The following is a 72,089-nucleotide window of genomic DNA, read 5'->3' as shown; positions in this document are numbered from 1 at the left end:
TCTGGAGAGGAATATCTCCCAAACAGGTTGGGAGAAAAAAAGAGAATAGTGTGTTTCGTGTGCTACCATTTGCAAAAGGAAGAAATGCACTTATATGGATGCATTGCCAATCAGCTGAGGGTTCTTTTTATTCCACTAAGAAAATGATTCAGTCAAGTACAGCTCTGCTAGCAGCCCTTATGCCCACCAGTGAAAACTGGTTAATGCTGGATGCCATTGACAGACACTGTTGGCTGCTGGTCTCGGCCAGTGCAAGTCACCACTATTCAAGACCAGCCAGTGCCTACCCTACCAGGAAATAAATCCTGAGCAGATCTACAAGACCACAGAGCGAGGTTTTCTTTTTAATAGGACCTGTATAGCAGCATAGGGTGTCACCTAGATCTCACCTAGACTAATGCAAGAAGTGTGAGGGGAGCTCTGCTTATATGCACACTCTTGATGGTCCAAATGTAAGTCTGTGGTTATAAGTTTGGACCTGCTGATTGGCCCAAGTACCAAGGCCTGTGATTGGTTCAAGTGAGTGCGGGACTTCCAGGACAGCTGTAGCTGTCCTGGCTGCAGTTTAGGGAAAAAGTGTAGGGAGGCAGGCACTATTGACTGACAGCTGTCACACCGTTGCAAAATGGTGAGGTCCAAACAGGGCAAACTTCCAGAGAGCTAGCTGTGTTCAGCACAACTTATTGGACCTGAGGAGGTTGGGGATGTTAATACCTGACCCAGATCCCTCCATTCCTGGTCTTAGCCACTTTAGCATGCTTCCCTCTAATTCCCAAGAACAAGAGCAGCCTCAACTGGGGAGGTGGGAATGGAGGAGGGGCACCATGGCTGATAGCTCCTCCTCTCAGAGCATCCTGGAGAAGAGTGACCACTAAACAATGGGGCGGGCATCATGGCGAGTTCTCCCAGTTCATCCAGAGGGTGGGGACCAAGCAGAAGTGAAGGGATGCTGGGTGGAGTGGCTTCATAGCCAAACCAGGTTCCCCAGCCATCAGAGGAAAAAGAGAAGAAAGTCAGATGTTTCTGATTCGTCTCATATGTGCATAAAATATGATGCAAGATACGTGATAAACTGGAAAAGAGAAACAGGAGGGTGTTCCATTTACCTATTACCATGTGAGAAACCACAGAAACTTTGTGTCTTAGATCAGAGCTCTGTTGTGGGCTACATTTCCTGGCCGTCATCTGGAGCTCTGGACCTCTGCAGGCTCAGTGGACTTGGGCCAAGAAGGTTCACTGGACAGCTCAGCTGGGTTATCAACCCAGGTACCTATGCCAGCTTTCCTGCATGGCTTCTCCAGGTTGGGACTGGGTTTCAAGAATGTGGCAGCTGTGAGACACCCAGTCCTGTGAGTTCATTTCATTTAACTCCTCCAGGAACCATGCCAACCCAGACACAGAAGAGGGGAATTAGATTCCTGCTCTTCAGAGGAGGAATGTCAAGGTCATGTTGCAGACAAACACATGGGACAGGGAGATATGGTTGTCTCTTTGTGAAATACAGTTTTTCACAGAAGGGTATTTACTTTTCATTGTTTAGTCTGTGGTGGCACTTGAGCTCTTTGTTTATGTTGTCATCCAAATGTTTTCCCAGGAGTTCAGATCAACCATATGTAGATACTCATTCACTTGCTGCTGGTTAGTTACCTCGCCCTCATCAATAATATCCAACTCTGAATTTCCCTGGATTTCTTGCATTTTTTCATGGCTTTTCAGACTTAACACATCACACTTCCTGTTTTTAACCATCAACCCACATCCCTAATTAAAAATTATAACATTGAAATGATGATGGTTCCAAGAGATGGATGAAGAATGACAGTAAAACCACAGAAGCAGAATTTGTCAAGATTATCAGAGAACTGTGGAGGAAGGGAAACTAAGGACAGGCATGTCTTTTTGAATAAACATTTGCTTGGACACACTGTGGTGAGTGGAAGGATTTTGGCCCAGTTGGGACACTGTAGCCAGTGAAGCTGGGAGGCGGAACCAGGAGGCTCTATCTTGAAATCTTCCCTGCCCCTAGGAATTTATCTTTGGCATGAAATGAATACCAATGGGCTGCCTGTGCATCACTAATGCCCCTCAGGTGCCACCCCAAAGCTAAGCTACATGTGTGCCTTCACTCCACGTGTCCGATGGAGAGATTGCCAGCCCCTGGAGAGAATGCCAACCCCCAGAAACAATGCCAGACCCCGGAGGGTCAGGTGGTCTCTCCCCGCATTCTTAAAATAAAGGTCATTTATATTTCATACTTCTTATCTTTTCAGCTGTGCCAGAATTTTATAATATGGTTCCCTTACCAGGAATCCAATTCTATCAGTGTGTATGTAGCTGGGTGGCTGCGAGGCTCTATGTATGTGTGTTCAGAACTAGCTCCTCAAGCCATCAACCTTCAGTGTCAATGTGGGCCATATTCAGTTTGACCTGATTACAAGTAGAAAGAAAGCACCAAATATTTCAACCACACCAAAAAAAAAAAAAAAAAAAAAAAAAACCAAAATGAAACAAAGCAAAGCCATGAGCTTTGATGATGGAAAAATAGAAAATCTGCTCCTTTTTAAAAAGTGCCTCCCCAAACACTTGGATAAAGACAGCACTGTGTGTGTGGCTTCCCCTATCTGAAGCACACGGGGTGGGGGTCAAGGGTAGAGAGGGTTAGGGAGCACCAAGGCCCTGAAGCTCTCTGTCCTGTGAGGACAAGAACCCCTAGGCTCAGCTCTCCCCATGCCTCCCCACTCCCCCAACCCCAGTGTCAATGTAAGAGGAACCCAGGCAGCAATCTGCGCAGAAACTCAAAGCCAGACCCATCCCAGTTTCCCCTATAAGGTAGGTACTTCCTCAAAGACACGCCTGGTCATTAGAAGGACTGGAGAAAGCAGGCAGAGATAACGAGGTGACTCAATTCAGACAGCCATGCCCTGCTCCATTCTGTGCCTTCATGGGGCCAGAGCTGGAGAAGAGGATGATCTGTGTTACTAGGCTCTGCCCTCTTGGAGAAGCAAGAGAGTTAATACATAGTAATTCACAGGATGGAGAAGGTATGGAACCTCAGTTCTAAGAACTTAATCTCCATTTAAACAAATGTCAAATGTCTACAATCATTTAAGAGAAACTACCCAGGGAAAGTCTCAATAGTAGGAATTATATCTTAACCTCTTTTATTTATTTGAATTGTAGCTTACTATGGTAGCAGATGGTCACATTCATCTTTTACAATAAAACAAGAGATTGCATTGCCACACTATTGTATTTGTACTGTTGTAATGAAAATCAAAGCTATGTCTCTCTGTTTTGCATTTTATTGTTTCAAGGATGACATGAATATTTGGGGCGAGAATCACTGCTGCATGGATTCATACATTTATACCTTCCTCTAGCTTGAGCTTCCCTGCATCCTGGTGAGTGGCAGGACCTCTGTGTTATTGCTGATTAATCTCAAAAGCAAGAAAATAGGGTATTTGACTTTCCAGTAGCCCAGAAGGACACTCTGCTTTGCTAACATGCTTGTAAACTGCTCTTCCATGAAGGGCACATGCTTGTTGACAAAGGATCTGCCTGTGATTGTGAGGGAGGCTGGTTTCTGCTGATGGGACTGGCAGGCCATTTTCAGAGTTCTCTCGCAAACTTTAGATTTGTTTTTCCCTACTGACCTGAACATTACCTCAATAGGAATGGAATTTAGGTCACAGCCCCTGCTATTTCCAGAAAATGATGAGGTGAGCATCCCTGAGATACAGCTCTTAGTTTAAGGACTCTGAGGAGACAGTCCATGTTGGAAAGTAGCCTACTTCTGGACTCAGGAGTTTATATTCCTGTTTATTAGTTTTCTACTGCAATATGGCCATAGACAGAGACTTAAAACTACATTCATTGATTTGCTCACTGTTAAGTAGATCAGGCAGTCACCTGCAGTTTCTGGAGGTTTAGAGAGGAATCTGTTTGTACCTCACTCAGGCTGTTGGCAGAGTTTATCCCTGTGCACATGCAGGACTGAGTCCCTCTTCCTTGCTTGAGGTTGCTTTTTGCTCTTAGAAGCTGTCGACATTCTTTTTGCTGTGGCTTTCTCCAGCCTGAGGCCAGCCGCAACCATTTCATGCAGCCGAAGGTTTTCAAGCTTCAAATCTCTGGAATTTTCCCTTTGTAGCTTCCTCTTCTGCCTCAGTAGCCATAGAAAGAACTCTGGTTTTAAAGACCCATGTGGTTAAATTGTACCTACCTGAAAAATCCCTTTTTAGGTCAATTGTGCTATATAACTTTTGAATCCATGTAGAAATGATCCTTACTCCCAAATAGTCATGCTATCCTCAAAATAAAGTAACATGTAAAATATAACGAGATAGTTTGGATTCCCATCATGACCACAGTACAGCTTACCATTCAGCTACTCTTTTTATGGCAAAGGATGAATATAACCATCTGCTGCCATAGTCAGATACAATTCTAATTAGTCCTTTCCTTAGGTCACATTTATCAGCCCAGTCGCATTTATGAATATAGTGAGAGGACACAGGAAAGACCAGAAGACACTTGGCACCCATTGCCCAGTTGCAAGGAGTAGCAGGCTGAGGAATCTTTCACGGAGGAGGTCATTTTTAGAACTCTATCCTCTGCATCTTGGCTGTGTTGTTGGGAGCCAAAGAGACTTATTGCAAGTGATTCCACTGGATGTGTCTGTCCAGGTGTCATCAATATTACTTTGAGTAATGACATGGCAGTGGGTCTGATGAGTCTTACTATGTCCAGTGTACACTAGGCAGCTGGTCTCTGCTTTGGTTTGGCTACAGTTTGAGAGTGTCTATATACTGGATACAGGCCCTGTGTAGTGATGTGGGCCCCTTAAGAAGTGGGTTGGGGGTAATGATGTCACTGGAGCCATTACTCTTGAAAGTTCATCTGTGTGCTTATGTCTATAATTCCAGTATTTAGAATCACGTACAAAGGTAAACCCACTGAATCACAATAGACTTCTCAACACAAACCTTCATAGCCAGAAGAGCATGGAGTAAATTGTTTCAAGCCCTAAAAGAAAAAACTTTCAACTTGGACTTAAAATTTGCAAAACTCTTTCAAAATTGATAGAGAAATAAGGTGTTTCCATAACAAAGAGCATCTTAAGAAATTCATGATCACCAAACCAGCACTTAAAAATATTCCCAAGGATATCCTAGAAAGAGACAGTGAAGCCAATAGTGGCAAAAAGTCTAATAGAATGAATATACCAGAAGGGTGGCAAATTAAGAAGGAATAAACAGAGAATCAGCAACAGGAAAATAATGCAATGACAGGAATATGCCAAATACCCTTCAATAAGAACTCTTAATACAAATGGCCTCAATTCCTCAACCAAAATACATAGATTAGCAGAATGGATCAAGAAACAAACCCAACAGCATGCTATAAACAAGAAACACATTTAATCCAAAAAGAAATTCATAAGTAAAAATCAAAGAATGGAAAGCAATATTCTCATGTAATGGAAACCTGAAAACATATAGGAATAGCTACCCTGTTTTCAGACAAAGTAGACTGCAAACCAAAACTGATCAGAAGAGGCAAAGGAAAGGTTACTGCATATTTGTTAAGGAAGCAATTAAGCAGGAAGAGACAAAAACTCTAAACATATAAGCAGCAAACATCAGTTCATTCAACTACATAAAAAAACACTACTGAAAATAAAACATCACATAAGCATCAAAACAATTATACTGAGGAAATATCAATACACCACTTCGCAAGCAAATAAACTAGACAAAAAAGTGAAAAAAAGAGAAATATCAGAGATGAATCATACCTGCAAACAAATGGACTTCTTAGATATCTACAGCACCAAGAGAACACACATTCTTCTCAGCAACACATGGAACTGTCTTCAAAACAGACCACACAGCATGGTTAAGTGAATGCAAAAGAATCAAAATTATCTCATGAATGTCATTTGATCATAGTATAATAAAACTAGATATCAACAGCAAAAGAAACCACAAAAATTATGGAAATTATACAATATGTTTGAATAATAAATGGGTCAAGAAAAAAAGAAGAAATTAAACAGTTCCTAAAATCAAACAATAATGCCAGTACAACATACCAGAACTTCAGGGACACAATGAAAACAATCCTAAGAGAAAGAGACAGACAGACAGAGACAGAGACAGACACAGTAGGGAGGAGGCTGGGGGAGGAGGGAGAAGGAGAGGGAAAGAGAGGATGTATAGCTGTGAATGTCCACACCAGAAAAAGAGTGAGCACAAATAAATAAACTAATGATGCACCTCAAGGTCCTAGAAAAACAAGAACAATCCAAATCCAAATTTAGTACAAAGAAGGAAATTACTATAAAGATCAGAGCAGAAATTAATGACGATGATTCCAAAAAACAACACAAAGAATCACTGAACCAAAGAGCAGTTTCTTCAAAAGAATGCAAAATAGATGTAAACAGTTAGCCAGTCTATCCCCAAAAAGAAAAGACCCAAACTGATGTAATTAGATGTGAAAAAGTTGAAGTCACAATAGACACTCCTGAAATCCAGAAGATTATGAGAAACTACTTTGAACATTTGTACTCCTAATAAGTTGGAGAATTTAGAAGAAATAGTTTCTTAGATACATATAAATTATCAAAACTTATTAAGAGCATATTAAAACCCTGGATAATTCAATTATAGGCAATAAAACTGAAGGAAAAATAAAAAATCTGCCAATTAAGACAAAGTCAGAATTCAATGGATTCACCACTGAATTCTACAATAAATTCAGGAAAGATCTAATTCCAATATTCCTCACACTCTACTAAAATTTAAAGGAAAATAGTGTCCTGAAAGTCATTCCTAGAATCTAGCATTACCTTGATTCCAAAACTATAGAAGGATCATATTTAAAAAAGAGAGAATTATATGCCCATCCCTTTAAGAAACATAGATGCAAAAATCCTCAGTAAGACATGGGCAACCAGAATACAACTAATCATCAGAAAGGATCATGCATTGTGAACAAGATAGGCTTCATCCCAGGATACAGAGATGCGCAACATATACAAATTAATAAATATAATCTATCACATACACAGAGCAAGGGCAACAATCACATGAATATCTCACCAGATGAAAAAGCCTTAGACAAAATCCAACATCTATTTATGATAGAAAAAACAACTTGAAGAAGACTAAAAGGATCTTATCTCAATCTGATAAGCCATTTATGACAAACCTCCTGTCAATATCATGTTAAATAAAGAGAAGCTGAAAGTTTTTCCTCCGAAATCAGGAATAAGACAAAGATCATGACTCCTGTTGAATACAGAACTTGATATATTAGCCAGAGCAATTAAAGATATTTATAAGAAAGGAAGAAGCCTTTATTTGTAGATGACATTGTTTGTAGATGACATAATCACTATTTGTAGACGACATTATTTATAGATTATATCATCCTCTACATAGAAGACCCAAAATATTTCACCAAAAGACTCTTAGAATTAACAACCAAATGGAATAATGTAGCAGGATCAACACACAAAAATCAATAGCATTCCTAAACACCAATAATAAATTCACCAAAATAATAGCAAAACAACATCATTCATAATAGTGTCAAAAAAAATACTTAGAAATTCACCTAACCAAGGAAGAGAAAGACCTCTACAACAAAAACTATAGTACTCTGAAAATGGAAGACAAAGAAGACATCAGAAAATGGAACAATTCCTGAGTAGATAGAAACAATAATGTCAAAATGGCCATATTTTCAAAGCTGATATAGCAACTCAACAAAACCACAATCAACATACTAATAGAATTCCTCACAGAACTAGAGAAACAATCCTAAAATTCAGTAGAATCAGAAGAGACCCAGAATAGCAAAAGCAATCCTGGGTAACAAGAGCAAAACAGGAAGCAAAACCTGGACTTCAAGATATACTACAAAGCTACAGTGATAAAAACAGTTTGGTATCAAAAAATACAGACGTGTGGCTCATCAGAACAGAAGAGAGGACCTTAAGCATATTCAACTATCTGATCTTTGATGAAGAGGGCAAAAACATACACTGAAGGAAAGATGGCCTCTTTTAATCATTGAAGCTGGAAAACTGGTTATCCACATCTAAAAGATTTACTAACATAAAAGCAAAATGGTTCAAAGATCTAAATGCTAAAACAGAAACACTTAATCTACTGGGAGATAAAATAGATAAAACTCTTGAAGGCATAGGCAAGGATTTTCTGAACAGAACTGCAATTGCACAAACAATATTACAAAGAATCAACTAATGAGATCATATCAAATTAAAAAGTTTCTTCATAACAAAGGATACAGTCAATAAAGAGACAACAAACACCACAGGAAATATTTGCTAGCTATTCCTCATACAGAGGACTAGTGTCTGGAATATATAAAAAACTTGAGAAAGTAGCCCCCCTCCCAGAATAAAAAACCCAATCAAAACTGGGCAACTGAAGTGACAAGACACCTCTCAGAAGAATTACAAACTGCCAATAAATACATGAAAAAATATTCAACATCTTTGGTCATTAAAGAAATATAGATTAAAACACCACAAAGATTTCATCTTCATAGAAAGAATGCTGCCATCAAGAAATCAAATAATAACAAATGCTGGTGAAGCTCTGGGGGGAAGGAACCCTTCTCCATTGTTGGTGGAAGTGTAAATGACTACTACTGTGGAAATCAATATGGAGACCCCTCAGAAAACTAAACTAGAAATTCAATTTGACCCAATTATTTCCCTTCTAGATATCTTCCCCAAAGAGTTAAAGACATCATGTTACACTAATAGACACGTATCTATGTTTGTAGCAGCACAAATCATAATATCTCAGTATTGGAAGAAGCCATGTCCATCAACAGATGGATAAAGAAAATGCAGTGCTACTTTGCCATGAAGAAGGATAAGCTTGAGTAATTGGTGGGGAAGTAAATGCACCTTGACCATATTATTAGGAGAAATAAGTCAGGTACACAAGCTTATTTTCACATGGTTTCTCTTATATGATAAACCCAAAATTTAAAAAGCAAAACAACAGATAAATAATAGGAGATAGGAGATAGATCTTTTGCATAAGGCATAAGGAATTAAGAGATGGCAGGCAGATAGAGGGAAGAGAGAAGAATGAATGAATGAATATATATATATATATAATGAACACTTATCAACTTCTCATGAGGAATGTTATCATGATATACTGTGAACATATAAAAATAAAGATTGGATTTTAAAAGGACAAAAAAGTCACAGGTTTTGGGGTCTTTTCTGCAGTGAGATCCTGGCCCACCAATTACTAGCAATAGAATAAGTCAGCTGTGAGAGCTCTTTCCGGCTTGATTTCATTTATGAATACAGAACCAAAAATACAAAATTTATGAAGATCAAGTGAGAGGACACAGAGAACACACTTAGCAGAGTAAACTCAGTGGCCATCAGCTGGAATTATTTTATCTTGCTAAATTTTTTGAAACTTTTTCCTCAGGTATTTGAGAAGCCAGGTTTGTGAGGGACTTGGTTTCATCAGGAGGCCCTGAAATCCACAGCCTGGGGAGGTATCATATGGGAACTAGGGATTCACTGCTTCTAGGGCCTGAGGCAAAGGTAAACTTTTGGGTCCTTAGTGCTGCCTAAATTCCTGAGTGTGAAGGAAGACACAAGTGTGTAATCCTAGAGGTCTGCTCTTCTCCTCCCCTGTGAAGCTCAAAGTTCAGAGGCACCATGTCACACTGAATGGGAAAAACTAAAAGCATCTCCTTGAAAATTAGGAGCAAAGCAAGGATGACCACTCCCACCATTCCTGTTCACTACCGTACTTGAATTTTTGCACAGAGCAATCAGGCAAGTGAAAGAAACAGGATATAAATATGAAAGGAATAAGTCAAATTATCCTTGAAGATGATATGATCCAATACTTAGAAGACCTGCAAGACTCTGACAAACAAATTCAGCAAAGTAGCAGGATACAAAATCAACATTAAAAATCCATAGTTTTTCTATACACCAATTTTCTCAGCTAAGAACAATTCCATTCATAATGGCTTCAAAAAAACAAATTAAATACCTAGGAATCACTTTAACCAAAGGGCTGAAAGACTTCTGTAATGAAAATCAAAGAACACTGACAAACTTGAAGAAGACACCAGAAGATGGAAGTACCTCCAATGTTCGTGAATCAGCAGAATTAATATTGCCAAAATGATTATATTACCAAAAGCAATCTCCAGATTTAATGCAACTCTTATCAAGATGCCAATGATATTAGTCACACAACTAAAAACAGAAAGCAATCCTAAAATTCATATGGAAATGCAAAGGAATCAGAATAGCCAAACTAATCCTGAGCAAAAGGAGCAATACTGGGGCCACATAATACCTACTTTTGAATTCTACGACAAAGCCATAGTAATAAAACCAATATGGACTGGGCGTGGTGGAGCACATCTGTAATCCCAGCATGGGAAGGAGGCTAAGGCAGAAGGATCGCCTCCAAAGCCAGCCTGGCTGCATAGTGAACTCAAGGCCAGCCTGAATGTACAGGGAGACCCTGTTTAAAAAGAAATGAAAGAAAGAAAAAAGAAAGGAGAAAGAAAGAAAGAAAGAAAGAAAGAAAGAAAGAAAGAAAGAAAGAAAGAAAGAAAGAAAGGACAGACAGAAAGAAAGAAAGGAGAAGGGAAGATGGTAGGAGGGAGGGTTAAATGGTGAAGGATATGAACAAAATATCTTACATATAAAAATGCCACAGTGAAGTCCAATGTTTCATATTTAATATGCACTCATAAAATAATACATTTTTAAGAATTAAGAATGTGTTTTCTTTTTAAGAAAAGAACACAAGGGAGAGACTGCATATCTGAACACCGTCAGCCAAGGTATGGATGAAAGGATTTTGCCCCAGTTGGGACACTGTAGCAGGTAAAGCTTGGAGGCGGAACCAAGAGGCTCTATCTTGAGGTCATCTTCCCCACTCCTAGGAATTTACCTGTGGCGCAAAATGAATACCAGTGGGCTACCTGTGCATCACTAATGCCCCTTATGCACCACCCCTAACCTAAGGTACATGTATGCCCCCACACCACGTGTCTGCCAGAGAGAATGCCAGCCCCTGGAACAATGCCAGACCCCGGAGGATCAGGGGTCTCTCCCCACATTCTTAAAATAAAGGTCATTTGTATTTCATACTTCTTATCTTTTCAGCAGCACCAAAATTTTATTAATGGAGAGAGAACTAGAAGCATCCAGAAGGCCTTTGCTTGGTTGTTATTCAGGGGTTCTACATTTTATTGGTACTTGTGTGTGTTTTGTGTCTTCAAATGAACAGCTAGTGGGAGCCTGGAGTAGGACCAGGATGTGTCCCTATAGCTCAGTGAGGAAGTGTGTCAATCGGGGGACATCAGCTCCTTGACCTTCAGCCCCGATATCACTGGCCTCCCCGGTCAGGCCACAAGACATTGCCCAAGCTGGCAGAGAGGTCTGAGCCAGGGACTGGAGAGAAGAAGACAGCTGCTTCCTCCAAACACAGCCCTCTTCTCCTCAGCCTTCTGTTCTGTGGCTCTGACGTGGGAAGCCAAGCAGCAGCCACCCCGCATGGGTCTCTGCTACCTGGAATGGAATCCTTCCTCCCAGTCATTGGCAGGCAGGGACAGAGGGCTCAGATTCACTGCTACTCCCCACCCACGGCCCTGTTCCCAGGCTCCACATGGCTCTTCAGCCTCAGTCCTACTAAGAGAACTGCTGGGCCTCGGGACATCACTCAGAGGACAATCACAGAAGCTCTCCAGGCAGACTCTGGCCACCTGCTTCTCCTGCTGGCCATCCCGCTGCGGGGGCACACACGAGACTTGAGGTTGGTGTCTGGCTGAGGTCTCAAGCAGCTGCCAGGCACGTCAGTGCCTGATGAAATATGAGTGCGAGCCAGGACCATCCTCTACCTGCTCTCTTGGAGAATGTCTCCCAGCTTCATACAGGGTGGAGTTCCCCCAGCAAGGGCCAGGCACATAGGACAAAAAGCATGACAGGCTTTTGGAAGACTTCCTAGTTCAGAGTCAGAGGCCCACCAGGCACTCCCAACTGCTCTTGCCATCCAACACTTTATTATTCCTTGAGTGTCTTTTATCTAAGTATTCATTCCAGCCAACATCCATAAAACGTCACCATGCAAGGAGCCTCCAAGAGCAACCGCCAGCACCACAGGGATATTCTTTTAAATGGTGTGGAGTAAAAACTGTTAGGAGCCAAAAGAGGGCCGTATGATGTGCATACATTTAAAATGCACATGTTAGGGCTTAGATCTAGAGGTCCTCCCACAGTCTCACAGGTGAGGCTTTTAGGAGTGACTGGGTCACGAGTGTGATACACGATTAGTCCACTGATGGGTTTAGCACAGTTCTGGGTGTGGATGATGGATGTACTGATAAGGGAAGACCCACCCTGGGTGTGGACAGCACAACCGATAGCCTGGAAGGCTTATAGAACAAAGGAAAAAGGAAGGCTGGCTGCTTCCTGCTTACCATGCCATGCGCTTCGCCTTGGAGCCAGTGGACTGCGGACAGAAACCTCCACAAACTGAGCTAAATAAACCTTTCTCCTCTAACTTGTGGTTGTCGGGCATTTTGTCCCAGCAATGAAACAGAAATTAAGACAGCACAAAAAAATAATACTTATACTTTATAAAACTACATACCTATACAAAAATAGATACATTGACATGATTGTCTATCAGGAAAAAAGGAATTAGTGGTAGGAATGAAGATGGAAAGAAGGCAGGGAGGAAAGGGGAGGAGACGGTGAGGCAGACAGTGTCCTGCAGCGGGTGGGTAGCCCTGCACGCGGGACTAGAAGTTCCAGGACAAAAGTAAGAAAGCGGGCTGGGGACGTAGCTCCGTGGTAAAGTGGTGGTCTGGCAAATGCAAGGCCCTGGCTTCAGTCCCGAGCACTGCTCTCTCAATGTCCAGGAAAATGTAAAAGAGGAAGCAAGTCCTAGTCCTAACCCTTCCATTCCAAGATGCAGAAACCAAGGCTCAGAAAAATGAGTTTTCTGGCTCTGGGAACTTCCTGCTGCTGAGCAGTAGAAATAGGAATCATGTCCACTGCTCTTTGTACTGTCTCAAACTGCTTCACAGGTGTTTATAATACCTCAATTCCTTCCCTTCTAATGAGTAATTTACCAAGTCTAATTTTAACAAGAGAAGTTGATCACTGCTCCCAAGTCATACCCTCTCCTCAGTGACACTGCTCACGCCTGCTTAGGGACAGTGGCCTTGCAGCATGCCAGATGATCCATCTCGTCCCCTCTTGAATTACTGGCCTGAGACAAGCACATTATAAGAGGGTCGCCCTGCCATAAACCGAGTGTGCCTCAGACAGAGGAGCTTCACAGGCTGCCAGACTTCCAGTGCTAATGCCAGAAAAGTCCTGGGTCTATTGGAAATTTGGAAGGGACTTAGGGCCTGCGAGGCAGGTTCAAAATGTAGCACGGACAAAAGAGTCTAAGTTAGAGCAGGAAAGCAAACAGATGCAAGCTGCTGGCTGAAATAGAAGCACCAAGGTGTGCAAAGAGGCCAGGCGTGTGAAGGGGAAGCTGTGCTGGTCCTACAGTAGCAAAACTTACGAAGAGAAACCTGGAGTAAGAAGTGGACACTGGTGACCAGGAGAAGAACAAAGGCCCTGTCCTTGTTCAGAGAAAACCAAAGAGCTCTCCTCAGAGGAGAAAACCAAGCAGCTGTTAAGATAAAGCCCTCCTGCAGCGCTCCCTGCACTGTGGCCTTAGCCTTCTCCCATGGCCTGCGTGTCCCCCTCACCAGCTCCTTTTGGTGGAGCTACCCTCACCGGTTTCTTCCCTTGTACCCACATGATGCTGACCAGCATGATTACATTTTAGGAAAACTGGCTCTCAGCAGCTCGTTCCTAAACACTACGGCGGCCAGTTCCAGACCCTCACAGACACGCCTTCCAAATGCCCCCCCCCACTCCCCACCCCCACCCCCGCTTTCGCTGCCAAGGAGGAGGTCAGAGCTTTGGCTCTTCTCTCCTGGAATAAATCTAGTTCTTCAAAATTAATGATGCTTGTTTTCCCAATTAGAAAGAAATGGGTAAAATCCAGTGCTCTTAAGAATTTTAAGTTGGAAAACCCAAAAATGACCCTCAATGATTTATTTCCACTTCCGGTGTTTGAAGCCCATGAAGCTCTCAAGGCTGGTATGGCAGACTGTTCTTCTCAAAGATAGGCGTGACACTGCCATTTCACATTCTCTTCTTACCATCTTACTTTGACTTTGCTGATATTAAGAGATGGGGGGTATATCCTCTGCCTTTGAAACCGGCTGGCTGTTTGTGACTGTCTCACAAAGCACAGCACTGTGCAATCTCCAAGTCTAAGTCATAAAAGAAATTTCTGCACTTTTTCCTTGAACATGTGTTTTGGCAGCCTTTGGCTATCATGTGAGCAGTCTGCCTGTTCTGGGCAGATATAGTCTGAGGAAGCCTCAGATGTCACATCTGGAGAAACACACTGAAGGGCACATGTGCTCTTTAGTGTTCCTAAAAACATCTGCTCTGTCTCCTCACAGTACATTTGCTCACCTCTGTTCCACCCACTACCTGTTGATTTTGTATGATTGGCTTGGTTTTTTGTCCATGGTGGTGATGCTGTTTGTTTGTTTGCTTGCTTGCTGGTTTTTTTTTTTCCATTTTTAGCATCTTTTTTAATTTTAAAGCAGCATAAATCAAGGAAAATAAAACCAATCAAAACAAAACAGTGCCAATGATGTAGGACTTCAAAACAATACAAAATCAACAATTATTACCATAATGCTTCTTGTTATCTTTAAAATAGCTCCAGATATCTTCAGACATAGTAAAAATCAAACAGAATAGAACCAATATAAAACAAAACAATGAATGCAATAAAGGACTGTAAAACAAGACAATAGTATATCCGAAATGGCTACTATAGTATGTCTTGCTATCTTTGAAATAGCTGCCCATGTCATCAGATTTAACATAATCAGACAAAACAAAACAGAACAAAACCCAACTCAACAAAACAATGAAAATGATACAGGACTTAAAAACAAGATAATAGAAAATTAACAATGGCTGCAACCCTCAGAAGGAGATCCCCCCTAGATGCCACACTGTGTACCACTATTCTCTGAACCTATGAACCGAACCCTGGCCCTAGACCTGCAATGAATAACACCAAAGCACCACAGGCATCAAATAGCATTTCACCTCAAGAGCTATCATCACAGCCTGTGTTCTTCTGAATCAGCCAGTTGCTTATGGGGTGGGTGGGAGTAGGGGCAGCAGCTCTTCTTGTTTGCCAGCCTGCACACTGGAAGGGGTTAGGCTCTGTCTGTCCTCCTGCCGCCAGTGGCCCATGCATGGCACTGGTTCACAGGGAAGGCTTGCTTCCTTGTTCTCTCCCACCACAGTCTGTGCCTTTTTTTTTTTAAATAGAGCTCTTACTAAATTGCCTCCTAGGCTGGACCTGAACTTTCATTTGGTCCTTCTGCCTCAGCCTCCCAAAGTTCTGGGATTACAGGTATGTACCACCATATCTAGCTATGTGTTGAGACTTTTTAGGTTTAACTCTCATTTTCTTGTCCTTGTATTTCTCAAAGGAAGCCATATTACACCACAAGTATTGGTAACAAAACTGTTGCGTTACCATGGTAACCACCAATAGAATATGCTATGAGTACATATCTGTAGAAAGGACTGACCTCTTATTAGCACCATCTCCAGACAGGAAATGCTACAGTCTGAAATTTACATAAAGTACCTCTTCAGGTGATCATTTCCACTAGGCAGCTTGTTGTGTTAGTCAGTTCTCCATAGCTATGACAAAATACCTGAGATAATCAACTTAAAGGGAATAAAGACTTATTCTTTTTCTTATTCTTATTTTGATCACTCCAGGATTCAGTACCTCTTCCTCTCGGCCAACCCCATCCATTTCTTCATCCCCTTCTGTCTGACTTTCTCCCTGAATGCATGGACTCTAACTAGAAGTCTAGATTACATCCACACATAACAAGAGGCTAATGTCCCTTCCCTTCCTCCTTCCTAGCCCTTGGGATGAGTCTGGCTCTGTTCCTTAAGGCCCACTAGGTAGCTAAGACCCGTGACCTTTTCCAGTCCTTAACCTCAGGATGTTTCTGTAACATTTCTTGCTGGCTGCCACATGTTCAATTTTTTTTTTTTTTTTAAAGATGTTACAGGTCTCATTGTCACCACTGTAAACATTTACTGTGATGGAAACACGACCTGTGACAATTTCAACCACATTGACCAGTTTTGGACACCAATCAACAGTGCCCATTCTAATCTAAAATGAGGCTGTCACATGTTCAATTTGAACTCAGCTCCTCACCTTCTTATCCTCAACCTCCCTGCCTTTCTCCTTGCCCCAGTAGATGCACACCCTCCCTTTTGCTGGGTGCCCTTCCCTACCTGCTAAATATGTACCTGCTTCACAAAGCTCTTCTTAACCTCTGACCCTGCCCTCTTTAGCTCCAAGACATCAGCTGGCCAAGGTTCTGGGCAGAGCTCCATTAGCCATGAAACTGAGTTCTCTGGGGAGACACATTTGCATGCATGCATAGTATTTGTGAAGCCCCTTTGTGAACAGTTTTCACTGTTTAATGGGTCACCTGGGCCCTGTGTGCCCCTTGCCTTTGCTATGAGACTTTTAGCTTGGCTGGTAAAATTCAGCCAGGAAAATCCTATGCAGCAGGCACAGAGGGTTTAGAAATGCCAAGGATGCATGATGGGTTAACCATTCACTTTCCTCCAAGAAGGACAACAAGAAATGACCTCAAACACTGCCCACAGCCCTGCTGTTCCTGACCCAACACAGCAAGGCACTCCCTGTCCCGGTGACCAGCCAAGGAGGACAGGAGGCCAACTGTGCGCCAGCCAGGATGTTCCATACAGTAAACATTACTGCTGTCATTCCCAGCACTGGTCATCCCTGGAAGTCCCTTCACAAATGTGTCTGAGGGAACCTAGAGGAAATTCTGTCTCCTGCTGTGTCTTCAGAAGAGCCATCTTCTAAGAAAGGGTAAGCCTTAAAACCTCCACAGTATCCTCCTCTGGGTTTCATTATTAGCATGCCAGGTCGTTAGAAAATGTATTTTGAAAAATCAGAAGAGTTGAAAGTACAATGAAAATCTATTTGCAAGATTTGTTTCATTTCTATATACATATTTGTGTACATATTCAATGGTATTGTACCATTTTTGTTGTTGCTAAGCCATTTAAAAGTAAGTTCCAGGCATCTTGGTATTTTATTCCTAAGAACAAGTTAGATGGCTTTATTTCCCACACTTCTATTATACCTAATAAGATTAACAATAATTCATATTATTTAATAGCCAAGCCATATTTAAAATTGCCCAGTCATCCTAAAAGTATCTTTTGTAGCTTTGTTGTTGCCAACATTGCATTTGGCTATTATTTCTTTTCTTGTTTTAATTAAGTAAATTTAATCTTCAGTGCAATGAATTAATTTTAAATCTCCCATTTAATGAGTTTTTAAAAATGCATCTACCCTTGTGTTCAATGAGGGATTCTCCTTCTGAAGATGGCAGCCAATGTTAATTCCCTAATATCTTGTTTTGAAGTCCTTTAACCCTAACCCTTATTCAACTTTGTGGCTGACCATTGCACAGGGCGGCAATGTTACAAACTAGGGACCTGGCCCCTTGCTGAATCACTTAAAATTTGGACCTTCTCAAATTGACACGGTAAACAATATCCTAGGGGAACTGCTTGTTCTCTACACCCCAGAAGGTAGAGCTGCTGAATCACTGAGTTAAAGTTTGGAGGTTCTCAGATTGACCCAGTGAACAATATCCTAGATCAGTAACTGTCTGTTCTCTATACCCAGGAGACGACACAATATATAAGCTATAGCACTCTGCATCACTTACACTGTTTTGTCTTGATTGGTGTTATCCTGTTTTATTTTGCTTGGTTTTATTCTCTTTAAAATAAAAATTACAAAAAATAAAAACTACTATTTCCATCAAAGTGTGGAAAAAGTTCACTCCTCTCCTTTCGTAGCCTTTCACTCCCCAGCCCCTCCCCATACCGTCACCCCCATCAACCACTGATCTGATTTTTACCATTACAGCTTTGCCAACTCAGAAACTTTGTAAACACAAAATACAACTTCAACCTTTCTGCATGTTGCTTCTTTCACTCGGCCTATATTTTTGAGAGTCATCCATGTTGCTGCAGTTGTGAATAATCTGTTCTTTCTGTTGCTGAGTAGAAGTCATTGTAGGAACGTACTACAATTTGCTTTTCCATCACCCACGATGGACATTGGAATTGCTTCCAGTTATAGGCTATTATGATATAAAAGCTTTGACGAAAATTCTTGTACAATTGTGTTTTTATTTTTTCTGGGCAAAAATCCATAACTAGGATTTCTGAATCACATGCGTATATATTTAATTTTATAAGAAATGGTCAATCTGTTCCTACAGTGTGTATAGTATTTTATGTGCCCACAAGCAATGTACGAGTTTTAGTTTCTCCATATCCTCACCAATGATTGATATGACCAACCCTTTCCTTTTGCTCATTCGGTGGATGGACAGTGTCTCTCTGTGCTTTTCATTTGCACGCCCCTTACAACCGGGGATGGTATGTATGAGATGTTCTTTACACTTGCCCACTGGCCACTTGTGTTTATATTCTTTTTGTTTTATTATTTGAGGGTGGGGCAGTGCTGAGGATTAAACCAGGGCCTGCACATGCTTTGCAAGTGCTTTACCAACTGACTTACATCCCTAGAGTTACACCTATACTCCTTCTGTAGTCTGTCTGTCTGATCTTTGGCCCTTTTAAAAAGTAGATTGTGTCTTTGTTATTGAGATTTTTACATGAATCCTTTGCCAAGTTTGTATATTATAGATAACTTCTTCCAGTCATTGACTTGATTTTTTTCTTTTTCTTAATATTGTCCTTCAAATAACAAAGGTTTTTATTTTGATAAAGCCCAAATTACCAATTTTTTGGGTTGGTGCTTTCCTTTATCTTATGTAAGAAATATTTGCCTACCCCAAAGTTACAAAGATTTTCCTATATTTTCATTCTAAAAGTTCTGTAGTTTTAGTTTTTAAATTTAGGCTTCTAAACCGTTTAGGGTTTTTTATTTATTTTATTTTATTATTTATTTTGTATGTGGGAAGTCATTTTGTTACTTGTACCCAATTATTCCAGGAGCATTTGTTGAAAACACTCTATTTTTCCAAATGAATTATTTTTGCAGCTTTGTTCTTAAAAATTAAATTAAATGGGGGCCTGCGGATTTAGCTCAGCGGCATAAGCACGCGCCTTGAAAAAGCGTGGTCATGAGTTCGATCCCCAGTACCAATAAAAAAAAAATTAAATTACAAGGGCTGGGGATATAAGTGCCTGCCTGGCTAGTGTAAGGCCTTGATTTCGATCCCCAGTACCCCCCCCCCAAATTAAATTACAAAGCAACCAGAGTCAGTTGACCGAATATACATAAGGGTCTCTCCCTGTACTCTCCATTCCACTCCATTAATCTCTATACCTACACCTATATATAGGGTCTTGATTACTCTAGCTTATAGTAAACTTTAAAAAATAAAAAAAATCAGTTATGTAAGTTGTTCAAATTTTTCTTCTTTTCCTAAATTCTTTTGGCTCTTCTGCTCTCTTGCATCCATTTTGGAATTTGTTTAATTTCTTGAGAAATGTTTTATATTTCAAACATAGATATAGGGTCAGAATTATACCATATCATATATTACATAATAATAAACACATATACACATAGATATGTTTATATGTCAAAGGCATTGACATCATCTTCGTTAAATACTATAGAACTTCATTTTGCAGTTAGTTTTGTGGTGGACTGACTCCTCCTTGGTGGAGGCAGATATAGAATTACCTTTATTCTTGCCCCGTCTGGTCCTGCTCCTGCGGTGCTGCCTTTCTGACCGCCTGCTCACAGCCCTCACTGTTCTGCCCTGGTGGTCAGAACCCAAGCGTGCCCCAGGTCTGGCAGCTCCGGCAGATGCTCCGTTTCCAGCTCGCCGTGTTCTCTCTTACCTTTGCCTTCTCCCCTACACGTGTGCAGCATGTATTTAGCCAGGGACTGAAGGTGTGTTAGTCAGCTTTTCATCGCTGTGATCAAAATAGCTGAGAATATCAATCTAAAGGAGGAAGGATTTATTTTTGGATCATGATTTCAGAGGTTTCCTTCCATGGTTGGCTGGCCCCATGCTGTGGACTTGTGGTGAGAGAGAACAGCATGGCCAAAGAGTGCCACAGGGGAAGACTGCACCTCAAAGCAGCCAGAAAGCAGAGAGAAGGAACGGGCTGGAGATACAGTAGGACCACACCTCTGTGACCCACTGCCTTCAACTGGAGCACGCCTCCTGTTTCCATCACCTCCCAGTAATGCCCTCAGATTAGGATCCCACCAGGGATCAATCCACTGATCCCATCAAAGCCCCAGTGTATGAGCTTTAGTGGGGCACTTTACATCGACACCGTAACACAAGAGAAATCATTTGGCCTAGACATTTTTCTCTGTGTAGTTTCCTCCCCTCAGTGCTCTGCCCTGACCTCACTATCTCCAGTATCAGTGTCTTCAGCACAGTAAGACCTCTGCAGTTTGTTCAGATTCTCCCTCTCTGTGCGCTGGGCTGCAAGCCCTGGCAGTGGTCTGGATGGTTGTGAAGCTCACCTGGTTTGTTTCCTTTCTCTCTGAGCATATAGTCACATCTGAAAACAGTTATTTAATATATTTTATTTAGTTTTAAAAATAAAATCGTGTGGCAAGATAACTAGCTAGTACTAGTTACTCTGTAATGGATCAAAGTCGAAGAGTTGTCAAGCTCTTGTCAATCTAAAACAAGACTTAGCAAATCCTTTTTCCTAAGGTTCAAGTAGTAAGCATTTTAAGTTTTCAGGCAATAGTGTTCTGTTGTAATCTCTCAACGATTACATTGTACTACAAATGAACATTGCTCTGTTCAAATAAAACTTTATTTACAAAACAGGAAAGCAACCCAAAGGCCAAAGATCACCAGTCCTTGATCAAGAACAATACCCCTGCCCATTTTTTTGTCTCGCATGACATTGATTTTGTCAAGACTCCAGGCCAGTATTGTGCTTCCCCAAACATAAGAGCTGGCTGGAAAATAACCAGTTTTGAAAACTAGAGCTGAAAAATGCCAGCCCCAGTCAGCCTAGCCTTGCCTTACCTGCCTTACAGAGCAGCCACCGAGCTAGAGAGTAGTGATGGCAGATAAAGCAAGAATAGCTGGTTGGGCTGACATTTTTGAGCTCTAGTTTTCTTTTTTTCTTCTTTCTTTCTTTCTTTTAATCAGTACCAGGGATGGAACTCGTGACCACATGCTTATAAGGCAGACCCTTACGCCTGCTGAACTAAATCCCCAGCCCTTGAGCTCTAGTTTTCAAGGCTGGTTAGTTTCTAGCTAGGTCTTATTTTTTAGGAAAGGTAGTCTCATTGATTGTCCCAAATTCTGGATTCATTTAATTATTTTCTGAAGATGTCACATTACATGTTCTTTATCCCCTGTATTTTTTATATTGTTAATTAGGTTAAGAGGCTTCGTGAAAATCAGGTTTTAAAAATTTTTGGCAAGCATAACACATTTGGCAATATTGGGAACAAGACCCCCCTGAGGAATTTGTGCTAAAGAACACAGGGCCCCTGTGGCCAGAGGCCTGGCCCAGCACGGTTGCTCTAGCATGGTAAGTCATAGTCCTGGCGCCTTGCTCTATCTTCCTGCCTGCTGGGGCCTGAACCTAGCGTGGACTTGGGTCTCACAGCTTCTCTGACTGCCAGGAAGAGGAGGGACACATTGGACTGAAACACTGCCCCAGAATTGTGAGTCCCAGAAGAAGACCACACATTCAAAATCACAGAGAAATTCCGTGGAGTGTTGTGTGTGTGTGTGTGTGTGTGTGTATGTTGTTGTTGTTGTTGTTGTTGTTGTTGTTGTTGTTGTTATTGTTGTCGCTCCTGCTGTTTCTTTTAGTTATTCTTCTTCTTTTTTCCTTCCTCTTTCTTCTTCACCAGATTATAGCAAATTTGGGGATTTTCCTTTGTCCTTTTCCTTGGTTATTATCTCTCTTTCTTACTTCTTACATCTTTTTCTTACTTTTCTCTTTTTTAACTTTTTCTTTCTCTCTTCACCCTTTTTAATATTTTCCTCTGGTTAATTTTTTCTCATTTTATTCCCCATATAATTTCTATCTTTTCTTCCTCTTTTTCTTTTATTTTCTATTTCTTGTCAGGTTTTTTCTCTTACCTTTACCCAATTCTATAAATTCTATTCCTTCTGCGTTGCAATAGAATTCTTTGTACCACTTTCTTCTCTTCCATAAATCATAGAGCTTAAGATTTCAAGGTTTTATTAGTACAACCATAAAGTTTTATTAACCATTAGGGTTTGTTAACTCTATAAAATTACCGTTAAATTTTTTTCTACCATTAGTGTAGACATGACCATTGCATTGAGCACATATCAGCTGTGAGGAAATACTTGGGTTGTCTTAATGTTTATAGTAAAGTTGTGGATTTCTTCTCTCAGGTTAAGGATGGTACATAATTGTTTCTTATGGTTATGTTAATATCTAATTTATCTTGAGCTACCATAGCTGATTTGGTTGATACTAGTGGGGTTGCATAAGTGTTGCTATTAATAGATTTTTCTCTCTAAGGTATCATCTGCTTTGCCTTTGCAAGGTTAACAATATCATAGTATATTTCCAGAGAAGTTGGTGTTGGACCAGTTACACTGTATTCTCCCCTCCCAAACTAACCAAAGTAGTCAAATCTTGGACTGAGGCAAAGGACTATAGTTAGCCAGGTCCAAACATCATCACTGAAAAGTCTGGCTGTTAATTTTTTATAATTAACCTTACAAAGACTTAAATAATAAATAAACCTGGTGCTGGCAAAAAAAAATGTGAAAAAGTTATTTAAATGGAGGTGGGGCCGGGAATAATGATGTATGCCTGTGATCCCAGTACTCAGGAGACTGAGGCAGGAGGATTGCCACAGGTCCAAGGCCACCCGCAGTCCCGCTGCATTTGGAGAGGACCCTATCTCCCCTCCTTCTTTTGGGAGCTCGGCAACCCGGCTTCTGGCAGAGGTTCAGCCAACAGCACGCATGGGTTTCAAAACCGCAAGCTTTGGTTCATTCAAGCCATGTTCTGACATAACCACAAGACTGGCAGAGATTCTGAGAGTTAAAAAGACAGCTTAGCACCACTGTACTTCAGTGGACTCACTAGGACCTGTGGAGAAAAGTTAACATGTTGGGGCTGGGGATTTAGCTCAGCGGCATAAGCACCTGCCAATCCCCGGCACCGAAAAAAAGACAAAAAAAAAAAAAAAAAAAGTGAACATGTAAGGGGTCACCACTGCTTTTAGGTAGAGTGACTAGGAGTGAGAGAACAAAGTAAAACCTTGTGACAGTTCCTCATTGGTTTGATTTTCTATTTTATGTATCAGTCTGTTTAGAATTAAGTTAAAAAGAACTTTGCATCAGGAAAGATTTGGGTTATGCCCTTAAAAATCTACAATCTAGTAAATAATAGGCAAAATTATAAACAGTTCACAAAGAAGGCTCAGAAGCTTTTAAACAGAGCCTGTCAGGGTGGCATCCACATGCCCATAATCTCAATATTCTAAAGCTTAGGGCAGGAAGGCCACCAGTTTGAGGCCACCCTGGGCTAATATATTGAGGCCCTATCTCAAAAACAAAATAAGACTTTCAATATTTGAAAAGATATTCAATTCACACATAGTTAGAGAAATGTAAGTTAAAACTGTCCTGAAATGTGATCTCTTGTCTATATAACTGATGGGAATAACTAACTTTGCCTCAGTCCAAGATTTGACTACTTATAGCAGTAACTCTCCTAGGAATTTGTGCTGAAGATATGCCTTCATGAAACAAAAACAACCTAAGCATGAGGCTATTCATCATGACATCCTTTGTGATATTAAAAGATTAGAAACAACCTCCATGCCCATCATTAAAAGACTGGCTGAAATTAGAGGACATTCACAAATTGAATACTAGATATCCAAGAAAGAAAAAATTCTACTGAAAGCTGTCAAAACCCTTAAATAAAGCTGAGGATAGAATTTTGGACCTTGAGGACAGGATCGCAGTTAGCAATCATGAAAGGATAGAACTTTTAAAAATAACAAAGCAACGTGAAATGACAATTATTCAGTAGCTTTAAGATGATGCCAAGAGAATCAATATCAGACTAATAGGCATCAGTGAAGATGCAGGAGTCATTGTGAATGACATTGATAAACTATTCACAGAAGTAATAGAAGAAAATTTCCCAACATGGGAAAAAAATCTGATTTTTTTTAAAGTGAGGCATACAGAATGCCAAACAGTCACAACCAACATAAACCTACACTGACATATAATAATTAAGATCCAAGACATAGAGAATATTATATTAAACAGAATATTAAAAACTGTTAGAGAAAAGACATGACTCACTTATCAAGGAAAGCCCATTAGAATCATGGTAGACTTTTCAGCACAAACCCTAAGTTAAAACGAGCTTGGAGTGAAGTATTTCAAACCCTGAAAGAAAACAACTTCCAACCCAGACTGATGTACCCAGAAAAACTTTCTTTCAAATTTAATGGAGAAACAAAATACTTACATGACAAAGAACAACTCATCTCCACCAAACCAGCCATAGAAAGAGTACTAAAAGACAGACTAGATAGAGCTAAAAATGACCACAATCTCCATAAACAACAACAGAAAGAAACTACCAGCAGGGCAAACAATTATACAAGGGGGAAAGCAGAAAACCAACAACAGGACCATAACATGACAAACTTGAGCCAGTATATATCAGCTATATCCGTCAATGTAAATGGCTTCAATTCACTTATTAAAAGAAATAGACTGATAGAATGGATCAAGAAACAGGACCCCACAATATGCTGTGTACAAGAAACACATCTGACTCTAAAGGAAATTCACAGATTAAAAGTCAAAGGATGGAACACAGTATTCCATGCAACAGGAACCCAGAAAAGAAGCAGGGGTGGCTATTCTGTTTTCAGACAATGTGAACTTCAAACCTAAAATGATTAAAAGAGATAAAGAAGTCCACTACATACCTGTTAATAAAAAAATTCAAGAGGAAGAACTGACAATTATACATATATATGCACCAAATACAGGAGCACCAAACTATATAAGACAAATACTAATAGAAATGAAAAACCAAATACACAACAGCACAATTGTAACCAGGGACCTTAATATCTCATTGTCACAAAGAGACAGATCAACTAGACAAAAAGTCAGCAAAGAAATAATAGAACTGAATCATACCTGTGAGCAAATGGATTTAGTAGATGTTTACAAAGTGTTCTGCCCAACCACCTCAAAATATACATTCTTCTCAGCTTCACATGGAACATTCTCCAAAATAGACCATATATTAACCCATAAAGCATTCTTAGGGACTGAAATCACCCCCATGCATATTATCTGACCATAGAGCACTAAAATTGGAAATTAATGGCAAAAGAAATTGGAAAACCTGCATAAAAATATGGAAATTAAATAACAACCTTCTGAACAACCAGTGGGTTACAGATAAAATTAAAGAAGAAATAAAGCAATACCTACAAGTCAATGAAAACGCAGATACAACACTCCATAACCTGTGAGACGCAATAAAAGCAGTCCTAAAAGGGAAATATGTAGCAATAAATTGTCACATCAAGAAAACAGAATGAGCACAAATAAACAACCTGATGCTACATCTCAAGCTTCTAGAAAAAGAAGAAAACTCATAGAAGATAGGAAATTGTGAAGATCAGAGCATAAATTAATGCAGTTGAAACTAAAAAAAATACAAAGAATTAACAAATCAAAGACCTGGTTTTTTGAGAAAATAAACAAAATTGATAAACCTCTAGCCAATCTTATCAAGAAAAAGGAAGAAAAATTCAAATTCATGCAATAAGGACTGAAAAGAAAAATTACTACAGATCCCATAGAAATTCAATACCCACTTTGAAAATCTCTACTAACATAGGGTGGAAAACACAGAGGAAATGGACAGATTTCTAGAAACATATGAAATACCAAAGCTCAATCAAGAAGAGGTAACAATTTAGAATAACCCAATATCAGCTATTGAAATTGAAAATGTGATTAAAAACTTACCAACAAAGAAAATCCCAGGTCCTGATGAATTCATGGTTGAATTCTAGAAGAAATTTAGAGAAGATTTGATGCCAATATTCCTTAAATTCTTCAATGAAATTAGCAGGGAAGGAATTCTCCCTAACTCATTCCTGGAGGCAAGTATTACTTTCATATCAAAACCAGAAAAAGACCCAACCAAAAAGGAGACCTATAGGCCAATCTCACTAATGAGCATTGATTCAAAGATTCTCAATAAAATACATATGGCAAATAGAATGCAGCAAATCATTCAGAAGATTATACATCATGACTAAGTGGGATTTATTCCAGGAATACAGGGATGGTTTAACATATGCAAGTCAATGAATGTAATACACCACATCACAGAGCCAAAAACAAAAACCACATGATCATCTCAATAGATGCAGAAAAATCTTTCAATGAAGTCCCACACTTGTTCATGGTTTATTCAGAAACTCAGAATAGATGGTATCTAATGCAATCTGACAAAGGTCATCTATGACAAACCAACAGCCAAAATTATATTAAATGGACAAAAACTGAAAGCTTTCACTCTAAAATCAGGAACAAGACAAGGATGTCCATTATCACCATTCCTATTCAATATAGTTCTGGAAATATTAGCCAGAGCAATCAGACAAGAGAGAGAAATAAAAGGAATAAAGTTAGGAAAGGAAGAAGTTAAATTATCACTATTTGCAGATGACATGATACTCCATATAAAAGACCCCAAAAACTCCATTAAAAGACTACTAGAGATAATAAACAAGTTCAGCAGTGTAGCTGGATACAAGTTCAACACTCAAAAATCAATAGAATTCCTATACACAAACAAAAAACTCACTGAGAGAGAAATTATGGAAATATTGCCTTTCACAATAGCACCAAAAATGATGTACTTAGGAATCAATCTAACCAAGAATATAAAAGACCTATATGCTGAAAATTATGCTATGCTAAGAAAGGAGATTAAAGAGGATATCAGAAAATGGAGGTATATTCCTTGCTCTTGGTTAGGAAGAACCAACATTGTGAAACTGGCCATACTCTCAAAACTTATACAGATATAATGCAATTCCAATCAAAATATCATTAACATATCTTACAGATCAAGAGAAAACACTTCTAAAGTTCATTTGGAAACAGAATAAGCCTATAATAGCAAAGGTGATTCTAGGTAACAAAGACAAGGCAAGAGGCATCTCAATTCCTAGCCTGAAACTATACTACAAAGCTACAGTGACAAAATCAGCATGGTACTGGAATAAAACCAAACCTGAAGATCAATGGAACAGATTAGAAGATGCAAACACAACCACAAACACACTCAGCCACCTTATATTTGACAAAGGGGCTAAACATGTTCACTGGAAGAAGGATAGCCTATTTAATAAATGGTGTTGGAAAAATTGGCTTTCCACATGCCAAAGACTGAAACTAGACCCATACCTATCACCATGCACAAAAACTAAAGTCAAAATGGATCAAAGATCAAAATATTAAAACAGAAACACTAAATCAACTGGAAGACAAGGTAGATAGAAATCTTTGAGACATAAGCGTAGGCAAAGAATTCATGAACAAAACACAAACCACATGGGAAATACTTCAAAGAATCAACAACTGGGCTCTCATATTATTAAAAAGTTTTTGCACTTCAAAAGAAATCACCAACAAAGTTAAAAGAAAACCCACATAATGAGAAAGAATTTTAGCCAACAATCCCTCAGACGAAGGATTTATATACAGAACATATAAAGAACTGAACAACATCAAGCTCCCCTAATTCAAAGACCCTCTCCAAAAATGGGCATCTGAGATGGACACACAGTTCTCAAATGAAGATGTACAAATGGTGAATAAATACATGAAGAGATGTTCACCATCACTGGTCATCTGAGAAAATACAAATTAAAACAGCACTGAGATATCATCTCACTCTGGAAAGAATGACTGCCATCAAGAAATCAACCAATAATAAATGTTGGCAGGGCTGTGGGGGAAAAGGAGCACTTCTGCATGGTTGGTGGGAGTGTAGACTGGTGCAGCCACTGTGAAAATCAGTATGGAGATTCCTCAAAAAAACTAGGATTGGAAATTCCATTTAAACCAGATATTCCCCTCTTGGGTATTTTCCCAGAAAAACTGAAAAGGTCATGTCACAGCAATATATGTGCACCCATGTTTATAGCAGTGCAATTTGTAATACCTAATACCCCATCAATTGCAAGGTGGAGAAAAAGATGTGGTATTTTTATACAATGGAATATTACTCAGCCTTAAAAAAGGATGATCTTGAGTCTTTTACAGGTAAATGAAGGCAACCTGAGCCTATCATCATATGTGAAATAAGACTCATATTTTAAATATCACATTGTCTCTATAGTGTAAAAAATAATAAAAACTGAAGGAGTAATAAGATTCAAAATATATAATAGATATTGTGAAAACAAATGGGAAGGAAAGTGCTCTAAAGGATATAACTTAATATATGTTTAAGTGTGTAAGATAGATGACCATATTACTAAGTTTTTGTTGGATCATTGAACAGAATGGCTTGAGCTGTCATTGTTTGATTGTCCGCTTTTTATGCTTTGATTTTGTAACTTGAACAACTATTTCTAAGATGACAATATGTAATTTATGAATTAGTGATTTCGTAGTGTTTTTTAAAATTTTGTATTATTTCTACCCTTTTATCTGTTTTGCTTTTTTTCTCTAAGTAAAAAAATTGGGTGCTATGCAGCTAAACAAAGCAAATGAGAAGATCTGTGTACACGGAGCAAATGCCAGACGTTACATACACTTTAAACCAAGGTGGGAATCGGCATGTGAGTGTGAGTGTGTGTGCACACACACTGGACAAACTTGAAATTAATAAAAATAATGAAGGTGAACAGAGAGATTGACAAAAGGGTGGAGCCAACGCTTCTCTACATGTCCTTTCCAGATAGTATATGTTTAAACCTAAATTTAAATCCATAGCTAGCCTTACTATTTAATAAAGTGGAATAAATGTTAGCTTATGATTTTTTAAACTCCTTTTATCTCTGTTTCAAGTACCAGAAACAATGACTCCCTAGGGACAAGGAGCAAACTTGGAGTCACACATCTTGGTGTCTGAATCTATTCTCCAGAAGGATCAGGGCTGCAGTAATGGCTGCTTCCCACCATGGGCAGGGGAGCAGAGGGAGCTTTGGGTAGCTGGTGCCAGTAAGCAAGAAAGTTTTCAAGGATTCCTGGAGAGACAACTAAGGAACCAGCTCAAAGGACTGACCAAATTTGGGACTATTTGAGCAGAAAATAAAATAATTAAAATACATAAGCTGATAGTGGGATGGAGAGAGGAAGAATGAGGTCCCATTACTGGAGGGATTTACACACCAGCTGCTTAATATGTGCTATGGGCTGACTTTGTCCCCCAAAATCTATAGGTTGAAGCCTTATGCCCCACCCCCACCTCCGTGAGACTGTGTTTGGAGACAGGCCCTTTAAGGAGGTAAGAAGGTCACAAGAGGTCCTGAGGGTGAGGCCCTAAAGCAGCAGGACTGGTGTCCTTACAGGAAGAGTCCCCAGATGCACGCAGAGAACAGGCCACATGAGGACACCGTAAGAAGCTTATCTGCCGCAGGAAAGGAGGCCACCAGGCCTGCTGGATCCTTTGATCTGGAACCTTCAGATTCTAGCGGAAGGAATGTCTGTTGTTTAAGAACCCACTCTGGTATTTGCTACATCCCTAGCAGACCATCGTGCTCTGAAAACTGGAAACTGAAAGCAAAGAGGCAGGAGCAACCGTAACCCATCCCTAGTGGGCTAGTGAACACTTGCTCTTACTGACAGAAGGAGCCATGAAATCATTGAATGCAGGAAGCAAGGGTCACCTGTGGAGCCATTAGCTATAGGCTTGCTGGGGAGCAAGCAGAGATTTGCACTGTCCCAAAATATGACCTCCAAACTGTGGTAATCACCACCTCCAAGTCCACACTTCGCATCCCAAAGCATGGGCAGCCTTCTATTAAGTGACTTTGGATGTGATGCAGTGTGAAGGACACGGCGTTCTAAAGAAGCTTTTAGCTCTAACTTTTCATTTCCACAAGACAGTGGAGGAGAGGACCAGAATGTAAGATGTCATACCACTGACCAGTCATGAAATGAAAATTGACTAAACTAGTAGTCTATTAACTTTTTTAAATCTAACTTTGAAAAAGAATGATTTGAATATGGACCACATATTAAAAATAAACATCAGTGCTGCTGAATTTTATAATTGTCCCACTAGGTTTTTTAAAGCGAGTATCCTTATTTTTAGGAGATAAATGATGAAGCATTTGGGAATAGAGTTATATCAACAGTCTACTCTCAAATGATTCAATATTAAAACAAGAATACCATATGTGACTATTCTCCTGAGAAACAGGAAAAAGAGAGATTATGTTAATCACCTTTGTGTCATAGTGACAATCATCTGAGATAATCAACTTAATACAGAAAAAAGGCTTCTTTTGGTTCCCAGTTTTATAAGCTTCCATCCATGGTCCCTTTGCCTCGTTGATTTGGGTCTGTAATGCTACAGGACAGCACAGAAACTTGTGGTGGTGAAGACCTGCTCAACTCATCCATCCAAGAGGCAGAAAGAGCGAGGAAGAGGGGTCAGGGGCACACATCGCCTTCCATATATCTCCTTCTAGGCTGTGTCCCCACGACTTCCTCCCATGAGATCCTAAAACTCTACCATCTCCCAGTAGTGCCACAGGCAGGAGTTCAAGCCTCCAACACATGGGCCTGTGAGGGACATTTAAGATCCAAGTGACGGTAAAGACTTATTACAGGAATTGGTGTACATAAGTATGCAGCCTCTGTGCTGGAGAAGAAGGAAGCTGGTGATTTAATTCAGTGTGAATCAGAAAGGTAGGGAGCCATTGAAGCTGGAGATTGATCACATGTGTGGGGCTAAAGCAAGGCCAGCCCAGGAAAAAACCAGAGAGACCAAACCAAGCTATGTAAATAAGTTGTTTCAGCATCAGGAAGGCAGGGGGCCCAGGCCTGACAGGCAAACAAGTTGCTAGGCAGTGGGGTTGGAATTGACTTTCTTCTTTGGAGGGTGTAAATAAATGTGCTGCACTGGTTGAGCAGTTCCTTTCCTCCCATCAGAAGAGTAAGGGCTCTGCCTGACCCCAGCTTTGTCTCTTCTTTACTTTTCTCATCCTCTCACGGTGCTCAACCCCAAGAACCTCAGGAGCTGCTCTGGGTCTGGCACAGAAAGTCTAAGAAACAGGTGGGATGTAAACCTCCCTTGAATCCTAACACGGAGGCTCAAGAACCAGGCACTGCAGGGCCTAAGGGCAGGAGATGGAAATCACAGTGAGAGGTGAACCATTCTTTCTCAGTCTTTTTTGCTCTATTTAGGCTCTCAACAGATTTTGGGCAATGCCACTCATATCATGGAGGCTTTATTCAATCCCCTGATTTAAATGACTAAGTTAACCTTGCTGATTTCTTATTGCTAATGACGTATTTTCTACTTGCTACAGCAAAAACAGTTCTAAGAAGGTCAGGCTGCCAGGCAGGTAAATTCATTCCTCAGGTGAAGAACCTGGCTGTGAGAGCTCATGACTTCCTTTCCTCCTTCCTGCTGTTTATTATGGAAAACAACCTAAATATTCATAAATAAGTGAATAGTTAGCAGAAGAGGATAAAAATAGTGGAGTAAAGACTGCAGGAAAATACAGCCTCTCCAGGCCCTGGAACCTAGACTTTGGAAAACAACAACTTAGCAAAGAAGAAAAGTAGGGAACAAAGAGAGAGTCAGAGGAAAGCTAGAAACTACAGAGAAGCTGAAAACAAGGCAGAGGAAAGTCTAGACCACTGCCATTCCCTGGGAGAGGAGGTCCTGCCTGCAAACACTAGTGGGGGAAGGAACTACAGGTCAGCAGCTCTAGCCGGAGAAAATCCCACAGTTATTGCAAGCTGCAAGTACAGAATGGGGCTTTCCTCTGAAGTGACTCTGCATAGCAGGCTAGGGTTCATCACTCCAGCTCCTGCCATGCTCGGGAGCAATGTAATCAGAGGCCTTTAGGGGAGGAGTTTGTTGTTTAAGATTGAGACATTCTGGAAATTGGAAGCCAGACAACAACTTCACTTCAGGGTCTCTAGGCTCACACTACCATAGTGACTGGGTAGGAGATGGCCTTGGGAGGTAGTCACAGAGAAGAGGCTGGCTAGATGCAGACTCCCGAGAAGTTTAGGCAGCAGTTAGATTTGTGGTGAGAAGCCAGATGGCCATGTTGTTTTCTGACGGGGCTGGGTCTGCAAGTGCTGGTGTTAAGTCCAGGCAATTGCTTAGCAGTCCTCACTTCTGACTTCTGTATTCTGCTCACTGGCCTGCATGTTTTTCCCACCTGCCAACATGGTCAAGCATCTACCTCATCTTGGATGGGTGTCACATCTTGGGGTGTACAGAGGACCCTCTAGAGCAAAGGGGAGCCTCATCAGCCCACAGAACATAATGCCAGTCAGAGATAACAATGATTTGAGACTCATAGAAGGACACAAACACTAAGAGCCACGTAGTGAGTACAGCCTGAAATAGTCACCACACCACTGAGTGACCACACCCAGCAGGAAAAGCAGGGCAGGACCCAGTGTCCATCTGCACAGCAAGAAGTGCGTATGGGACAGAACTGGCCCCAGGTGTGACTCACTGTCCCCCACCCATAGCTGCTGGATTCCAGTACAAGGGACCCAGCAAGAAACCACTCACCCAAACATGCAGAGGAATTTTTGGGATTCCTTTCTCTTCATTTTTTTTTTCTTGTTTGTTTCTATCTTTGGTTTTTGTTTGTTTACTTTTATTCTTTTTTCTTCCTTTTTTTTTTTTTTTGTCTTTTTCTGTGACTTATACTTGAGTCTATCAACTATCTTTTAGTCTTTGGGTAGATTTTTACTTTTAGTCTTTTGTTAAATTTTTAATCTCCTCTCTCTCTCTCTCTCTCTCTCTCTCTCTCTCTCTCTCTTCTCTATCTCTATCTCTCTTTGATTTCAGAGATCAAACTCACAACCCACAGCTTACCAGGCAGGCACTTATGCCACTGAGCTAGTCCCCTCTCTTCCTTTTAATATTTTCTTTTTCAAATTTTACTTCTTTCCTTTTCCTCTTTCCCCATTGCCTTTATTGTGTTATTATTTACTGTTAAGCTTTATTAATTTTTAGTTATTTAACTGACTCTATTATTGCTGAATTCTTTTCTATTGTTAGTTGTGGCAGAGTTGTTGTTTTTAATAAATATTTAACATGGTTAATATTTGGTATATATTTGGGTCTACATTATTAGTGTGGATCTCTTTCTTATTGTCAAGGATGTTATAGTTGTAGCAATGATTGGTTCTTATGTTAATAATCAATCTTTGACTCTATCATTATCACTTTTTTCCTTATTGTTAATGGTTGCATAGTTGTTTTTAATTGGTTTTAACTATATACCAATATCTGACCTGTCTTGTATCATTAACATTACTGTGGTTTGTTTGCTTCTCTCTGAAGTGGTGCCAGATCAAAACCCCAGAAAAATTCCAGACACTCACAAGACCTTCACGTGGTATGCTGATAGGTTGAACAGGGGGTTAAATACCAAAACATAATCAAACCCAAGGACACATCAAAGGCTTATGGAAGAGATGAGATTTCCACTGTGTAACTGAGGGTACACAGTTTCTGTACCCTAACTTATCATCAACCTACAGCATGAAAACAATAGGAACATGACAAGTAAGGCAACAATTTGCCTCCCAAAACCTGTAACTCCCCCAAAACTGACCTCATAGACACCAAACTAGAAAAAGTTATAGGCAAAGAACTCAGAAACCAAATGGTTAGAATTTTGAAGAGACAAAAGAAGAAATATATAAGCAAATGCATAAGATGTTTAGTGAGGTCAAAGATTTATTTAAAAAGAATTTTACCAGTAAAATATTCAACAAGCTTAAAAAAGAAATAAACAGTAAACTAACTGAGTTAAACAAAATGATATAAGACATGAATGACCATTTCAGAAAAGAACCAGAAAGTATGAAAAACAGAGAAAAACAAGCACAGATAGAGGGTCTAAAAATTTCCCTGGAAACAATGGGTAGCAGACTAGACCAGTGTGAGAAGAGAGTGTCAGAAATAAAGACAAGATAGATGCAGATCAAAACTCAATGATACACTAAAAATTAACAAGACATCACACAAACTGGACCCACCAACTAATAGTGACTCAAAAAAAATAACAAACTCAGAATTGTAGGAATAAAAGAATTGCATGAGGATTTTCAAGCCTTGAAAGGCAGCAATTGTCAGTCCAGACTTTTATACCCTGCAAAATTAACCTTCAAAATTGATGATAAGGTGAAGATTTTCCACAACCAAGAAACCCTGAAGAAATAACATGCTTGTTAAACCAGCATAGAATAAGTACTCAAGGGAAACCTAGATAGGGAGAGGAAGGCCACTGGCACCAAACAACCCAAAAGAGAGCACGCATCTAACTGGAAGAATAGTTAAGAGGAAAAAATAAGAGAATCAGTACTGAAAAAATAATGTAATGACAGGATTCAGTAAACATCTTACAGCAATAACTTTCAATGTCAGTGGTTTCAACTCCTCAGTCAAAAGACACAGACTAGCAGACTGGATTAAAAAGAAAACACACACAGTGTAACCATCTACTGCCTATAGGAAACACAACATACACTGAAAGAAAAAGCATAGAAAAGGGTACTCTGTTCAACTGAAGCTGGAATCAAGCAGGAGTAGCTTTATTACTTATAGATACAGAAAACTGATCAGAACTAAAACTGATCAGAAAAGAAAAAGATGGTGGAGGAAACAATTCAACAGAAAGACAGAACAATTGTAAGTATCTATTCAACCAAAGTCAATTTTATAAAAAAAAAAAAAAAAAAACTACTGACTTAAAGGAAGACAAACACCAATATAATCAGAGTGAGAGACTCCAAAACGCTACTGTCACATTTAGGTCAGCAGGCCAAAAAAATCAACAAAGAACACCATTGAACAAATGGATTTAACTCTACAGAGTATTTCATCTAACAATACCCATTTTTTTCAACAGTACATGGAATTTTCCCAAAATTGACCATACCTTAAGCCATAAACAGTGCTTAAATAAATACAAAATAATTGGTATAATCCCATGCATGCTATTGTATCATAGTAGGATGAGGCTAGAAACCAACAGGAAAAAAAAGCCACAGAATAATAATAAATGGTTCACAGAAGAAGTCAGGGAAGAAATAAAAGTTCCTAGAATCAAATGACAATGGAAGCAGTTCATATCAAAACCTACAGGACACAGTACAGGCAGTTGTAAGAGAAAAGGTGATTCCTGTGCATGCACACATAAAATGAGCAGAACAATCCCAAATAAATAAATTAATGGTGCATCTGAAGGGCCTGGAAAAACAAGAATAATCCAAATCTGAAATTAGTAAGAGGAAATTATAAAGATCAGGCCAAAATTAGTGAAATTGAGGCTAAACTAACAATGCAAAGGATCAATGAACCAAAGACTTGGTTTTTGGAAAGTGTGAGAAGGGAGTGTGGGGGTGAGACAGGAAGGAAGTAGAGATGATCAGGATGTAATATGTGTGTGCATCAATTTCCCCTCAGTGAATCTATGTACTGTGTAGTTCAAACGTGTGCTAATGAAAAAGGAGGGGGAAAAAACAAGCAAAAGAATAAGTGAACAGTTAAAACAAATCACCAGTAATATAACTTTTAAATACCACAAATATACACCTGGGGGGGGGGGGCTGTGAGTGTGGCTTTTTGAAATTTGGTATTATTTTGAGAAACAATCATTTTAATTGACTGACCTGTAAATAAACTTTCCTCCTTTCTAGCAGAAAGTCAGTTCCCAGGTCTAGGGCTGACCAACAGGAGGGAACTGAAAGCCCGCCTGCCACGCAGCTGGGCTTCCACCTGCTCCACTCTCTGTCCAGCTCTGTGTCCACCCTGTCTAGGCATCTTGCACAGTCTCTGCCTGGGCACCTGGCACTGCAGATCCCCCGGCTAACTCCAGGAGCTGCCCAGTGCACTTCCTTCTCACATGGGCCCCTGTAGTGCAAACCATTAGCCCAGCTACCTTTCCTGCTGTGCCCATGACGTCTGCTTGGCCCTTCCTCGATGCTGCCCCCAGTGGCTGGGGCAAGACGTGTTTCCAAGAGAAATGATAAACATTGAGATGATTGCTCTGTCCAGGTTGAGGACCTGAATTTCCTTTCCAATAGCAAAGGGCATGCTGCTCCTGGTTCATCACAGGACCTTTTACTGAACCTGAGGCCTCCCTTGGAACCTTTGACACATATCACCCTTGCTAATCTAGTTGCCACTCCCAGAGGGAAAGTTCCCAATCTAGCAGCCTACTGTGTAAGGAGACCCTTTACAGAAGCTGGACTGAAATGCTACTCCCTGTCCAGAGCCAAAGGGTACCCCAGAGATGGGTGGGGTAGAAGAGGGGCATTTGCCTGCCCACAGCTACGTGCACAGGGCAGAGATCAATTCCTGTTTTCAACTCACAGCACACAACCACAGAGTCAGGCAGACCGCAGGCAGGCTGTTCCTGCCACTCCTCCTGCAGGTGAGATCCTGACGTGTTCCTCTCCCAGAGAGGCTGGTGCTAAGCCTGCGTCTCTGCCCTGCCCTGCCCTGCATGGTTGCTGGGGTGAAGTCCAGCTGAGATACTAGCAAGGTGGCCCTGAGCGCCCAAAGGGAGGTGCAGAGCTCCATGGCCCAATGAGGCAACTTTTGGAGACAATGCTTTGAGTCAGAGGGAAAGCAAATGGACTAACAATGTGTCTAAAAGCCCTAGGAGATGGGACAGTCAGAAATGGTCACTTCATGGGCAAGGTCTTGAGTACCAGGAAGCCTCTAAGATTAAGAAAGAATCACGCTCCCAAGGGCTGGCCCAGGACCTCCTCAAACCACTCCATATGCTGGTCCTACCCCTCAGTCCAGTGTGTCTTCCTCCTTTGTGGTAAGCTCTAATGAATGAGCCATTAGTTTCACCTGGTACCAGTACAAAGGAGACCTATAAGGAAATGCCCCATGAGTGACTTGGCACAGGACAGCTATGGTGGATCATCCACCCTCATCACCCAGCCTGCCCACCTTCAAGCCCTGGACAGCCTGGGAACACAGGGGTCAAAGGATTTCTGACCCACCAGGCTCTCCTAGCCTTCTGACTGCCGCCAGCCGCCTCTCAGGGACAAAGTCACACAGCACCAGCCCCACTGCTGGGTCTGGCTGAGGTCACTGCACAGGGACAAGCAGCATTTTCAAGCAGCTACATGCTGTCTCCCAGCCAGAATACACACACACATACACACACACACACAAGGCCACACAGCATTCCTTATTAGGAAATCTGCATCAGCCCTCCACCTTGTTCCTCTTGGAGTTCTTGGACCAGTGGCAGCAGGCATGATATTCCAGGAATCTCAGGTATGCATGATCCTAGGAGGGCTGGTGGCTGATCATGCATGGCTCCCCTTCAAGTCAGTGGGTGTCTCACGCAGGCCTGGCACCACTATAACACACTTCCTCACTTCTCCTCCTTTGGTGACACTCCTATGTGGGTGGTCCAAGCATCAGGACTTCTGGGCCAAGGTACAGCTTCCTGACTAGGCATCCCGATTCACCGGGGAAAGAGGTACCAGAAGGATGGAGCCCTGGCTGGGGCAGTGTCTGAGCTACTTCCCACTTCCACAGTGCCAAGCAGTTTCCATTTTGCCATCCATCCCTGTGTGCTTTGACAAGCAATGTTGGTGCTCCCATGAGGCTCAGTCTTGGCCTCTTACAAGACAAAGAAACAGGTTGAAACCACATGCACCTTCCATAATAAATGAGCCTAATATATGGCCATAGGGACTACCACATGGGAGAGGAGCAGACAAGTGACACGATCCTGGCTTTGTTTCCCTACCTTGGGGCTTGCCATGGGTTCTTCCTGGGCCACCCAGAGGCCATTGTGCTCTCTCTGCTCTAGTTTGTCTCCCCTGCAACCCCTTTCCTGAGAGCCATCCTGGATCAACAGTGTCTTCTGAAGAGAAAGTCTCTGGAGGCCTCAGACCTCCACACAACATCCATGTGAGCAAGCCAACAACGGTACCCACAGAGGAGGTCAGGGAGCTCCCATCTCTAGTCCCACTGCAAATCTCAGTATGAACTGGCTGGATATCTGCCTACCTGCCCTCTGCTATCACTATCTTAACCCCTATGTTATCAGCTGTCCTGTTCTTCTGTCACTCACATGTTGACAAAGAAATACCCGAAGGGCCTTCCCAGTCACAAATACTTTAGCTTCCACATAGTTGGTTGGTTGAGTTAGTCCACTTACCTAGTGCCAGGGAAGGACAAAGAATTCACAAGAAAGGGTTTCCACAGTGAGACTGGCAATATGATAATACTTGCCCCCACATGTAGGTAATCCCCCCTGAATTTGAAGACCTCCTTACTATTTTAATGTAAGGTAGGGGACATTTGACCTCCCAATACCAGAAAATCTGGAGTAAGATCTGTGTATTAGTCAGCTTTTCATTACTGTAACAAAATGCCTAAGGCCTAGCTTATCAGGAAAAGACGTTTGTTTAGCTCACAGTTTTGGAGGCTGGACATCCAAACAGCACAGCAAGGCTCTGGTAAGGCCTACACATTATGGTAGCAGCACCTTCGTATCTCTCCCTGTTTCTGTGCATCTGATCTCTGAGCTTCTTACAAAGCCATCCAGATTCAATCGTGGCGCTCAGCTGTATGGGCCTCATTAAGCCCAACCTCTTCCCAAAGCCCCTGTAAATGCAGATTGCTCTCTTCACACCACTAACATATGACTTTGGGGATAGAGTTCTGCACAAGTCTAGAGGAACAAAACATAGCAATCTAAGATTCTGTGTGCTGGTGGTGATGTCTAATGTCCAGAAACAAGCACTATTCATGTAAAGACATTCCACATCATTAGCCAATAGTGAGACACAAATCAAAACCACAATGGAATACTGCTTCTGATCAACTAGGATAGCTGATAATTTTTAATGGAAACTAAATATGGGTGAGGATGTAAAAAAATAGGAACTCTCATGCTCTGCAGGTAGGAATGTAAAACGATGTACCACTATGGAAAACCCTACAGAGGCTCCCCAAGAAGTTAACCATAAGCTGGACTTGGTGGCACAGCCCTGTGGCATTGGCTTTATTCTGCTTTGTTTTGTATGGTTTCAATATTCGTGAAGGTATGGACAACTATTCTGAAGAAAGTGGGAGACATTATGGTAGCCACTGTTGATTTCCTATTGTCTTGTTTTGAAGCCTCATAATGTTTTCATTCTCTTGCTTTGATTGGTTTTATACTATTTTGTTTTGTTTGATTGTATTGTGTGTGAAGCTATGGACAACTATTTCAAAGAAAACAAGAGACACTACGGTAGCCAGTGTTGATTTCCTGTTGTCTTGTTCTGAAATCCTGTGTTTCTTGCATTATTCTGTTCTGATTTGCTTTGTTCTATCTTCTTTAAAATAAAAAACATTTTAAAAAAAATTTTGTCTTGATAAAAAAGGAAAATCAATGCATATTGAAAGCAAGTGAGATTCATTAAGTGGGTTCTCAGAAGTTATCATCTTCGTACAGGACCTTGTCAGTCATCTCTTGTGCCCCTTTCAATGCCCAGAGGGTTTACAAACTGTGGTCAGGGATTTAGCTCAGTGCCTCAAGTGCTTCCCTGGTGAGCACAAGGTTGTGAGTTCGATTCCTGGTACCAAAAGACCAAAAAAAAAAAAAAAAAAATCTGTGGCTTCAACGCCCAGAAGGAAATACTGCAAAGATCTGTCAAGGCAGAATCTACTCCCTCACTCAGAAGGCCAACCCAACTCCTGAGCATTGCAAACTGCCATTTAAATTTATAAACTGTAAAAGCAAAATACCACATTACGAGCTCCAACTTTGAATCACTTGAAAAGTGATTACTTGATTACTTATGAAAACTCAAAATGCTTAAAAGTAATTCTACCTAGAAGTTTCAGTTTGGTCATTTTGAACAAACAACAGTAGGAGGAAGTAGCAGTAATCTGCTTTGTTCTAATTTTAAAATGTGAATAATTAACTTTCCAGGAAGAAAAAATAAAGCAGAATTTTAAGAGAAGTTCAATTCAGAAAAGGTCCAATATAAAAACGGACTAGGACTGCTGATACGGACAGCCGTCCCTGGTTTCCTGCAGCGGCAACCCAGCTGTCTTTCCAGCTACACCTCTGCCACTTTCTTTTTTTTTTTTTTTTTTTTGTCTTTTTCGTTTTTATCGGTACTGGGGATTGAACTCATGACTGCCTGCTTGCAAGGCAGGCGCTTATGCCGCTGAGCTAAATCCCCAGCCCTAACCTCTGCTACTTTCACGCCTGTGGCCCGCTCTGGGCACTTAAACAGAGCATAATCCTTGACTTTGGTGGGGATTTTGGTTTGTGGAAAAGGAAAAAAGAGAGAGAGAGAATTTTGTGACACCCAATTTTGTAACCAAAACCAAAACAAAAATGCTAAGTAACTACAGACCTCATATTCTAAAATTCAGTTTCTTCCAGGTAGAAATACTAACAAACAGTCATATTTCTTAAGGCTTAGATCTAGAACTAAATATATTATACTGTACTCAACTATATAAAAGCTTTTGCTTAACAGTATTCCTTTAGGAATAAAATTCCGTTGTTCAGACTGTCTCATACCAATACTTCACTACCCAGAAAGGCAAATCCCTTCTGGAACCCTCAAAGGGAATTAGTTGGAAAGTACCCTAAGAAAGTCTTCAAGGCATCGCACCATACTGGAGACCCAAAAGTACCAATATGCTCCTAACTGGCCCTGCATACAGGCTCCCTAAAGCAAGAAGGAGGACCAGGAAGGGAAAAAGAAGCCCGAGGGGGAGAAGAAATTAGGGCAGCATGGCTACCTACCTGTTTAATGACTATTTGGACTTAAGACCAAGGTACACTGTTTGGCCTTCCAACCTGTCTTTGTGTATGTGTGTGTGTGCGCACACTCCTGTACACCCTGTTTACAGAACCTCAATGCCATCTTTTGTGCAGTACCCCTCGTCTACGCAGGACTGTAACTTTTTTCTGGCTGTACTGCACAGTACTGCAGTTTAATGCTTTGTTATACATTATAGCACTGAGTGTAAAAGCTATGCAAATAGAAGCACAGTCATCAAGTTGGAGTTTTCTTTGTTCTGAATATTGTAATGTACACACTATATACAGTTCCTCATTTAGCAACCAATTTATTTACTGACATAGCCGCAGGAACAGAACTTGGTTGTTAAACAAGGAATGCCTATAATCTTGTTCCTCTGCTCCAAAAGCAAGTAACACCGGAGCCAGAATGTAGCAAGCCAGACATTTACAACTGCTTCTGTTAACCTCTGACAGTGCCAATCAGGGACAGGAGCCTGAATTTCAGAAAACAGCTGATGGGTTCCAAACCCACCCTCCTCAGGTAGAAGCTATGTGGCCCTGAAGAAGTAAATTAGCCTCTCTGAGCCTGTGTTTCTTTATCCACCCATAAAAATAACCCTACCTACCTCCCAGGACTAAATGAGAGGAAAGTGTGGCATGCCTGGCCAGCGAGGACAAGAAAATGGGAACACAGTCAAAGCTATCATAGATTTTTTTATTAAAAAAACAAGTTAAATAAAATAGTGTCCCATGATATATAAAACTGTACTGGAGTCCAAAATTCATGGTTCAGAAGGTTCAGAAGGTGGTGGCAAAGATGTGACTGTGGTGCTCTCTTTTTCTTCGTAACTCGGGGGCAATTCCAGTGAAATACGCAGCGTGTGAGAGATCTCCGAAGGCGAGTGAGTCCCGGTAATGGTGTACACAAATTCGCACCCTTGTTCGCAGGCAGCGTCCTGGCTCTCAGGAGCTCGGGTCCCGCTGCAAAGAGGGACAGGGACCAAGAAGGGGAGAAGATGAAAACAGTAACACCCTTAAGCACCAGGTTCCTTCCAAAGGTTTAATGATAGGCATTTAGGAGCATCTGCCCGAGTCTAAGGGGTAATTTCCTCCACATTCAGCTTTTTATAGATCTGTTTCATTCCTCACCCGTACTTTTCTTAGAGCTGACTGGAACAGTAAGACAGCCTGGCTCCTGTTGTCACTGTCTGTCGCTAAAAAGGCATTGAGTTCAAAAGTCTAGATGCCATCCAAATAGAACGAATGTGTGCGTCTTTGCACTCACACACACAAGCTGAGCTCCTGTGCTCCGTACAGCGGTAGCAGTTTATTTTATGTTAGTAGACATCAATTTTAGGGTTTGGAGAAGTTTGTCATTGGAGAGGAAAACATAAAAAATTTATTACTAGAACTTTCACATCTACAGGGCGACTCCTTGCTCACTTCCCGCAAACACGACTTCTGTATACCTCTGCCATCCTCACTCGCCACCTGTCTCTCTGCCTCATCGGATAACTGGCCCCCTATTTTTTTGGCAAAAGGAGCCCTACACAACTTCACCCCTTGCAGGACCTCAAGGAAAGACAGAAGTGCCCCAGCCCCTGGCTCTAGGTCCCCGGCCTGCTCTATCCGAGGGAAGAGGGGAAGCAGAGAGCTCCTGACTCCACAGGGTATGCCCTGGATTCAAGGAGATGGAACATGGGCCTTAACCAGGAAGCATAAGACAGCACCTGTCCCCAGAAGTGGTCCCCAGGACCTGCCAATCTCACGCTTCTTGACAGCACCATTTCCTAGTCAAGCAAGCGGATCTCGGGGTCCTTCCTGTCCCTTTTCCTGTGTCCTGGGATAATCCCAGCGATGCTTCCCTCTCTTTTCTCCTGTCTTCCCCTCTGGGAAGATGTTCCCAGTGCCTTCTGCAGCACTGCTCCCCCAGGGCCCCTTATCTGCGGGCTGCAGGAGCCCTCCCCTGCGTGGTGCATCTGCCTTCCCGACTGTCTGCAGCTCTCTCCACTCTCCTGGTTTCCACAACATCTCTGTGCTGGCACCTCTGCTCTTCCTACGGCCCAGCCCCATCCAGTCTCCCTCTAACATCCCTCAACCTCCCACCCATCCAGCATCTTCCCAGCCTACATTGAGCCAGTCTTTCACAGCAGACACCTGCCCACTCCCCACGATCACCCCGGAGAGCACTGTCATTAACCCCTCTTCCTCGGCACCAGCCTGCAGGCCGCCGTCACACTGCCTCAGGCTCCTCCCAAGGCCTCAGGCCTGCCCTGTTGAGTGGGTTGGGATGTGGACCTTGGCCTTCTCCTTCGTCAACCAGCAAAGGCTCAGAGGCCCCGGCCCACTTTCCTGACTAGGAAATAGTCCTGTGTGTGCTGATTTTAGCCAGTAATCCAAGCATCTTCCATTAACTGAAAATCTCTGCAAAAGCTGGGGGAGGGTCCCGAACACACCCACGATCTGGAGCAGTGCTCCCTACCACAGCAGGGTCCCTCTACACTCAGTCTGGCTCATGGGCTGTGAGACATTTTGAGGCTCATGCCTGCTAGGAGTGCATGAAGACACTGGAAAACAAGTCCTTTTCCCCCAGCTTCACCACTCTATCATTTTTAACTTAGTGCTGCCCAAAGTGTCCCGATATGCACTGTTAACATCAAGGCAATAACCCTGAGATAACACCAGCAAATAAGACACCCAATAGCCATACTGGAGTAGCACAGCCTTCAAGCTACTTGGGTCCTGAAAAGTCCACACAAGCCCACTCTGAAGTCTCAGTGGGAAGTCAGTCTTACCCATGGCTGAAAAGGCTGTAATAGGGAGGTGGGCTGTCAGTGGGAGGCAAACTGTCGGCCGCAGGACTTTCACCAATAGCAGATGCAGAAGACTCAGCAAAGTATGGTGGCGGAGGCGGCGGGAATATTATCACCGAGTCACCTGGGGAAACACAACATTTGGTTGAAGACAGAAGGGTAATAAATGGAGGCAAATTACCTGGAGCAAAATAAATTGATTCTAACATTAGTTCCACCTATATTCCATAACACTTCCAAACAGCTGCTGCTCACACCAGAATTAAAAAGTAGGGCCTGCCCAGTTTATATATAAAGTAGTGCAGGTTCCCAGGGACTGGCACGAGGGTGGACAGAGAAAGGAAAGGGGGAATTTCTACTTGAGATAATGCAAACTTACTGCAAATGCATAGGGATGACAGCTGTGTGCTACCGTGAATGTAAATGTTGCTAAATCGCGCTTTTGAAAATGGTAAAAACAGTACACTTATGTTACATATATTTTATTGCAAATTTTAAAAAGTGAACCTAAACCAACTATGGTGGCACACTTTTGTAATCTCAACACTCAGGAGGCTGAGGCAGGATGATCATTCATAGTTGGAGACCAGCCTGGGCTATAAAGTGAGTTCAAGGTCAGCCTGAACCACACAGCAAAACCCTATCTCAAAAACACACACACACACAAAAAAAGTGAACCTGTATTTCAGAGCCTGAGTGCTTCCCATCAGAGTACAGGGCCTCTCTTTCCAGGCAAGGGTGAGTTAAGGCACTTGTGTGCAGCTCTTGCTAACACGCTCTCATTTTTTGAAGGAAATGTTCACTGAAGGGACAGCTCTCCTCCTACACACCTGATGTTTCAATCAAAAGCCAGCTGCTGGGAAAGGTCTGTTCCTCAAGCATAGTTCTAGTCTCTAACCCTGACAACAAGCCACGCTCTGCGAGCCAGTGGTCTCCACCAAAACTTACTCAAGCGGTACCTATGAACACCAGACTCAAAGCAAATCAGGGTCTTTGTATTTCTGTTGCTACCGTTACTCGAGAGCATGCCCTTGTGTTTTGAGGAGAAACTAGGAACTCATATCTAACTTGTACTTCCATTCAAGGGTGTTGAGATTCCAATGCACTGCACCCAGATTCTTCTAGATTCTTCTAGGTGTGCAGCAGCCCTCTTACTGCAGGTTCAACAAAGGCCTCTGCTAAGTTGGCCACACCAGGAAGAATGGTGAAGGGGATACAGCTTATTTCCCTGTGGGGAGAAGACTGGTTGGTACTGGCGGCAAATCAGACAGGATTCTTTAAAGGGACAGGTGTTCCATTTGTCAGTAACCAACCCAGCATGGCCCTGAACAAGCTCCCTGACCTCTCCAGACCTCAGCTGCAGAGCGGTCGCCAGCGGAGAACAGTCCCTGCCTCAGAGCACACGTGGCACTCTGGTCTGAAGCCTCACTTGTGTTCACAGATAACCCAGGTTTTCAGAAAAGGTATTAACTGAGCCTCTCCCCACAGCCTACATGGAAATGGCAATTGCAGCTTAAAATACAGCTCTCTAATCTTGACTTGATAAAGCCCAAGAGCTCTCTTGGGACTCTCCTCTCCACTTCTGGTCTGAGGAACCAGGCTATGTTCACTTTAACTACACAAGGCAGAATACAGGATGTGTGAAACCAGCCTCCAGGGCAGGCCATCACCTGTTAAAAACAAACAAGGAAGTGCTAGAGTGACCCTGTTATCCCCAAGGGCAACCATCCCTCTGCCTAATCAGCTGGATTTCATACCTTGCCAAATCCTCTCCCCTAGCTTCCCCTTCAGAACCTGCTGTGCTCTGAGCAGTGACACCACCCACCTCCACAGAAGGCAGGCTGTCTCATACACCTGCTGGTATGTCTAAAATCTAGCACTGAGTACGTCCACCATGGAGAGAGCACCCCAACACATAAACTCTCTCCTCCATCTTCCATGGGGAGAAGGGCAATGGCAGTGCCATTTCCCAGATTTTGATGGGACACAAAGGGTTAAATGGAGAAGGTTTTGAACCATCCCAGCCAGATTCAAGACACTGACACTGACCCACCCCACACCTGTCTTGCCCGGCTCACTTCCTGCACCGAATTCCAGGTGGGAGGCTGGGTTGCTAGCAAACCCAAAGCATTTCCTCCAAAGCTCCAACAGGTGAGCACCCAGGAATGTACTACTTTGTGCTCCATGAGCTCCTCCAAAGGGCTGGGAACATCTGTTGCACTGGGGGAGTTTTCTCTCATGTAATCAGTACTTAGAGCACCTGGTGAAGGACAAACTAGGGCCTTGGGGAGGGTGCTGTGCAAGGCTGCACTGCGCACCATTCACCCCCTGGCTTTGGATGCTGCTCTGCCATTGCTTCCTGGCGACTTTGGGCCAGTTATTTAGTAACCTCACCCTTCTTCTGTTCGTATCCAGCCCATGGTATTAAGTCAGCCTCACTGGCCTGCTGTAGGTATGGCTGGTTTGGCACAGTGGGCCATGAAAACACCTAGAGGGCCTCTGACTGAGGAGCAGACCCTCTGTAATTAAGATTTCTGCTATCACCATAAACACAAATGCATGAGGAAGTAAGGGGAGCATCTGCTCTGGCTCAGATCCAAGAGCCCTCCCCTCCTCCAAAGCTGTTGACACACCAGACCACAGTGGCTCCTTCCCTCCAGGCTGCAGTCAGCTAGTGAGCTCCAGGATCCAGCAGAAAGCCCCAGACCTGGAACACCTCACCTGTGACACTTCCCTGGACCCTCTACCATTTCCGCCCTGGAGTCCTTTTAACCAGGTTTATAAATGCCAAGGCTGTGGCATCAGAGCTCTAGCTTAGCAGTAGATGAAGTTTTCCTTGGGGTGATGTCAGTGCCAGACCTAGGGCTGGAGGACGGGCTCTGGGAAAAGGCAACCCACCCTTTCTGCAGAATCCAGGGACCCAAAGGAAGTTCTAGGCCTTTATGGAAGAAAGAAGTGCTGTGGCACCTCACATCAGTCTCTGCTATGGCTTCCAAACTTGCCCAACCCTGCAGCCAAGGATGAAGTTATGGAAAATGAAGAACAGACCGGAAAGCAACAGAGAGGTCCCCAAACTCCCAAACCATCCAAAGGCTGACAGACATGGGACAGACTTAAACTGCCAGGATGCTCATGCTGGAAGGAATTAAAAAAATGCAATGTTCATTTTCATGGACACATAAACTAAGGCAGGGGAAGTCAAGGATTTATCAAGGACAATGGGCCAGTGATGGCCAGCCTTGTCCCACAACAGAGGGCTACAGGCTTCAGTGTGAGAATGATAGGGAAACTAGGGTCACTTGGTGTGACAGAGGGCACCAAAGCTGTGCTCATGGTTCTTCCTCTCTCTTAGTTTATCTTATGACCTCAGTCAAGGTCACCATTTAAATGTCCCAATCCTTTTGCTAAATAATTGGGTTGCTGGAAGGAAATAATGTGCACAAGGCTTCCTGCAGGGCTTCCTGGAGCAACAACACTGTGTGTGCATGGAGGGGGTGTGCTCGTGGGAGACAGAAAGGAAGACAGAACACCTAGGCCAGACCAGAGTACAGTCCAGAGAAGGCTCCAAACAACAGCTGCACTTATCTGAGCAAGTGCAGGGATGACTGCCACTCACCTACAGTGACCTGGACGGGCTCTGTGCTGGGGGCATGTCCCTCTTCGCTTTCAGAGGCATCCTGGCTCGCACTCAAGTTGTTTTTCTTCTTTACATGGGCAACCACAAAAAAACACAATCCCACAAGCACAACCAAAGGCCCCATGATCTGCATGGAAAGGAGCCCACAAATCTGGGGCTCTGCATTGGTAGTGTCCGTCTCGTTCACCAGGTCCTGTGTCCAGCCTGAGCTACATCCGGGGACCCAAATGCCCAGGATGCTGATGAGCAGGCCACTTGTCAAGAACAGAAACCCAAAAATCAGGCACTGGGCAAACTGGCGGCTCTCTCCACAGAGGAACGCTTGGTCAGAGCTGGCCGGGTTGCCTTGCTGCCTTCCCATCAAGAGCTGAAGCCGCGCCCGAGAGCGAGCCAGGATCACAGCACCAAGCCCAATCACGGCACACGAGGGCCCGGCAACCTTCAGCACCATGCTGCAGTGTGGGACAGGTTCATACTGGCAGGCTTGGTACCCAAATATGGAGAACAGGACTCCCACACACAACAGAACAGCACCGAAGACCAAGAGGAAGAACACGAGCTTGCTGGCCCGCCTGTCCCTCTGGTCCCCATCTGGCTCAGCGATGGCTATGGAAGACATGGCCAGAGAAGACTCCTTCCCCAAGGTGAAACAGGACGAGTTTCCTTCCTTCCAACTGACTGTGGAGCTCTGCAAACAGAAACAAATGGTTCAGTAAAGTGGCACTCGCATTTCTGACCAACCCTGTTCTTTTCCTGGCCGTTTCAGTAATCTCCTTATGATGAAATCATACACAGCAGCACAGGGAGCTGCTTTCTGTGGAGTCAAAAGCACTGGCATTCACAAACTCTTAAATGTGCAATTGTCTGGAGATACACAAAAAAAGAGGAAATTCAATTACCTCTACATCTGAGAAAAAAGTATTGTAAAAAACAAAATAAAATTGGGTGTGACTTTCCCGTTCTAGAGTTTGTAAGGCTTTCTCCAGGCAAAAATAAAACAAAGAAAAAGAAGAAGCACACAAGTTGCTGTATTGCCAATGCCCCTCGCTTCATCAAAGCTGCTCTGAGCATTTCCAAGTCAGTAAATTTTCATTCAGTTCTATTTCCTGTTTTAGACTTCACAGCTTTCATTTCATACATTATTCTAAGTTTCCATCAACAGAAGACCCAAGCCAAGCAGTTTCAATGGAAAGGAAGCACAATTCAAAAATCTAGAGAGGTTGTATGCATTTAAGTTAATTATATTAAAAATGTGATCCCAGGCTCCACTGCGGGTACCTGACCCCATACACTCTCTCCCTCTCCCCCACTTTCTCCCAGCCCACCTCGGGTGGCCTGCTGCTGGGGCCTGGGATGACTCCAGAAAGCAAGTGGAGCCCCATCTCCTAGACAGTAAGTACCTTAAAGCAGCTGGTTCCTACTCAGCTTCATGTATATAGTGCCGCCCACTTCCACAGTGTTCACACTCAGTGGAAATAAACAGCCAACAAAATCACCAGACATAAAGCCTGAAAAAGGCAGCAGAATTTGCCTTGGAAAGAATACAAACTGAAACTAGTTTCCTGGGAAAGCACGTTCAGCAAAATCACCAGAGCCTTGGGCTTCAAGGGTATTATATTTATGTTTACCAAATAGTTGTTCAAGATCTATCTAGTTTACACAGCACTGACTCTATCCTTCAGTTACCTTAAGAGCTTTTAAGTGGGGCACTCTCAAAGGCAAGCCAACCTGCATAACGGAAGAAAACTTGTAAAAATGCATGTGGCTACCCAATCCATAATCACACCCCAAGGGGTTCAAGGCTAAGGCACTAGGGCCAAGACCATCTTGACAAACCAATACTGCGTGGGAAGAAGGAAGGTCAGCTTAGGTAAAGAAAGCAGACCACTGATCTTATCCCAGGAAGTACTTTTCCAGGAAAAAGTATAACAAAATCAGAAGGAAGTTAGAGGGAAAAAAGGAAATATAGGAGCCAAATACGCTTTCACCTCACACTTGGGTAACTCACATTTTATGAGATGGTAGTAAGCTGAAAGAAAGACTTAAAGGACTAGCATAAAGACTTTTTTCCTGAATCCTTTATTTCCTTTGCTGGTTTGGGAGATAAGGGTGATTCCCGGATACAAAGTCCAATCTGAAATTCACTGTATTCCTGGTATCTTAACTTTGCAGTGAGTCATCAGACTTCAACCATAAGAAGGAAATTCTCAAACACTAATAAACAAATTCCCAAACTGGATTTGTGCCTGCTTTTCCCTGGTCTAGCGGAAAGAACACCTGATCCAAAAGTGTTATGGTACCCTCAGGGTACCACCACCACCACCTCAGTGCTCACCAACGGACACAATGAGACAGTCATGCTACTACAAAATTAAATCGTTTCCAAATACCAGTCTAAACTTAATTTCCCCAAAGCCAAATCCCCGGCCGGAGTCAAATTTCCAAAAGACATTCGAAACCTACGGCATCTCTCCAGATCCAAAGTTCTGGTGGGTTTGGCGAGCGTGGCAAAGACAAACAAGGCTCTTTTGCAGGAAAGAGTTCTGTGGTTTGGGGGCAGCCCCAAGGGGCTGGACGCACGGTTCCCGGAACGCGGGTGGGGCGCAGGGTCCCGGTCGGTCCCGCACCGCCGATGCCCCGGGCACGGGAACCAGGGTGTCTGGCCGCTTACCTGAGCTGCGCTGCCTGCGCTCGGCGTGGCCGCGCTACTGTGCGCCCCATGCAGGGCGCGGCGCCGCCTCCAGACGCGGCCTCCCGGCGCCCGCTGACCCGTATAGTTCCCCCCGTTCGCCGGGCTTGGGCACGGGAAGGCGGTGCCAAGCAGGCGCGGGGCCCGACAGGGTGGGGCGGGGCAGACCGGCGGGCTCTGGCTGACACCGGGTGCTGCCCCTCGGGAGCCAGGGAGTGCCCTGCACCGGAGCCGATAGCCGGGGCTGCTTCTGCGCCTGTGACCGTGCGCGCGAGGAATCCGCGGGGAGTGGGCACGCTCAGCGCCTCCCCAGCCCGCAGGCCGAGTGGGGGATTCGGCGCAAAAAGATTGTCCCCTTGGCTGCCCGATCTGTGCGCGGAGCCGGCCAGGAAATGAGCGCCTGGTAGGGGAGCCTGTCCCCTCCAAGGTCCCTTTCAAGGACCAGAGCACAGAACTCCGGGAGGCAGGAGAGCACGGCGGGAGGGGAGGCGAAGGGAAAGCGCAGCCCCAGGTGTAGAGTCTCAGTCTCAGCAGCCGTGCCGCCCCAACCAGAGCCACCGCAGTCTGCTACTCCGGCGGCGCAGGCGCCTCCCAGGGAACTCCCTATGAACAGGATATGGAGACACCAGGTTTCCATCACGACATGAGATAGGTCTTCATACCCCAGCCATTCGAGCCTGATGTCCCAGCTCTGAAATTCAAGAAGGCCCTGTGCCTAGTCTCCTGTATCTCTTCCACACTGGCACCTAGGTGCACTCCTTCCTGGTGCTCCACTGCCAGTGACCTGCCAGAATCAGGCTACTAACTTTCCCTGCCCTTGAACCCGGAGTTTGGGGATAGGCTCGCTAATCCCCAGGCTGTTTGTAACTTGCCCCGTGACACGGCTCCACCCATGCCAGTTTCCACACTAGAGGTCAAGGTGCTGCCAGAGGTGAATCAAATCAGTGGTGCCTGAACTCTGGGGACTTCCCAGTCCAAACCTTTTCTCTCTTGCTTCCTGTCCACCTCCGTAAAATCTTCTCCAGAGTTATGCCCACTGAATTAGCCTATTTTGAGTACCTACCTGTACAGCAAGTTGTTTGCAGTCCTTGTCTCTGTGTAAGTTAGATTTAGCCATTCATCAGAGGTCAGAAGAGACTAGTAAAGAAGGGGCCACGCGGAAAGGCTGGATTGGGAAGTTGGGGCTCACCCCATGGCCTAATAGATAAATGGATAATTCTAGCAGGAGAATGTGGTGGGGCTCCTCCTTGGGGGACCAGAAGTGGATTTTCTCAGGGTTGCTGGGAATTCCTGCCATAACTAAACAACAGCTGATGACTAGCATAACAAACAATAATACCATGCAAGAGCCCTGGCTCTTGCAGGTTCTGTGTTTGAGCTTTGGCCCATGGTTCTTTTGTTAACGTTTCCAGCAGCTCCGAAAAGATTGGAACCAGAAAGAGAGAAGAGGGGAGCTAGGAAGCCAGTCATTTTTCAGTTGAGGACAGAGGCCTGTGCTGTAGCTGGTCATTGTAGAGCAAGCTGTAGGCGGAGTTCCCGACTGCCAGGTCTTCCTCCCTGAGTTCACCTATCACCCAAAGGACATTCAGGGCAGCAAATTCCAAAGCCACCTTTTTATTACATGGTATGGTGTGGCCACATGAGGAATCAGTATAGACATTCATAACAATTCAGACACCGTATCCCAGGACATTGCAGTCATCCAAGCCTTGGGCAGAGGCATCCCGGTCAAAGTGCCAAGATGTACCACCTTTGGAAGGGCACCAAGGTGTGTATGTCCAGACAGTGAACAGATAACCAGCAGTGGTGACTGCACACCCTAGGCTTCTAAGAACTCAGACCATCATTATAGGATTTGTCTCCTCTGATCCAGGGCTGCCAGCAACTCTTTATTATACAAGAGTTCCCGGTTCCTTTCCCTACTCGTGCTTCTTTCCCCCTTAGTTGAAAGTCAGTCTCTGGCCGTGTTTTGCACGGACCTGCAAGGGATCTGTTGATACAGCTGCCCCTCTGGTACCACATGACTAGGAGCTCACCACCCATGACAAACTTGAATGTCCCAACACCAAGGGCAATTAGATTTGCCTCCCCTGTGAGTATCTGCTTTGAGGATGGTTTGTGTCTTTTGGAGCCCATTTGACTAGATCAGTGAAGATCAAGACATGACTTACCAGGCTTCAAGGTGCTTGTCTTTCAAAATCTTAGGAAAGAAACCAGATAAACCTGTCACTGCCCCATACCAACCTGTGTGGCAGTGGCAGTGGCAGAAAAGCCCAGAGTGAATTCTTAGAAAAATAACACCTCTATACTGATTTCAGTAGTGTCTGTAGGTATCTTCCCAAAAGAGTTAAAGGCATCATATTATAGCAATACATGTATACCCGTGCTTACAGCAGCGTGACTCATAATAGGTAATCTTGGGAGCAGGCTGTGTATCTATCAACAGATAAAGCAATGTGGAATTTATACAGAGTGGGGTACTACTCTGCCATAAAGAAGGATACCTTGAGTCATCTGTAGGAAAATGGATACACCTTGAGATTGTTAAGTGTGCAAGTTTAAATATCACATGATTTCTCCTCATATATGAGAAACCCAGAGTAAAAATAAAGATCAAAATCAAAGATAGATGACAAGTAAGGAAATGATCTGTTTTTAAAGGGAAAAGTGATCAAGGAATGGTTAGGAGGGGAAGGAGGAAATAAAAAGGCATAAAAAAGGAATTAAGATGTATTATATCCATGTATCAACTCCACACAAGGAGTGTAAACATTGTGTACTATACACATAACATAAAATTAAGATGAATAAAAAATAACATCTGAACAAGATTTTAAAATAGGGTAAAAAAAATGAGGTAAGCCTCATATTTGGTCAGTGACTACAGAAGAATAAACCTGCTATGTGTGTTTACTTATTCCACACATATTACTGAGCACTTACCACACAGCAAAAAGAAAAATCTTTTGCCTTCAAGAAACTTACGGTAATCCAGTTAGGAGAAGACAATAAAATACAGACATTATACAGAGTAGTCTAAGGCTATGGGGAGCCATGTACACAGATGGAAAGCCTGTGTGCTGTGGAAATTCCCATGTAAATAGAGCGGGGAAGGAAGGCATCTGCACGAGTGAGACTGCAGCAGAAGCTTGATGGGAATGAGGAAGCATCATATTATCTGTGACTGCATAGCAATCTGCCCCAAAACTTAGAAGGATAGAACGACAAAGGCCGACTACCCCGGGTGTCTGAGGGCCAGGCATCTGGGTGGTTCTGGTTGGAAGGCTCTCAGGAGCTGCAGCAGGGTGAGTGGTGACCAGGCCAGCAGGTGTGTGAAGGCATGCAGGATGAGCCTGAGGCTCTGCTTCCAGAATGGCATGCATGCGGGCTGTTGGCGGGAGGCCTCCACTTCTCACCACATAGACCTTTATCCCTAGAGTGTCTCAGTGCTCTCATGATTTGGGAGCGGGGTTTCCTTATGTTAAGCCATCCAAGAGAGAGTCATGTTGTAGGGGAAGCTACTGGGCTTTCTATGACGTAGCCTCTGAAACCCCACACCATCACTTCTGCTTTCGTCCAGCCCTTTCTTCTAGCCCAAAAGGCAGAATTACACTCCAAAAGGGAAGAGAGTCTAAGATTTTGTGACCATATTTTGTGATGTTTGGAGGAAGAAGGGCAGAGGTATTGAAGTAAGAGCATGCAAACTAGAGAAGAAAAAGAGGCCAGGGCTGGAGGAAGAGGTGGGCAAGGCGGGCCGGAGTAAGAAAAGAAATCAGAGCAGATGTATGTGTGCGCGCGCGCCTGTGTGTGTGTGTGTGTGTGTGTGTGTGTGTGTGTGTACCACCAAGTTACCAGGTGTGTAGGCCTTGAACAGGAACTCGGCAGGGGACTGGGCAGCAGTGGGTCATGGAGAGGGGACAGTTACAGACGCCTTGCATTGGGTGTGGTGCCACATTCCTGTACTGTCAGCATTCTGACAGGCTGCAGCAGGAGGATAACAAATTTGAACCCAGCCTGGGAAACTTACCATCTTAGCCAGACCTGGCCTCAAAATACAAAATAAAAAATAGTTTGGATTGTAGTTTGGTGTGAAGGCCTGGACTCAAACACCAATATCCCCACTGAAAGGAAAGAAAAAGGAAGGAAGGAAGGAAGGAAGGAAGGAAGGAAGGAAGGAAGGAAGGAAGGAAGGAAGAAAAGAAAGAAAGAAAGAAAGAAAGAAAGAAAGAAAGAAAGAAAGAAAGAAAGAAAGAAAGAGAAAAGAAAGAAGGGAGGAAGGGAAGAAGGGAGGGAGGGAGGGAAACAGAATGAGAAGAAGAAAAAGAAAAAGAAATAACCTGTGTGTGATTTGACGAAGCTAATCCAAGAGTTGGAAGGGTAAAAGAGCTTGACTTTAATGGCCAGGAGAAAGCCCCTTAGCTGTGTTTGAAGATGATTAAAGTGGCTGAATCCTGGATATGTCTTGAAAATGGACTCAACAGTTTCCCACACAGTGGATATAGTTTTGGCCTGGCCAAGTGAAAGAATGGTTCTGGTACTAAACAATAGGGCCAATGCGTACTAGAGGAGAGATTCAGAGCAAGTAGTGGGAGTAGTTTGCAGAGTTTGGTGTCACACTTCAGAATTCACAAGATCACAGAGAGTCAAGCACCAAGTTCTACTTCTTTTTTCTTTTGGTCTCTGAGTTCAGTTTAATCTCAGTACCTAGAAGCAGGCACTCTCCCTCTTTTAATTCCTGATGTCTCCTGAGCCCCTGTTGGGCCTGGTTTACAGGAATTTGCTCTCTGTGGCTTGTTTTGGGGTCTGCAATCCCACAAATATGCCCAAGAATTCCAGAAACTCCTCTGAGCCAACTCTTAAAATGGTGCAGTCAACATCCCTGGGATATTCTCTTCCTCCCCACCCTGTATGTTGGACTTAGCCCCAAGAACCTTAGATATGTGTTAGGGGATAGAACTGGAGGTCCATCTAGTTGCCAAGATAGAGCTGAAGGTTGAGATGGAGCCCCTTAATTGATCCCCAGAGCAAAGGCTAATCTTTTTATGGTCTTTGCTGGTGCTGTTGATTTCCCATGGTTGATAACAGTACAACCTGAGCCAGGAGTGTGAATGCAAGCACTTGTTTCAGGAAGAGCCAGTTTGCCTCCCAGAAAAGACTCCTGTCTTGTGAGGGCGAGGGACTCCTCTACAGTGGCCACTGCCTCTGGTCAGTAGGTTCGAGGAGACCAGGGCATGACCCACTGAATCCCAAAGCATAAATCACTATTTCCCATTATGTAAAAAGTGCGTGGGTTTAGATCTTGGTTTTGCCACTTGCTGACTATATGACCTTGTCCAAGTAAACAACTTCTCTGTGCTCCCAGTCTTCCTCTACAATATGGGACTAGCAGACTTACTTCAAAAGATGTCATGCATGAAGAGTATGTGGAAGGTACATGGAAGGTCATCAACAAATGTATTTATTGTCACTTGCCTCGTCATCCACCTCCAGCTCCTCCTCCAGGACCTCACAACGGTTGAGCTAAGGGACCCATGAATGCTGATATGATACCACAGGAGGTCAGTCAGGTGCAAAGGGAGAGCAAACTGAGGTTGTATTGTCTCCTAACACCCAATTTGTGATAGTTTGAGCTCCTGCTGGCCTATATTGTCCTTCTTAGCTGCGCCTCATATAGTTACCTCTGTCACCTGCCCTGCTGTTCTTTGTCCCCAAAGCTTCTGGATGGTGCCTCGCTGGTAGCCCCAGAGGGACAACAGTGGCCTGATCTTCCAGCCTATCCAGGCCAAGGCTCAGGTTCCAGCTGCCTCCCATCTCCTGGGGCCATCTGAGCTGTGTTTCAGCCCAGTAGCCGCCCACTCGGTCCTGGTCCTTCTACTTCCTAGTTGTCACTGGTGACTCCAAGATGGATTTATGAGCTTAGTGTGCTCCAAAAATAGAGCATGGTGACATAAATATGAAAGTAAGTGAGAGAGGGCCTCTGTTTCCTGTCTCTTCCAGACAGCTCATTGGTGATGGGGAGGGGGTCCTTCTGGCTAATACACATCTGTCCGGTTCTCACGTGGCCTGACCTGTAGACTGCAGAGCCTTTGTCTTTAGGAGCTGCATTTGAGGGCTGTGGTGCCCAGCTAAGGCGCCAATGGGCAAGAGGCCCAGAGTGTGGCCAGTCACTTTGCACTCTCACACTGGAACCCTTGGCTTCTCCCGCAGTGACTTCTGGCATAAAAAAATGAAGCAATACACATCTGAACACCTGAGAGCAGAGAGGCTTTGATAAATTAGAAGGCAGCTTGGCAAGAAGCCAGCCCCTGAGTGCCCCACATTTTAACAAAAGGCCCTTTGTGGCAGCCACAGAATGCAGATAAAGCATGGGCATGAGGCCTGTTGATTGAGAAAGAAGGAAAAGAAAATTGCTCCTCAGAGGTGTTTTCTTAAAAACTTGTCTCATAAGTTGTCACCATAAGGTTGGTGAGAGGATTAAATGAGAGACTTGCTGTCCTTCTGGTCCCAATGTCATGCAAGGGGAATTGTCTCCCCCTAAAAAGCCACCACCATTATCTCCTCCCCTGACACACATCCAGATTCACTCACACAGTGGCTTTGGTTGGTAGCAGTGCCCTGGTTACTGGGCTGGCAACCCCTTGGTCCCCAGCTGCGCAGGCACAGAGAGGCTGGCACTTCTGCCTCACCTGGTGGCAGAACCATGAGGCTGTGGCACCTGCCTTTCTGCTCGAGGCAGTGCCCTTCTTCCTCCTGTCTGGATAGGAACCACGTCGATTGCGCAGAATCGGTTTTGAACCAGCCAAGGCCAAACGAAAACATATTTTGTTTGTTTATGCTGGTGACAGAACCTAGGGACTGCACACTGAACTACATCCCCAGCCCTATTTTATTTTATTTTATTTTATTTTATTTTATTTTATTTTATGTTGAGGCAGGGTCTCAAAGTCACCGAGTTGCCAGGCTGGACTTGTTTGTGATCCTTTTACCTCAGCCTCTCATACCCCCTCACTCAGCCTCCCCTCAATTAAATGCTGTTTCTCCAGCGAGGCTCCCCTGATCAACTCCTGTAAATGAACCTGGGCCCTCAGCTTGATCCCTTAGTATTTTCTCAGGATCTGTTTTGTTTTGTTTTGTTTTCACAACTATGGTTGTGCTGTGCATCACAATAGTGGTTTTTTTGTATTCCTCCCAGGCACCTTTTCTCCCATCCTGTGCTGTTCATGCTGTGTGTGTCACCCTCCACCCTTCGTCAATGGCATCCCCAGAGCGTCTGTCATTTGGTGCAGGCTTTGGCAGCTATCTTTGCCTCTTCACAACCGACCTTCATCCTAAATGCTTTTAACCTCCATATGCATGAGGCATCAGATTCCCAATCCTCACCCATACAAACTCGCCCATGCACCCTGCTGCCACTCGCGGCTGGCCCAGCCTGCACCAGCAATTGGTGAAATAGCTCCTCCTACAAAACCCTGCTATCCAACCAACCCCACCTGCCACGATCATTCCAACCCCAAACTTTGTGCCAGTGGGCTCTCTTCCTCTTTCTTTGCCTCTTCTTTGTGTAGTATAGATTCTATGACCTATAAATTCAGTAGAACTCTGATACCCTAGTGTTCCAGACCCATCCCACTCTCATGTCTTTTGACATTCATCAGTTACACAGCCATTATCCACTATTTTATCCACCTTTCTACCCCTCTCACAAAACACTTGACATGCACAACTTTTTTTCTCTCTGTGGTTGTTGAACTGGTATGATAGATTAAACCAAGAACCTTCTCACCGGGCCAGTCCCTTTTTTTCCCCCTTTTTGAGATGGGTTTTTACTGAGTCACTAAGTGGCCCAGGCTAAACTCAAACTGATCTTCATAAAATACTAAAGAATGGTGAGGACTAGGATTACAGATGTCAGCTTCTACACTCAGCCCAGAATAAACTTACAAAAAGCAATGACTTATCTTTGACTCATGGTTTCAGAGGCTTCAGTTCATGTTTACTTGGCCCCATGATTTGGGACATGTATAGAGGCAAAACATGAGCCAAAGAACATGTGTGCAAACAGTGTGTTAGATCAGAAGCAAAGGGAGGAGGGCAAGAGGTTCCAATCTTCTCTTCAAGAACACTTCTCCAGGGACCTGGCTTCCTTACACTAGGCTCTACTCACCAACAGCTCTAGTACCTTCCAAAAGCACCACAAGCTGAAAACCAAATCTTCAGCATTTGGGATTACCTTTAACACCCACTTTTGCAAGCCTGTACCTGAGGCCCTCAACAGTGCCTAGAAATGCAGCCCCACTTTGCTCCAAGACTCCCTCCTTTCCTCGTGACTATTTCAAAGCACATGGTCACAAAGTCCATGAGCCCTTTCTCCTGCTTAGGTGACATTTCTGATAGTTCAGACCCTTTCCTAGGCAACAGATATCTTCAGGGAAGATAAACAGCAAGGGTAAATAAAACCTTGGCCATATACATGTAATGTTCTTGGCTTGGGACCTCGGATTGCTCTTCAGTTTACAACCTGGAATATGGTTGGATCCTAAAGAATAATCGCTTCTAGCCTGGGTGACAGGCTTTAGGTCTGTCTTTAGGCACAGTTTCCTTCTGTGCCAATACTGGTTCTCCCTTCAGGGTGACTTTGCTGTGGCAGTGGATCCAGGTCAACATTCTAGGTTTCCTTTCCCTGGGATGAGTTTTTCCTGGAAAGCCCTAAATATTTCTTTCCTTCTCTATCCATGAGTAAGGCCTAAACAGGCTGGTGAACATTTTTATAATAGGTCAAATAGGAAATATTTTTGGTCTCTATCACTTTTCAACTCTGTTGTCATAGCTGGAGTGTGGCCTTGGACATAGAAAATGTATCAGCCAATAAGCATGCTGATGGTCCCATATGATGAATTTCATGTGATTTTCACATTAACCACTTCAAGTGTCAAGTTGTTCTTAGTTCTCTGGCCATAGAAGAACAGGAGGCCTCCAGGTTTGGCCCTTCATTTGTCATTTGCATGAATTTGTTGAACTTTAGCAGGAAAGGAGCAGGTGTAGGAAGATGGCAGAGTAAAAAGGTCCAGGAATCTCTCCCACCTAGATAGTAGTTTCGCCAGCACAAACTATCAGTCGGAAGTAGCTGCCAGAGCTCCAGTCCCGGCTTCCAGCTCATAGGCTCGTACAGTACACTGCAGTGACTCTTGGTCAATGTCAGCTCTGAGCATTGGAGCAGCCAGTGTGGCCCCTTTCTCCAGCCACATGGTGGCAGCTACCTAGTATTCTTGGAGAAATCCATACCCCATTCATGGGAGCCAGGGTAGGCAAAAAGGCCCTGTGTTCCAAATCCCAAAGATCTGTGCCCCAACTGCTGCTTCCCATCAGAGGGATAAAGCATCCATTGTTTCACTTCCTCCAATATCAGGGGCTGATGCTCTTTTCTACTTCTTCATTTATTTCTTTTTCCACTTTTGGGAGCCAGACGTTAAGGACAGAGACATTAAAAAACAATGACATATACACAGACAATTAGAAAGTGACTGCATATCCTCAGATAAAAGATTAGAAATTCTTAAGTTTATACCTCAGTCTGATCCTCAGGACAGATACAGTCAACAACAATAAAAAAAGAATCCTAGGGAAAAAAGACAATCTGTGTACATGACCAGCATTCAACAAGTACCATGTGGCATAAAGACAGAAAAAGTATAAGCCATTCAAAGAAAAAAATAAAACAACAGAAACCAGCCCTGAAAAAGACATGATGGCTGATATATTAGATAAAGACCTTCAAAGGGTTAAAAGAAGATGTGTAAAAAAGATTTTTAAAAAACCAGGCATAAACAAAATAAAAATATCCATGAAGAGGTAGAAAGCCTAGAAGGAAACCGGGATGAGATTCTGAAACTGAGAAGTAGAATTACTGAACTGAAAATTTTACTGGAGTAAATCAAAGTCAGATTGGAGTAGGTAAAAGAAAGAATGAGTGGACATTATCATGGATAACAAAAATCAAGATACAAGGAAAGTAAGTAAGCCTAAGGGGTTGTAGGACACCATCAAGCCAACCAACACACACTTTGTGGGAGGCTCAGAAGGAAGAGAGAAAGTGGCTTTACTTGATGGAATAGCGCCTAAATTCCCCCCTCCCAAATTTGATGAAAAATATGAATAAAGCCACTGGGTAAGTGCAGCAAACCCCAAGCCACATGAATTCAGAGACCTATACTAAGACGCAACATAAAGACAGAGAATCTTAACAGCAGGAAAATATGCAACTCGCCACATACAAGAGATCCCTAGTAAGATCGTCAATGGACATCTCAACAGAAACTGGAGAGAAGAGGCAGGGCATCAACAGCATAGTCAAAGTATTAAGTGATAAAAACCAGGGGCCGGAGATTTACCTTCATGGCACAAGTGCCTCCTGATGAGTGTGAGGTCATGAGTTTGATCCCCAGTACTTCATCTTCCCCTAAAACAGATAAAAATCTGTTAACCAAGAACCCTATATTCAGAAAAATCACACAACAGAATTTAAATATTCCCAGATAAAAGCTGAAGGAGTTTGTTACCATTTGATTTATTTAATAAGGAGTTTTTGAAAGAATTCTGGAATAAAGGAAAAGGGGAAGTAAAAAGAGTACTGTGATATATGTATGTACCAATTCTCCAAGATGAATATAAGCATTATGTACTGCAACTAAACTAATAAAAAATGAAAAGAACACTGCAATAAAAGGATTCTATATAGTATTTCCAAGGCACATGAACAAATAGAGATCTCAATAAAAGCAAATACATGTGCAATTATAAAATCTAATACATGGGGCTGGTCATTTAGCTCAGCGGCATGGGCATCTGCCTGGCAAATGTGAGGCTGTGGGTTTGATCCCCAGTACCAATAAAACAAAAACAAAAACAAAAAAATCTAATACAACAACTTGTACCTACAACAACTTGTACTTGTTTGAGACAGGTCTTGTTATGCAGCCCAAAGTCACCTTAACCTTGTGGTAATCCTTCTGCCTCAGCCTCCTAAATGTTGGGGTTACAACCACATACCACCATGTCTGACTATATCTTTACTTTTTGTATTCTACATTATTTGAAAGATTTACATTTTGAAAAATAATTATCAATTTAAAATCTAGTATTGTTAACTTTGGTAGGTAGATCCACATTTTGCTTTCTATAAAATTTTAAGAGACTAATTAATTTACTTTACTTTACTTTACTTTTATTTTATTTTGAGGCAAGATTTCACTGTGCATTTCAAGTTCGCCTTGAACTCAATTTGTAGCTCAGGCTGACCTCAAACTCACAGCAATCCTCCTGCCCCAGCTTCTGAGTGCTGGGATTACAGGCATGTGCTACCACACTCAGCCAAGACTAATGAATTTAAAAGAATTAATAATTCAAAAAAAAGAATTCACAATTCATGTTTTGGACACACAATGTAGAAAACTGTAATTTATGACAGCAACAACTGGAATTGAAAATGAGCAGAGTTTTTGTATGCTAATGAAATTGAGCTCATAAATTCAAATTAAAGTGTTATAACTGTAGGATGTTAAATATAGTCCCTATGGTAACCACAAAAAATAGCTATAGCATATATACAAAAGGAAATGAGAATGGAATTTAAATTTTTTGCTATCAAAAAAGACAGTAATATAGAAATTGAGGGACAAAATTCTATGAGGCATATAGAAAGTAAATACCAAAATGATGAAAGTAAGTCTCTTCTTATCAGTAATTACTTTAAATGTAAGAAGACAGAGACCAGCAAATAGATTTTAAAAAGCAAATCCAAGATCCAACTACATGTTGGATCATGAAACTCACTTCAGATCCAAAGACACAACAAATTGTAGTGAAAGGATAAAAAGATATGCCATTAGCATAGTAACTAAAAGAGAGCAGGAATAGCTATACTAACACTAGATAACATACATGTTTTTCATTTGTAGTGCTAGAGATTATACATGGAGCCTTTGCACTGAGTCACATTCCTGGCCCCCTTTTTATTTTAAGAAAGGTCTTACTAAATTGCTGTGTTTCCCAGGCTGGGCTTGAACTTGCAACAGTCTTGCCCCAGTCTCCCCGAGTGCTGGGATTACAGGTATATACCAACCACATTCAGCTGACATTTTAAATGAGAAAAAGAAAGACATTATATATTATAAAAGTTCAATGCAGAAAGGAGATATAACAGTGACAAACATTTATATACCTAAACCATCAAAATATCTGCAGTAAAAGATGATAGAATTGAAAGCAGAAATAATTCTATATGCGTAATTAGAAACCCTTGACAGCTCTCAATAATGTTAGAACTACTACACAAGACAATTAAGGAAATGAAGGACTTAAACAATATAATAAACCAACTAGGTCTGGCAGACATAGAGCTCTTCCCAGCAACAGCAGCATACACATCCTTCCCAGTACATGTGAGGTTTGTCCCATGCAGAACTTACATTGCACCACTAATGATGCCTCAGGACACAGATACACATCAAAGAGAGTATAGTTTCCAGGCACTGTGGGATATACTTAGAAATCAAAAATTATAAAGCAAATTAGAAAATATTAAAATATGAATGAAAAAAGCACAACACACTAAAACTTATGGGATGTAACAAAAGCAGTGCAGAAGGGAAATTTATAGCTACATAAACATTTATATTTAGAAACAAGAAAAATACCAAGTCAACAACCTAACTTTATTAAGAAATTAGAAAACAAACAACAAGCTAACCTAAAGCTAGCAGATAGAAGAAAATAATATAAAATGGAAATAATCAAAATACAGAATAGTATAAAATAGAGAAAATGAATGAGACTATAAATTGATTACTTGAAAAGGTTAATAAAATTGATGAGCCTTCAGCTAGTTGAACTACGAAAAATGAGACAAAATTCAAATTACTAAAACTAGCAATGGAAGTTACTCTACAGAAATAACCAAGCATTATGAGAGTATTATTAACAATTATATGTCAAAAATTGAGCAACCTAGACAAAATACTGGACATAGTCCTGGAAACACAAAACTTACCAATACTAAATCACGAAGAAAGATAAAATCAGCATAGACTTACAACTAGTAGTGATTGAATCAATAAACAAAAATCTCTAGAAAAGGAAAACGTGATAACTTCACTTAAAGGATACCAAGTTATTCTCAAACTTCTCCAAAAATTAAAGAGGGACCACTTTTTAACTGCTGACCTGCCTTACCCCATTCCCCCCTACGTGACAATTATCCTGGACAAGAGTAACACAGAGAAAGCCTAAGCAGGAAGCCCTTTGGATGGCTTTGGGCTCAGATCATCTTTCTGTCATCACTCACAGATAACATTACCACCTTTCCCAGTCCATGATTTCACATACAGATGTGGGGGCCTTCCACAGACAGATCAAATGCCTTCTCTCTGGTCCAAACTCCTCTCCCACCTCACTTAGTCTGCATCACAGATCTCACCTCCAAACTGAGATTCAAGATGTAGCATAAACCAGAGTCTTCAAACTGGAGCTTGAAGATCCCAAGGGAATGAGGGTTTCCCAAGGCCCCAGCTGCAGGTAGTTTCAGAGGAACTGACTTCTCTATCTTCCTGTCCCGGGAGAGATCTCTTAACTACATCTGTCCTCAGGACCACCTGCCCAAAGCCCTCTCAAGACTGGGCTTAGTTCAACTTCACTGAAGCAAAGACCTCAGTGTCACAAATGAAGGATCAATTCTAAATCCTGCGTGAGAATTTAGCCATTAAAGTACAGAACATTCAACCCTTCTAAGAGTCCACTGGTTTCCAGTTATTGATCTGTACTGAGCTAAAGGACATGTGGTCAGCTAGTAGGTATTATAAATAACTTTTAATGAAAAAATAATTATGTGATTTTGGCAAAAAAAACTTGAAAAATTCAAAGACTAAAGTGATCCTCCTATAACAAAACTCATCATATTTGGCTGGTGGTATAGCTCCATGGTTGTAAAACTGCCTATAATACACAAAGTCCCAGTTCCATCCCCAGAATGGGGTGTGTGTGTGTTGGGGGGGGGTCCCTTCTATTTTTATGCACCTGTTTAGGTGGACAAGAAGCTTTAAAACACACTCACAATGTGAAAAGTAGAAATAGAACTGGTTCATCCTAGTAATAAGTGACTGCCAACATTTAAAGGGTTTATGAGTGATTAGTGCCAATACTGATTTACACTAACAACAATATTTTAATATTTAGGACCTTCCAGCTATAGGAAAATTTTAAAATTATATAGACATGTGGATACATAATTATGTAGATGCAAAATATATCTGAAATAATTATGTAATTAATGAGAAATATTTATAAAAATAATATATTTCAACAAAACTCTAGAGAAATATATGGAAATAAGCTTATTATAACAAAAATATTGCTATTTAAAACTAATTAAAATATATTATTATTAAGATCATGAACTTAGCTAAACCAATTTAATCATATACACTTTTCAGGTGATGGTCAGCTACTAAAGATGCTGGCTATTTCACCATCTCATTGACAGGTATAGAGGAACACTTCAGATCAAATCCTGTTAAGGAAACAGATCTTTATTAAGTGTTTATTAAATACCACAAAGCAGCTTATACATTAGCCCCGTTCCATGAACTTGTCCCCACTGGCTTGACTGGGGTTTGCACTGGAATATTCCAGAGCCAGAGATTCCTTCTGCCCCCAGTACACTGGGCCATCTCTTCCATTTTTGTGTTGGGTGCTAAGATGCAATTCTGCTATGTTGCCCAGTCTAGCCTCAAGTTCCTGAGCTCAAGTGATTCTCATGTCCCAATCTTCTGAGTGTCTGGGACTACAGGCATATATCACATGCAGAACCTAGACATTTTCTAAAATCAACAACTATGAGTCTGGGGATTTAGCTCAGTTGTTTTACCTGAGCAACTGACACACAGTATCACAGACTGCAGAATTTTAAAGTGAATTAAGGACATTTAACAGCACGTGTCAAGTCCCTGTCTACCCTACCAGAATCTTTAAAAGTGATGTATATTTTATTATAAAATGTCAGTATGTACAAAATGTCATAAATATAAATCCTATTTGAATTTATGATGAAAACTTTGCTTGTTATTTTTATTTTTAATTTTTGTTATTGTTCTTGTTTTTTGAGACAGGGTCTTGCTGCATAGTTCAGGCTGTTCTTGAACTTGTGGCAAACCTGCCTCAGCCTCCTGAATGCTGGAATTACAGGTGTGTGCCACCATGTCTTGTCAACTTTAAAATAAGCAAAGGATATATTAATTTAAAAATTGTTTTAAGAGATCACTTGTAAAGGTAGAACCCTACATAGAGTTTTCTTGGAGGGTGAAGATGTCTCTGGGCTTTGTGCATGTTTTCATGCAGCCTCCTCCCACAGCTACATTCTCGTGATTTCTCCCAGGCTTTCAGCCTTACAATTGCTATAACTATGAAAGCATCTCATGAGATTCTTCTAACACAAATCCCTCCGCCTCCCAGTACTGGAGACTGAACCCAGTGCCCTTGCACTATCTACAAGTGGAGCAGAGGGATATCTGAATTGTTATTGCCCTATACCATCACAAATTTCAATTTGGAACTTTATATATTTGATATCACTTTTCATTTACATCATGGAAATATTTTTGGTTAATATACTTAATATGACATTTTTCTGTCATATTTCTTAGTCTTTTGTCTGCCTCCACTACATTACTGTATAGACTTTTTTCCTATTGGGGATTAAATTCAGGACCTTGCATGTGCTGGGTAAATGCTCTACCACTAAGCTACCTTTAGTCCTGTATAGACATTGTAAATTATTCTCTTTGGGTAATGTGCTTCACATGAAAAATATTTTTAGGAGGCATTCACGGGGAAAGGACAGGCCTATGTTCCAGAACATGTGGTAATTCTCCTGTGACACTAGGTTAAGGGTATATTACTTCTTTGAGATTTCACCCAAGCCAATCAAGATTGCAAGATAACAGTGTTTCTTAAACTTGCAAATACGCCTTGTTTGTGAGTTGACCTTTGAGTGTTCTTTCCTTGTGTTATCTTAAAGATAAATCAGGTCCAGAGAAACTCTTGCACTGAACTTTTTTTTTCTTTTTAAATTTTTGTCCCTCAGAATGGTCACCTAGTTTTGGAGGGTAATGTATTATCAGTTTTGTTTGGAACTAGCACCTTCATTCTCAAAGTCTTCCTTCCCAGGAGATATTTGCATATAAATAATTATAATCACATGAGTAGATTTGAATATTTCAATCTGGAGATGTCAGAGGCAGGACTGGACCAAAAACTGCAAGCACATATATTCTTGCAGAGCTTTATGTGGGCAAGATGCCTTTAATTAAAGGAAGCCAGAAATGGTCTCTGACTCTAGTCCATTAAAGGGAGTCAGCAACTAGACACTCCATTTAAGAGACGAACAGTGCTGCTCTTAGAACAAATACAATGTATGTTTTTATTGATTTACTGGAGTGGGCTAAAGTTCAGTAATATCCACCAGTGACATGGTTCCAGAAGGTGTTTCTTCTTGTACAAAATCTGGACCACCAGATGCACATGGTCAATTTGCTCCAGGGGCTGTTGAATTTTTGTGTAGCTAGTACCACTACCCTCCACAAAATATCCTGGCCTTGGGAGGTTTGGGCTTTGGCCCAGGGCTGAAGGATTTTAGGCACTGGTACCTATTTGAAGCATAAGGATAGAAACAGAAAACAAGAAGGAGAGAAGAAGAAAACATACCAGCTTCAAATGACAACAGGACAAGTTAATGCTGTGTGATAGTCTTGCACAAAATATTTTTTAATAATCAACATATCAGAATGTAGAGCTGAAAACAATGCATCCTAGGGCTATAGCAAAGGATACAGGTACAATTTGAAGACAGAGATTCCAAGACTTTTCATTTCACTTTAGTCATTCATCAGACATCAGTAGGCTCAAGGGAAAGGTGAGTGTTTTCAGCAAAAGTGGCCTTCGGGCCTCAGGAAGCAACCTACTAAATTGTTCTCATACCCCACACATCAGAAGTGTTACCTACAGCAAAGCTAGTGGGAACTAATCATGTATTTCCCAGGCATGTGACTTCCAAAATCAATGACTTTTATGCTTAGCAAGAGAAAATAAAACTAGAGGTTTTGTTAGTAATAATTTCCCATTTTATGCAAACATTCTGCTTTTGAAGTTTTATGACAGGTCTGTTGAAAAGAGCATTAAGAGTAAAGAAGTAACATGCCACATTGTCCCAGCTTTCTGCCACCATGGTGATTCATCTCAAGACCTGGGGTGTATCTTAGCGGCACAGCATGTGCTTAGTATGCACAAGGTCGAGGGCCAGGAATTTAGCTCAATGGTCTAAGTGCCTTCCTGGCAAGCCCAAGATTGTGAGTTCAATTCCCTGGTACCAAAAAAAAAAAAAAAAAAAAAAAAAAAAAAGTATGCACAAGGTCCTGGGCATGATTCCCAGCATTACCAAACAAAACAAAACAAACAACACACATGTAAACCAACTATATAAAATGAATTAACAAATACTAGTTTATCATCACTCCTGATCCTGAGTTCTTAGAAAGTCAAACAATGACTTCTCTAAGTCTTCATCCTAAGGAGGACATCCAAGAACAAATGGAGGAAAGGAAGGACTAATAGTCTGCATGCTTTCTGAAATCCAGCCTCAGATGCTGCAGCCCCTCAGGCAGTCAGCTCTATCAGCTTCTCTGTATCCAGGTCTCAAGATGCTGGGAGATTGTGTACACAGTTCCCCTCTGTCTCTGAGGGACTCTGTGCTCCTGCTCAGCTTCTGCTGGCTCAGCAAGGAGACTTGACCAGGTAGAAAGTGTAATGCTTCAATTAAGAACATATACTGCTGATAGGCTGGGTATGTGTCCATCAAATTGTTATCTCACTTGTCTGGAGACAGAAAGATAAAAGCAGTTATGTTTCTGATATTCCTACCAAGCCAACTGTGCAGTTTATGATGCCATCTTAGAAGGATTTAAAAATGGAAGAAAAAAGGATCTTGGAAATAATTGTACAATTTCACAAATCACTGGCAAACCTGACATCTCATTACAAGACCCTGGAGTTGTAATACATTTTATTTTTATTTAATCTTTGTATATCATTCAAAAGAAAAACTTAACTCCTGTTTCTATACCGTTAAAGGCTCATTTCTTTCTTGACATCCACATACCAGAAAAAAGCATCCATTTAAAACACAAATTAGGACTTCTGGGAGAACATGGCAGATAGATAACAGCAGCTACGGAGGCTCTCTGAAATAGCCAGCTTAGAGTCCAGGAATGGTGTGGTGTGGGGAGTCCTAAGCAGGGGGAAGATATACCCTGCTGACCCAGGAACAAACTAAGCTGAGAGAAAACAATTGGAAATGCAATCCCGGTGCTACGACTGGAACAGCTGAAGTCTCGGTGCCGAAGCTGGAACCCGCGCCTCTGGAAACTGTGGCTTGAATTTCCTGCCACTGCCACTGCATCTGAATCAGCACAGCAGGACTAGAGACATGAGAGCTCTGAGAGCGGGAATTGGTGAACCGAATTGAGAGCAGAGCTGGTGGGGAGCCCTGCATCAACCTGTGGTGAGTGAGAGGAACAGGGACGCTTCCATAGACTAGGAGGCTCCAACAGAGGACATTCTGCGACTGGGCAGACTAACCAGAACCGGACGCTGCAGTGACTTCAGTCACATATTCCCCCCTCAAGTGGGGAGTGCTTGACCTGGGTGATGCCATGGACTAAGACCCAGTAGGCTAGCCCAAACCAGGTCCCTGCCCCTGGCAGCGCACCTTAATGCAGTGAAGCCTTCAGCAGGTTGACTGACTTGGAGGGGCAGGCCCAGCAGAGGCTGCCCAGGTCTGTGTCTCCCTTGTACACTGAAATGGGTGGGAATACCTAGCTGACACAACTCAAACAAACTGTAACCAACAAAGAAAGAAACTGGGCCTTCTATATACACTTGTATGGAAGGAACAAAAAGTATGGGAAGAGGGAGCAACAAGAAAGAGTCCTCAGTCCCCAATCCTGAGAACAGTGATCCAGGAAAGGTAAATGCAAAGGAGAATGAGGACAGAAAACATGCAATATCAGGCACGGCACCAATAGACATAAAGTGATATCTCTGGGACCTCATAGACAAGTTCAAAAGTGAAGTATTTAACCAAGTAAAGCAAGATATAAGTAGAATAGTTAAAGAAATGCTAAGTACCTCCCAAGAAAAAACAGATGGTGGAATGGAAGAACAGAAAAAAAGGGGAGAATTGTTTGATGGAGAAAACAGAGAAAATGTAGAATACATGAAGCAGGTTCAAAGAGATTGCCAGGAAACTAAAAACTGTTGAAAGCTGGCATAATAGCTTGAAAGAAACTAAGGATAGATTATATGAACTGGAGGACAAATTTGTAAGGTGGGAGCATGAAAGGAAAAACTTCTTAAAAATAATAAGGAAACAAGCAGTAACAATACAAAGGCTAGAAGATGATAAGAGGATCTATAACTTAAGAATTAAGAATGTAAAGGAAGAAACAGGGATACAAACAAATGAACTACAAAGGCTATTCACAGAAATAATCAAGGAGAACTTCCCTAATATGGGAAAAGGTAAAGATACTCAGATCTATGAGGCCACAGGACCCCAGCCACCTACAACCCAAACAGAACTACAACCAGGCATATAATAATCAAAATTCCAGAAATCCAATATAAGGACAGAATATTAAAAGCTGTCAGAGACAAGAAACAGATCACTTACAAGGGAATGCCCATCAGAATTACAGCAGACCTCTCGGCACAAACCATTAAATCACGAAGAGCATGGGACGAAATAATTCAAGCTTTGAAAGACAATAACCTCCAGCCAAGATTGATATATCCTGCACAACTATCCCTAGAAATTAATGGAGAAACAAGGTGCCTCCAGGATAAAGTGGAACTAGGTGAATTTGCAAACACCAACTCAAGAGAATACTGCAGGACATTCTAAAAGAGAAAAATACCAAGATTCCAGAAACAGTGGCAGAGAGGCCACAATGAATGGAGCAGAAAGCGAAATGAAGAAGACAAACAACAACTAACGACAGAAAAAGGGCTCAACAGAAATGAAGCAGAGAAGTTGGATGGTATGAACAGCTATTTTGGAGAAAACAAGACATTGTAATAGCAAGTGCTGATTTAATATCATCTTGTTTCAAAGTCCCATCAAGCTTTTGGTCTTCTATCTCCATCGGTCTTAACATGTTGTATCTTATTGGATTTTATTAATGTGATAATAGAAACAAAAACTTTTATAGACAAGGAGATTATACAGAAACCATTGTTCATTCTCTGTTATTTGATTCTAACTACCCTGTAATACTGTCATTCCCTTGAACGTTTTTACATTGTCTTGATATGTTTGATCTACAGTATATGAAGTTATGCTCAAAGATTTCATGGAAAGAGACACTATGGTAAGTACTTTTATGTTGGGATATCTTGTGGTGAAGTTTTGCTTAAATGGTTATGTTCTGACCTGTGCCATTTTGTTATGTCCTCTTTTATCTCAATCTCCTTTTTTATTTTTATCTTTTTAAGGGGAAAAATAAAAAATAGCAGGATATATTATAGTAATCCACTTTGATTTCCTATTAACTTGATTTGAAACCTAGTATTGCTCTCACCATCTTGTTTTGACTGATTTTACGCTGTTCTGTTTTGCTTATAGTACCAAGTTTGAGAGTACAGGCAACAACTGTGAAGATAATAATATTCACTATGATGCCCAGTCTGGTTTGACTATTATCTTCTTTTGAAGTCCTGTAATGTCTCCAATAAAACGGTTTTATTGGTTTTGTTCTTTACTGTTTTGTTCGATTTTATTATAACTGATGATATAGGCAATTCTTTTTAAGATAGCAAGAGGCATTATGGTAACCATTGTTGACCACCTTGTATTCTGTTTTTACGTTACACACTATGTCCATCCTTTTGATTTGACTGGCTCTGTTTTGTTATGTCATATTTGGTTTTATTCTCTTCAAAAAAAAGTAATAAGAACTGTGGGAGTAATAAAACCAAAATGTGTAATTGTTATTGTAAAAAAGAGAGGAAAAGAAAGTGCTCTAAAGGATATAACTGCATGAATATTTAAGCGTATAAGATAGACAACCATATTACTGTGTTTTTGTTGGATCACTGAACAAAACTGTTTGCAGTCTCACTGTTTGAATGTCCACTTTATATGCTTTAATTTTGTAACTTGAACAACTATTTCTAAGATGACAATATTAACTAGCAATTTCCTGTTTATTTTTTTTTAATTCTGTATAACTTGTACCCTTTTTTTTTCTTTTTCTCCTTAAATAAAATAAGTATCAATGGGCTAAATTGTTATTCCTTAGAAGCAGTTTCTAAACTCACCTTACAGCTCTAGTGCTCATACTTTGATTATACATGCTTTAATCAAAGTTTGTTCTTATCTAGAAGGTAATAAACTCCAAGTAATCATACAGGTGATACCAATAAATAATATGTTATATTCCTTTTACTCTGATCCACCAGATCTTGTCCAGACAGGGTTCTATGACACATAGAGAGCCCTTTACTACTATACTTAACAGGCCTTAAATGACTCCACAGCTGGTCTCTCTCTCCTAAGTGAAAAAGTATGATTAATGAGATAGCTCATCTTCCAA

The 72,089-nt window shown here is 42.1% G+C and overlaps 1 protein-coding gene, 1 long non-coding RNA gene and 1 other non-coding gene across 4 annotated transcripts; all 3 read right to left on the bottom strand.

The window, feature by feature from the left end:
• Positions 1-16,219: 16,219 nt before the first annotated feature.
• LOC111758319 (small nucleolar RNA SNORA1) lies at positions 16,220-16,350 on the bottom strand. The gene has a single exon (XR_002792516.1). It is a non-coding gene; the product is annotated as a small nucleolar RNA SNORA1 (small nucleolar RNA).
• Positions 16,351-41,949: 25,599 nt separating this feature from the next.
• Tmem171 (transmembrane protein 171) lies at positions 41,950-51,205 on the bottom strand. 2 transcript variants are annotated; one of them, XM_063258335.1, is made up of 4 exons: positions 51,057-51,205; positions 47,685-48,393; positions 44,051-44,192; positions 41,950-42,236 (listed from the first exon to the last, which is right to left on the bottom strand). In XM_063258335.1, exons 1-4 carry the CDS (start codon positions 51,063-51,065, stop codon positions 42,038-42,040), a joined length of 1,059 nt encoding a protein of 352 aa, XP_063114405.1. In that variant the 5' UTR covers positions 51,066-51,205; the 3' UTR covers positions 41,950-42,037. The 2 variants fall into 2 exon arrangements, with proteins under 2 accessions (XP_063114405.1, XP_013013662.1); XM_013158208.3 differs by having other exon boundaries at positions 50,377-51,184.
• Positions 51,206-57,274: 6,069 nt separating this feature from the next.
• Positions 57,275-62,943, bottom strand: LOC134478126 (uncharacterized). The gene is made up of 2 exons (XR_010050560.1): positions 60,783-62,943; positions 57,275-59,843 (listed from the first exon to the last, which is right to left on the bottom strand). It is a non-coding gene; the product is annotated as an uncharacterized LOC134478126 (long non-coding RNA).
• Between the last annotated feature and the right edge of the window lie 9,146 nt (positions 62,944-72,089).

This window comes from Cavia porcellus, unplaced genomic scaffold, assembly GCF_034190915.1.
Source record: "Cavia porcellus strain 051 isolate PalLab524CR breed Dunkin Hartley unplaced genomic scaffold, mCavPor4.1 scaffold_11, whole genome shotgun sequence".
Classification (NCBI taxonomy): domain Eukaryota; kingdom Metazoa; phylum Chordata; class Mammalia; order Rodentia; family Caviidae; genus Cavia; species Cavia porcellus.
Note: the sequence above shows the minus strand (reverse complement) of the source record. Positions and strands in the feature narration are given on the sequence as shown.

Coding starts and splice junctions, on each gene's coding strand:
- Tmem171 (XM_063258335.1), bottom strand. Junction 44,193..47,684: donor GCCCGTCCAGGTCACTGTAG/GTGAGTGGCAGT, acceptor GTGTTTCCCCAG/GTGACTCGGTGATAATATTC. Junction 42,237..44,050: donor TACAGCCTTTTCAGCCATGG/GTAAGACTGACT, acceptor CCCTCTTTGCAG/CGGGACCCGAGCTCCTGAGA.